Source organism: Gambusia affinis, linkage group LG18 (assembly GCF_019740435.1).
Source record: "Gambusia affinis linkage group LG18, SWU_Gaff_1.0, whole genome shotgun sequence".
NCBI classification, from domain to species: Eukaryota; Metazoa; Chordata; class Actinopteri; order Cyprinodontiformes; family Poeciliidae; genus Gambusia; species Gambusia affinis.
This window is the reverse complement of record NC_057885.1, coordinates 6,096,417-6,151,332: the sequence shown is the minus strand read 5'-3', so window position 1 is coordinate 6,151,332 and position 54,916 is coordinate 6,096,417. Positions and strand designations below refer to the sequence as shown.

Here is a 54,916-nt window from a genome sequence, read left to right as displayed (position 1 = left end):
ATTTAGATTCCCGTCAATACTTTGTAGATGTATTATTTTTAATGCATTTATAATCAAATTATGAAGGACTGTATTAGTGGATTTTATTATATATATTAGGCCTGTCGTGATAAACGATAAATCAATTAATCTTATGATAAATTAAAACTATAGACGTCATTTTAATTATCGCCTTTATCGTCTCTTCCGGCCTTTTTCTCTTTCTGTTGATGACACTGAATGAAAAAGGCTCAACTCCGCTGCTCTCCACTTCACTTCCTCATTTCCTTAGTGTAATGCCCAGCGCACACTACACCATCTTAGTGCTGTCGGTCATTGTTGGTCCATTTTCAAGAACTGAGAGATCATAAGCTTCATCACTCAAACTTCAAGATCCGCAATTTTAGAACAACAAGAAAAAGCTTCTGTATTTCAATTAAAGGTGTAAAGTTATGGAATAAGTTACATGAAGATTTAAAACAAAGCAATAGTTTAACTCAATTCAAAAGAAAGTATAAAGAGGTAATTTTCAATAGATACACACATGGGGACAGAAAGCAATAAGGTGTGTATTGAAGATAACAACTTGGTGTAAGGGTTTAGAAAGATAAACCAGCATAAAATGGGAAAATGTATAGGTAAATATTAGTAACTGTTACTTCTGACTGCCATTTTGACTTTGATTTAGATTTTTTTAATGACAGTAGGACTCTAAAGTCTCAAGTGTTTAGGGGTAGGAGTTTATAAGTTCTCACTTCTTCCTACCCCATTTTGAGCATGATATGTTAACTGAAACTAAAAATCTGTATTTTCTTTTCTTTTTTATGCACTTCTTGTTACTGTGCACTATTTTATTTTTATATTTGTATCATGTTCGAATAAATTTCAAATAATTAAATTTCAAATTATTATCATACATTAGCCGACAGAAATCCTAGTTATAATGGATCAATCGGGTTCGATGGTGTCCAACAATGTGCACAAAATAATGGCTACAAGTTCAGCTAACTAATTTTAAAACCAGGCATTAATCAATGCTTTACTACAATCTACCTGCAACGCATGTGGCTCTAGTGTCAGCGTAACGTCCTGACTGAATGAAAATCATTAGAACCTATTTATGTCACGTTAATGAAGAACAGCTGAAAAGTTACCGGGTTCATCAACGTAGCAATTTCTCTCCAACTCCTCCCCTCATCATTTCTATATTCTTTGTAGGAAATGTTTTATAAACATTAATGTTGTTTCCACATATCATCTTCAATGTCCGCTGGACTTCGGGTTGCACCGTGTCAGCTGTTTGGGATTTCCCTCTGTAATTTCCCCTCAGAAAACGCGGAGGAGAATCCGGCTTTCTGATTGGCTACCTGTCACATTCAACAGGCTGCGGTAACGATCCCAGTGGGGAAAACCCCTGATATAGATCGGAGCGACCACGACGATCTACCGTAACACACCACACACTACAGGATGATCGGTGATGAAATCACAAGCGACAATCTTAGAATGATTAACTTCTAAGATTGTCAGGGGTGGGCAATCCTGGTCCTCGAGGGCCGGTGTCCTGCAACTCTTAGAGTCTCCCTGGTCCAACACACTTGAATCCACCAGCTGAATCACCTCCCAAGTGCAGTCAGATTCTCCAGAGTCCTGCTAATGACCTCATTATTTAGGTGTGTTGAAGTAGAGATACAGCTAAGAGTTGCAGGACTCCGGCCCTCGAGGACCAGGAGTGCCCACCCCTGTGGGGAAAATGTAGGTGTGAACTAACATGTAGTGTGAACTATTGCATCAGGTAGTCGATGTGCCCATCTTCTCTATTTAAATCTAATGATTACTGAAGGGCAATATGGTAAACAGACTTCATAGTCTGCACTCTTTTGGTTAAATGCAGTATTTATTTACACTTTGATGTTTTTATTTAAGTAAATTTTTGCTAATGGAGACTGAGAATCCATTTTATTTTTGTTTTTGGTTGTTTTATTTATTTTATAAGCTCTAGTGTTGAGTGTTCTTTTGAAAATAAAGTGTATCTATCTTTGGCAGGAAATTTCATGCATTATTATGTCATTTCCATTAAATCAGTGTACAAAGGTCTTCAAACAATATTATCGTCTATCTATCGCAATAATTTTTGAGACAATTAATCACTCAGCAAAATTTGCTATCGTGACAGGCCTTTTATATATATATATATATATACATACACAATATAATGATAAACATGGAGGCTAACGGTGGACCATAGCTTACACATTTGAAGTTGAATATCAGAATATTAACACCATAATCCTGGTTATAATCCATCATAGTTGGTGAATAGTGAGATTTGTCGAGTGTCAGTGACGTTCAGGTCGGATGAACTTGACCTGGACGTTAGGTCACATTGAAATCTGATACCCAAGTGGCCTGGTTCGCATTCGAAAAGAATCCAACCTTTTGTTGTTCAGACTGCAATGAAAAGATCGGATGCAGGTCGTGTTACGTCAAAAAAAATAGGAATTGGGTCACTTCAGGCCGCAGTGTGAATGCAGCGTAAGTCAGAGTGCAAGGAGAAGTTTTGAGTACAAGCATAACGAGTTTTGAGACAAAAAGACATGAAATTCTTTTTGCAGACTGAAAATGTGTGCTCTTGGATTATGGCAGAAATTTTTTTCCCGTAAACCACATTTTGTTCTTAAATGTAAAAATGTGTAATTTTAGGGTGTTAGTGTTATTTTACCAACTTATCAACTGCTTTTTTGTGTTATTTTAGAAACGATGAACGCTGTTCTTGTGATTATTGTCCTTGGCCTGGTTGTTGGTGAGAATCCAGCCCTCGGCCTTGATCCCTGTGAGAGGACGGCTCCCAACAACGCATTCAACAAATTTGTTCACAAACACGTCCTACGGGAAGAATTTGACACTAATTCAATGATTAGATGGGAAAGGTGAGTTCTATAGAAAAAAAAAAAAAAAAATATATATATATATATATATATATATATATATATATATATATATATATATATATATATATATATTTCCATTCAGCATCCCATTTAGATGAGAAAAAATTACTGTCATACAGCTTAAATTATACTTGCTTTGATGTTTTTACTACAAACAGGGCTGTCAACCAAGAAGGAAATGATAAGTTATGATATTAGAGCCATTAAGGGAGCAAATTTCTACCCAAAAACCCTGAAAATCTTCAGATTAGTAAGAGAAAAATTCTAGAAAATAGTCAGAAATTTCTGAGCTCCAATAGTTAAACATTTACCAAAAAAAAATTTGGTGAATCTCTAATTTTCAACCTTTGAAACTCAGAAATTTCCAAGATTGAACATTTCTGAGATTCATCTCAAAATGTCTGAATTTATTCTTGTAAATGTTCAATTTTTGTAGATCTTTTTCAAAAGTGAAAAAAATGTTGTCTTTTGAAACTCAGAAAATTTCCACAAGATCTTCAACTTTTCAAACAGAAGAAGTTTCAGTATTTTTTTTTAATGTCTAATATTAATCTCAAAATTGAGGTTTTGGTTAAAATCTATTCTTCCCTTTTCTTCTTTCTACCCCCATAATAAGCCGTTGTGGTTATTTTTTTAGTTTTAAGAGTTTATTGGAAATCAGGTCTTTGAACATAAACTGCATCAGTCAAAGCTGCTTTTATCGGCATACTGTCAGTATTGGCTGCACACTTGTTACCAGTATGTCAGTACGTCTCTGAGTTGTGAATTAGTCAACAGTTTGATTAATTAGCCGCAGTAAAAAGGGGAGTAATTAAAACATCTCTCCATTTAAATAAATGGAGGCGTTAAAAGTGTAAATTTTGTTCAATGTTTAACATTTATTTTGTTATGTTTTTTTTTTCCTCTTCAGGTACACTGTTAGACTTTTTATTGTAATTCTACAGTACCTTACTGGCAACACTGTTGCCAGTAAGTTACTGTAGAATGGTAATTACAGTAACTTACTGGCAACAGTGTTGCCAGTAAGTTGCCAGCAAGGTACTGTAATTACCATTCTACAGTACCTTACTGGCAACAGTGTTGCCAGTAAGGTACTGTAATCACCATTCTACAGTAACTTACTGGCGACTTACTGGCAACAATGTTGCCAGTAAGTTACTGTAATCACCATTCTACAGTAACTTACTGGCAACTTACTGGCAACAGTGTTGCCAGTAAGTTACTGTAATCACCATTCTACAGTAACTTACTGGCAACTTACTGGCAACAGTGTTGCCAGTAAGTTACTGTAATCACCATTCTACAGTAACTTACTGGCAACAGTGTTGCCAGTAAGTTACTGTAATTACCATTCTACAGTACCTTTACTGTTATGATATTTCACAGTTAATTTTTACTGTGAGTGTGCTTTGCAGTTATAACTGCTTTACTGTAAATGTAGTTTATAGCATAAAACTGTAAATGTATTTTATAGTTAAGCTGGTCTACTGTAAACTTGTTTCACAACATGTCAGTTTTACTGTAAATTAAAGTTTACATTTTTTAATACAAGAATATTTTACCATAAACCGAAAAGTTTCACAAAAGAAATTTTAGTCCAAGTACTGTGAATAAAAACAGGTATTTATTTTCAGCAGATTTGTTGAAATAAAATCCATTTATATATTCGCAATGTCATAAAGAACAATGTCACAATATAATAGAATGTGCTATAAAACAACAAAACCATAGAACACACTACAGGTCATGTCAATATTTTTATGGCACATGTATGTAGCAACATGAACATGTGTGCATCAAGTACCAGCCATAAACTATTAAAGACTGACTTTTAAAAAATATATAGAATATACTTCATTTAAAAAACCAGCAGAGGCTGCATTGTCAGAAAGCAGTTAACAGTAGCTTAAATGTGCACTGTTACACAATACATCACAATAACAGTGCAAGTGTGATAATGTACTATATGGTAGACATTCATATCAATAAATATTGTTATATCAGATGCATTTCCTACATTAGAAGAACTTTTATTCCATTTGTCAAACAAAATCAGTGGGATCCATCTTGTGGAAGCTGAACTGTAAAGAATAAGACAGACGATGTGGGAGGTCATGAGATGGTCAGGAAGTTATCTACATTTTCAAATCAACAGGAAGGCTGACAAATTAAACTGAAGTGACAATGTCCAAATGCATAAAATCATTGGCATAAAGCAGCATTAAGTTGATAATTTCTTAAAAAAAAAAAAAATCAATTACACTGAAGTGATAATAGAAGCTGCATAAAGAATGAGCAGGACTGGCTTCACTTCAGGTTTTTGGATTGTTTATGGCAAAAGCAGTCAGTCAGTCTTCACTAATTCAAACGATTGCGTACTGTATTGAGACCCTGCAAATGTCCCCAAGGAGACGATGAAATACAACATGTCATAACAATCTTTTTAGTCATTTTGTTGGTGCTGATGGATTACTGCAAAGGTGTGCCTAATAAACTGAAAACTGCATAGTATAAAAAAAACACCTCAATTAAACGACTACACACTTAAACATTTCTGTGATTTAGTAAGAGATGCAGCGACATCCACTTTTTACCACGGACACAGAAAAGATGCAGGCTACTCTAAAGGGCTATTGTGTAGGAATCACATGCCATTTATAAATAATCATTAAAATCATATTAAAAAGCCTAAAGTAAAGTCAGAACATGCAAGATAGGAGGAAAAGACAATAAAATAATTTGGTACATTTGGTAAAATGCTTACCTAGTTGGAAGTCCTCTATTCAAATTCAGCGAGTCGTTTGAGGAAGGTGTTGATCCGGGAGTTGACACTGACTACTTTCCTCTTGACAAGACTTCCCATCTTGCAGCTTGTACTGACTTTGGCTGTGCATTTGGTATCAACATCTGGATTGATCCTCACAAAGAATCTTTTAACAGAAATAAAATATATTAATTGTATTTTTTAAAATGAAGACATACAATACAGCAATCAGCTATGGTTCTTCATCATCAGTCAAACTGTCATTAAATTTTATTCATAAATGGCTTGGTGTAGAGTACTTACCGTTGTATCATCTCCAGCGTGGTGGATGCTGACTCCTGATACTCCAGATTGAAGACATAATATGACCCAAAAAAGACAGCAAGGACACTGGCAAAGTCATGTAGTTGCTCAGGTTCGAAAAATACCTTCTTCTCCATACTGACCATCCACCGGGTTGAAGACATCAAGCTATTTCCTAAAATAGACAAACCCTTGTCAAGCTAACGCTAGTGAGTAAAAGTACAGACTACCATAACTATTACATACATTGCTACAAAAAAATTATAGTGATAGAAAATATTCCTCTTACCAAGCATGATTACCCTTGGTGTTGTAGGTAAGGTCATTTCCATCTCAACAGACATCTTGGTGGAAGATACCTTTGAAACATAAAAGGAAAACTCTTAATTATGAATTACTGGTAGTAATTTATATTTAAAGGGCCAGTTCACCCAGATTATAACAGGTTTTTGAGAACCTCACCCCAGAGACTAGACTAGACTTTACCCCTACATCCTGCTACCACTCAGAAACAGCGGATGTGAATGACAGTTTGTGAGGCTAAATGAATTTTTTAAAGCATTACATTCCACAAATACAGTATCTGAATGGCTAAGTACAATATGGGTTAACAAAATGTTTGTAATTTGGGTGAATTGATCCCTTTAACAAATTAATTGAACAATTCTGATTTAAGATGTGTGTTTTAAGTTAAGAGTCGATATAAAATTACATCAACCAAGATGAAGATTGAGTCCTCTTTTTCTTCTAAATGTTTTATTTTTCTCTGACGGAAGTAGGACATTGCTCTATTCCACAACGAAACCGATAATTAGCTGTGTGTTGATGTTTCTTCACATGACTACAAAATTCTCTAAATTCTGAAGTACAAATGCTGCAGAATTTACACATGTACATAGTTGCACCTGTTAGTACTGACTTAACTTTAAATTTGCAAGAGCATGGTTTAAACAGGTGAACAGTCCTTATATGTAACCAGGGTTGGAAATTAACTTTTTTGTCCACCTGCCACTGTGGCTGAACCAACTCAAAAAATAACAGAAACCACTTGAATGTTTTCCACCTTTGTCCTCATTTACAGACTCTTGTACACTATGTTGGAGATGTAATGATACTTTAGCAGGCTAACTAGCTGTAGCAAGCTCAAAGTTATAGATTAGGTTAGCTGCTCCTCTACATTTCCAGATTATTTTGTGGCTTCAAATATGTTTGAAGAGCTGTCTTTTTACCTGTTGTCTTGTCTTTTCAAGAGTTGAAACTATGTTAGCACTCAGCAGGACAGAACTGCACAGCCACTTGGAGGGAAAAAGCTTGGGAGTTCAAAAAAGTCATCTGACAAAGAAAAAAAAGAACAACGTTAGAATTCATCCTTGTTGACCGAGCTAATCTGCACTCTTAACATTTGCAAGGTCATGGTTTAAACAAATGAACAGTTAGATGTATTTTTAAAAAAAAGGGGGGGGATCAATTATCAGTTAACGTTATATTGTTCGACAAAGGATGTAACAACAATGCTAACAGACACTCATCACTGAGCTTATCTCAACCCAAAGCTAGTCGCTCGAGGAAGATTTAGCGGCAAAAGCTGCTTAAAACCTTCGGTAAAATTAGCACCTTAGCTAACGTTAATTCCGAACCAGCTCAAAAAATAACACCATCATATTTTTCTATCTTTCACCTCATGCTAAGTTATAGCATTATAGCATGATGCTATAAGTTACGTTAGCTCCATCTAAAATATACATTGGCTTCAAACAGTTTTCTAAGTGTTTTTTTTACCTGTCTTGCGAAGAGCTGAAGCAGTGTGAGCCCACAGCGACAGAGCTGCACTTGCACTTGGACGGAAAAAGCTTCGGAGTTTAAAACAAACGTCATCAGAAAAACGTTGGAAGCGAAGCCACCCTTGATGACGTAGCTAGATAAACTGCATATTAATGTTAGCTAGGATGTGAAAAAAAAAATAAAAATACATGCTCTCTTTCTGCCTTAAAATATGTTAACCACTAAAGGAGTAAAAATACAGAAACAGAGAACCACGATGAAACATCTATGATGACCGTTGGAAATCAAATAGAATTCTTACATGGCCAGCGCAAAGACATTATTAGTACAGTACCACTACTGTAATGTGTAAACAGTAAATTACAACTTCAAAACATACAGTAAGTTACTGTAATGCTATGTACTACACCCATAATGCAATGCAAATTACAGTAACTAATTGTAAAGATGTTTTATGTTAGTTTACTGGGCATTTTGCGGTATTTAGCTGTAAAAAATACAGTAAAGGCTAACAGTGCAAGATATTATAAATACAGTACCACTACTGCAATGTGTAAACAGTAAATTACTGCAACTTCAAAACATACAGTAAGTTACTGTAATACTATGTCCTTTACCCATAATGCAATGCAAATTACAGTAACTAATTGTAAAGATGTTTTATGTTAGTTTTACTGGGCATTTTGTGGTATTTAGCTGTAGAAAATACAGCAAAGGCTAACAGTGTACTTGAGAAAGTTAAATCTCTGCGACAGACCCATGCAGTCCTTTGTGAGCGGCAGATACCAAAAGCGTTTGGTGAAGATTTGCAACGGCAAGGGGAAGCGTCAGAATGGCAACCTGTGCACCAGCACCCACTCGGTTCGGCTGTACGATCTCAGAGTCCGTCAGACTCCTCAAGGTTGCACCGTCACCAGTTTAAGTCGCGCACGTCGATACGTGACTGTCGCTTGTGACAAAGTCGCCAACCACTGCCGTCCTGTTCACTTTCACAGCAGCCAAACCAACAGACCGAGCCGCATAGGTCAGCGCTGCTGAAATCTGGATGCAACGCCAGAACTTAATGCGATCTTCTTACGATACTTTGTCCTTGATTGGTCTTTAGTCTTTGATTCACATTAGTCTTTGATTCATCCATTTGCAGTCTTTGGTTTGGTTTGCCTTTTTAGCTGTGAAAGAAAGTGCATTATTTCCTATATTTCTATACTAGTTGTGCTCATTTTGGCCTTCATGGAGTTTCATGTCAAAAAAGAAAAACAAAAGGCACTTTTAGAGCTGTGCTACTATTGTTTCCTCAGCTTTTTAATCAGAACTAATAAAATCCATGATGTATTTCTGTTGTCAGTCATGTTTTCTCAGAACCATTGTGGTTTTTCTCAGCCTTTGTTCTTTTATTAGCTTATGGTTTTAGTTTTGGGGACAATGTGCGCTCAGCAGAACCCTCAGCCATTTCCTCTTAGATAAAACAATGTATCATTACCTTTTCTAATTCCATCAAAGTCCATGAAACAATATTCTATTTGACCAGGACAGACAAGCTCGATTCTGAACCTTCCTGGGCCAAAGTGAGGCTGCAGAACGCCACCAGCAGCAAAACGCTGACCTTCATTTTCATGATGGTGCAGCTTTTGTCTCCAAATCTGCTCCTTATATGTTCCTCACTCTCAATACAGGAGATCAGCTGTTAATTTTTAGCAATGACTAAATAAAACAGAGGTCAGTCGTCTGTTTACTATCTGCCGTTCTGATGCAAAGATTAAGAACTCTTCTGGTTTTGTAACCAGTTCATTTTATTTGATTTTCTGATTTGTAACGTTGCCATTGCAATAGCTTAGCCATCACTCAGAAAGTAATCTGGGTCTTGAGTGTATGAGCTGTTTAGATGACACTCTGTATGCACATCAAACCACTCTGGTGCTCTGGTTATGCATCAACATGACCAGAGCCAATAAAAAAACAAACATCTGTCCACAGGACAACTACTAGTCATGCACTGCACAAATGGTCTTTATGGAGGAGTGGCAAGAAGAAAGCCGTTGTTAAAAGAAAACCATGAGGAATTTTAAAGAAGCCATGCGGAGGAACCAGCAAACACGTGGAAGAAGTTTCTTTGGTCAAACAAAACCAAAATGGAACGTTTTGGCCAAGATGCAAAAAGCTAAGTGTGGCCAAAAAAAAATGAATGTTGAATTAAATGTAATACCTATAACACCTGCCAAGATTCACACTTTCTTACTTGACCCCGGTCATTAAACAATGCACTTCAATTAGCTGGTCGCAGGTCAGCCAGTCATGAAAAATATTGTTACTTTTAACAAAAATCATAACAACTGGACAGGTTACATGTTTAAACCTCCAAAATACCAGCTCACCATTATCCATAGAGAACAACAATAAAGCCAATAAAAGCAGCGACACATTTTTATTTCACATCTTTTATTACCAGTGCAGGACATTCAGTCAAACTCGTTGCTTTGTCATGTTTTTATTTCAACAGTCGATCTAAAATATCTCATTTCTGCTTTTTAAATAAGTGTTGAGAAATTCTACATCCCTAAAACAGAAGGATTGAGATGCTTCTGTATATTTTGGCGTTTCTTTGCTTACATTTGATAGACCAAGTTCCCACTAAACGTGGTGTGGAAATTGGATCCCCAAGCAGTTGCATTAGATCCCAGTTTGACCTGGACCTGGTCCCCCGGCTGCAGCTGCAGGAACACGGCGTTCCCTCCGTTGTCAGCGAAGCCTTCACTGGGTCTTGGGTAATCGTGGGTCATGGCGACTACGTCTTCATTCTTGCAGAGGCTCAGCATGGTTCTATGTTCCTGTCCGTCGTGATAGAAGAAGCTGAAGAAGTAAACACCTGCAACGGGCGCAGTGAAAATCCCTGCACAAAAAACACTTGCGTTCAGTAACCCTGACAATAAGCACGTCCATGGAGTTACGCTGTAATGGCAGAGTGGATGATAAAAATGCGAGTGCGGCTCTACTCACCCGTAATCTTGTTGTAGCAATTGCCCACATTTATTAGAACATTTTTGTAGATTAAGATCATGGCGGTGTCAAAAGATCCAACGGTTTCTGGTTCTCCAGCTGAGCTAGTGAACGCCACTTTGGTCAAGTCTAGGTGGATAAATATTAAAAACAGGTAAAATAAAACATTGCTTTATTTGCTCTACCTACTTTGCCAGTTTCCTCAGCAAACAATTACCTTTCCTCCTCAGCTCGAGGACTTGCTGTTCGAGCGCCACCAGCTTCTGTCTCATGGTTGACAGGTCTGAACCATACTGGGCCAAAGTGAGGCCGCAGAACGCCACCAGCAGCAAAACGACAACCTTCATTTTCATGGTGGTGCAGCTTGTGTCTCCAAATCTGCTCCTTATATGTTCCTCACTCTCAGTGCAGGAGATCAGCTGTTAATTTTAGCAATGACTAAATAAAACAGAGGTCAGTCGTCTGTTTACCGTCTGCCGTTCTGATGGATCCATCAAACAATGTTCTGGTTGCGTAAACAGGTCATATTCCTTGATTTCCTGAGTTGAGACTTTGCCATTACTACCAGCTAAAATATCACCCAGGGTTATTTCATAATCATAAACTGTATGTAGAACGGCATAGCTGAACTGCTGTATGCACATCAGACGCTCCATATGTCAAAGCGGCAGACTTTGCATATAAACCAGACAACCTGGTCTAAATGCTCTAATTCACTGGCTCCCTCGGAGAATAGACTTTAAGATACTTCTGTTAGTTTATAAATAGTTGAACGGTTTAGCACCACAACACATTAAAGATCTGCTGCTGTTGTTGCTGTTGTTCTGGTTCTGGGGATGCAGAGCAGAACCAGAGCTGGAACCGTGGAGAAACAGCATTCAGCTTCTATGCACCGCAAATCTGGAACAAGCTTCCAGAAAACTGGAGAGCTCCTTTAAAGCTGTGTGATGTGATTTTAATAAAGAATATGTTTTTGTGTTTTTTTTTACATATTAATCGAAACTATCAAAGACAGAAAAAAATCGAGCTCCTCCCTGAGCTGTTATGACCATCTGAAGAAATGCAGCGCTGCCCATTTGTCCCTACAAAAAACACCCAATCACAACAAGGAGGCGGGTCTTTTCGCTGTTAATCAATCTCATGTACTTGTTGCTCAGTGTGCTAATGGTGGAGAAACAACTTACCGTTACAGGAAAACGTTTATCTGCCATCATCGTTGGCCATGCGAGCTAGTTTTAGCATTCACAATGCTGATGCTAGCTGCAGCGTAGCAGTGAACAAGGGGGAAGGTGAAAGGGTGATTGACAGCCTTAAGACCCGCCTCCAGATTTTGATTGGTTATTTCTAGTTAGCACTGAAAAAAGGCAGAGGAGCTCGACTTTTTTCACAGATTATCTCTCTTAAAATGAACAAATAATTATTTTTTTTCAAAGTTTCATACTGCAGCTCAAAACTATTTGATTAATAATAAATGGAACATGGATTCATTTTAGTCTTTTTTCTTTTCCAGCTTGCTGTGATGGGAATCTTTTGGGGGATTTTGATGATGACGTGAGAAAATATAATATTTGTCACCTCTTTGTTTTTTATCATTTATAGAACTTCAAATTGTTTTGTTGCTCAACTGTGCTACATAAATAAAACTGCCTTGCCTTGGACACTATGTATGCACACACAACTATTGTGCTGGTATTAATGTATATACAGAACTACACTGTAAAAAAAAAAATCAGTAACATTTATGGTGAAAATTTGTGAAATACCAACAGTTAAAGTGTAGCATCCAATTCATTATATTGCCATAGAAAATAAATGGAATTACCATAACTCAAGAAACATAAACTTTATGTAATATTTACAGAAGAAATGTAGAAAACTGTCATAATTGGAGTTATGCGCTTGACCCACATGCAGAAACACAAGGAATCAGATAAATCAAGTTTATTTTCTTTTCAAAAAAAGAAAAAAAAAACTGAAGAATGTTTTGGTTGGGTAAATGCTTTCTGGGGGGAAACTGGATCGGTCTCGTCTCAGTGCTGGAGGCAAGGAAGAGGAGAGGTAAGCGTAACGTAAGCTGGAACTAAACAGATTCTGGAACGGGCTTACTAGGTGAGGTGAGGTTCATCTGCCAGGGGGGGAAAAACTCAGGTTGGGTCTGGAGCCTAGGAAGCTGATGGGAGGTTGGAGGAGTCCGGTCCGGACCCGAAGGTCGGAGGATCTTCAGGGATAACGGACTGGGGAGTTCAAGCATCGCGAAGAGGGAAATCCACAGGCCAGGGACGGGGTTCTCAACAGTCGCGTACTCAGCGTCACAAAAGTGCACCTGGAAGCAGGAAAAAACACGGAGGGATTACAAAGTGGGATTCTCAGAAAAAACTCAGAGAAGTCACTCTGGGGCTCTGGGTACCATTACTGGTCAACACTCTGGCGCCGGAGAAGCCGCCGCCCGCTCCTCTTATGCTGGCGATGATTGTGCCAATTACGCACCGGTGCGCGGGAACCGCCCTTCAACCAACTGTCACCTCCTGGCTCCTCCTGCTGGAAAAAACATCTCCCCACAAGACTAGACCTCCAAACCCAACAAAAACACAGAAATTTATTGTGGAAATCTTGTAAAATTCATTTAAAAAAGTTATAGCACCAGCAGATAATTACCCTCAGATTAATGGTAAAACTGGCCAAAGTTATAAATTTTGCTGATATTTATGTCAATGATGTAACTCCGTAAACCAGGCTGAAAAGCAGTTTTTACAAAGAACAGGATGCTGGTGTGATGTTTCGGTTTCTTAATAATCAATTTGATTTATATATATGTCAAACTGAAATCTCATATGAAAGACGGGAATCAAACTGGTGATCCACCGACTGCAGGGCGAACGCCTGCAGTCGACGCCGCCGTCATTTTGAGAGGAGTTTATTAAATGACGCATTTGGTTTTTTTTTAATGTAATGTTATCCTAACCATACAATTGTCATAGCTGCCCCGCTGTATTGTAGCAGCCAAAGCAGGCTTATGACAGCGAGACAGCTTTTCACGATGCCATTGTGTTACCAGCGGGGTTTTACAGTTAATGCAGTAACTGTTGTTTTGTCATGTAAACACAGAGTTCTCCAGTTTGCGCTTCTGCAGCATCACCAGCAACAGCTGTTGCTTATTATTTTGAACTCTGCAATCCTGCAGTTGAGCAGAGGCTCTGGGCTTCCTGAACGCCACAGTATTGTCAGTCCAAGTACACAAATACACAAAAGCAGACTTTTTTTTCAATTCTTTTTTTTTCAGTGTTTTTTTTGCAGTCTCATTTAAAGCTACACAAATGTTTCGCCTGATTTTACTCCCAGCAGGGGAGAGCCTGCGCTGCTCTGCAGTAGGCGCGTTCAGCCAACGGCATAAAAATCTGTTAGTGTGAGAGGAGTGAAGACTGCAGGGCCTGAAACCTCAGCTGCAACCATAAACAAACATGTTTGATCTTTTTTTTTCATCTGGATAGTTTGAAACGGGTCACTGACCAACCCACCTTCCTCTCCACCCTTTCCCGCACTTGTTGTTGAGAGTCAATGAAAAAAAGAGAAGTTGAGAGCAAACATTAACTGACTTTTTTTTCTTCTTTTTTTATGTTTGAAGAAGGAGGATCTCACTGAAAGAGCACAGCTACAATGGAAGAATTTAAATCCAATATGTACGGATGAGAATTCTCAGGTCAAGAGTCTGTGATCATCCTTGAAAAATGATGTCGACTTAAATCAGTAAAGCTTCGAGGTAATTTGCCTTTCAAGGCTTCATCTCAGGTGAAATGGAAATGCTGTTGTAGGGAAAAAAAAAGGTTCTACAAAGTATTTACTACAGGGTACCAGCATTTTATTAGATTTTTATTTTAGGAACATTTAGGAAACCAACACTTCCTTTTCCTTCTACGTCAAATGTATCCTCAGCTATCATTTGGTCAATCAGCTAAAAAATACATTGAAGTTCGTCTCTGTAATGTCACTAAATGTGAAACAGCTCAAGTCTGTGAATGCCTTTTCAAGCTACCACATAGATGATGTATATAAAACTGTATTGTGCATTCACAAGGAATAGCAGGTATATATTTGATTAAACGTTACGTTTATTGGGCGTACTGTGGTGGCGTAGGGGATAACGTGACCCACATTTGGAGGCCTTGAGTCCTCGATGCGGCCGTCGCGGGTTCAATTCCCGGACCCAGCGACATTTGCCGCATGTCTTCCCCCCTGTCCTTCCCCCTTTTCCTGTCAGCCTACTGTCATATAAGGGACACTAGAGCCCACAAAATACCCCCTGGTGGGGGGGGAAAAAAAAAAAAATGTTATGTTTACAACAGGCTAGCCACTATAAGTTATCTCAAGAGTATTTTGGAAAGGTCACATTGCATCAAGGGGTGTTGTATTCCCGTAAGCCCTCTGGTAGAGCCAAGGTCGAGGAAACAGAACAGTAAACAGAAACTTGGTCTTTGTCACATTCCATGTATTTATCAATCGGCTGTTAATTTTTAACAATCTGTTATTGATCATTTTATCTGATCACACAGTATCTACGGATTTTTCTGAAATCCGAGGATAAGACAACAAGCCTGCTTGTTCACCTGTTTACATTAGCCGAGCCGCTGCTAAGTGTGGCAGAGTGCTATCTAGCAAGGATGTTAACATGTTGTAAGAGCAACCCACTAGGCATGACGTTATACCAACAAATATAACATGTTGGCACAAATATAATCAGTGAGACTGATAGGAGTGCACGTATATTTGTGAACAAAGAATAACGAGTGTCATGTACATTTACTTCACACACAGAAGTGGCGGACACTTCTAAAGAAAATTGTAGGATTTCGGAAAGAAGAAGAAGAAACTCAAATTCATCATTTTCTAAACAAACAGCTTGTGGTTTAGTGGTTCCCCCACACACATCCCAAAACTCACAGTCCCCAGTCCTCACACAGCAGTCAGTCAGAACCACCATGTCCAGAATGTCCAGAATGCTAACAAAGAGAAAACCTGACAGGCTAATCTCCTCACAGTCAGGTAAAAGATTGAGAATTTGCTTCCCAATGTTGAGGAAAAGGCAACAGTGAATCTGCTTTCGTTTGTGACTGGTGAAAATATGGAGGTGAATATTTTGTAAATAAATGCTTGGGTAACATGATGATAGACAGTAGTAAATATTCTCATTCACACATTGTCGAAACTATTTTATGTTTTTGTTGCAGGTGCAACTTGTCAACACAAGAGAGAGAAGAAACGCTGCTTGTCACTTTCTCCAGACCCATTTATCTCTGGTTCAATGGTGCTCCAGTGTGATGAGATAATAATCAAAACTGCGTTTTGATTATTATTATTATTATTATTATTATTATTATTATTATTATCAGTGTTGGGTAAGTTACTTTAAAAATGTAATCCGTTACAGTTACAAGTTACCTTGTTTAAAATGTAATTGTAGTGTAAATTTTTTGATTACTTTTAAAAAGTAATGTAACTAATTACTTTTGATTACTTTTTGATTACTTCAAGGTTTTAATGAGTATTGACCCATGTTCAACATTTTATTTTTCTTAGTGCACCGCGGGTTAGTGCACCGCCACAGGCAGTGCAATAATATGATTCTGCATTATCTGTTTCTCTCAGGTTAGGGAGAGAGATTAGCCTTTTAGCTTAAATAAGCTATTACCTATTTTTCTGACTTAATAGCCATGGTTAGTATACTGAATGGAGTAAGTAAATTATAGAGAACATTCTAATGATACCCCACATGCTACTGAAAGTATTTAGGCTTACATTAGCATTTTGGCTAATTTCAGCTTATAGACTCATTTTAACAGACTGAATGGTGCACGTCCAGCTTACTTAACATACTTGTGACTTTCCACAAGCTAATGACTACTATTTAGCTAAGCTTAGCACTGATGCTAATTTTTAGCATCAGAGCCCTGGGTCCAAACCGACGGCCACACTTTGGCAGGCCCCAGTTAAATTTCTTCAGGAATTTTATAGTTTACTTTATGTTCATGAAAACCATAACACTAGCACATTGCATACAATGTCTCATGGGAAAGAATAGATTCCAACGTTTGTCATGCATCAACACCAAACAGTCAAATATTCGTAAAACAATACGCTTCGTCTATCAGTGAGCTGCAATTACCTCTAAATGTTTCCTCAGGTTTGACATACATTGCTTCGACGTGGACAAGTTCTTGATAGCTGGCAAACACTTATTGCACTGCACGGTTAAATTTGAGCCATTTTCACAGATGTAAATGTAAAGCAGTGCATAAATGTTACAGAAGAGGGTACTATTGTTTTCTGTAATTGCTGGTATTACCACAATTCCGAGATGTTTGTCCTGCCGGGGACACCGTAGTGCAGGGGATTTTTGCGCGCGAGCTGCTGTATTCCTTATAGTGTGTTTACTGCCTGTAAAGTAAGCGGCAGCTCCGCTAGCCCGGTGTAAAATATACATTGCGTTGGTATGCCGATCTTTTTTTCTGTTTGTTCAGTGTGCCAGTTGGCTGCAGATTGCATCTTGTTTTGCACCGAACACACCCCACTTTCACGAAAAGAAACACAACGCAGAGCCCATAGGGTGTCTTCCACCAGCTGCAGGTCTGAAGAAAGAGAGCCTGGGTTACATAAATAAAATGCTCCTTTAATTTCTAGTGCTGGAAGGCTGTCATTTTTGATGCGCTGCTTGAGCTGAAATGGAACTGGTCGCCGCTTCCTCCAGGAGGCTCCACCAGCACAGGATCGAACATCAGAGTGGCATTGCGGCTGTGATAGAGACAAGGAGCCGTAGCGGGAAACGGCGATAAAGAGCGTAAAGCAATAAAAATATCATTACATATTTCGCAGAGGTTTTTGTTTATATTTTTTAAAAAATGTAACTAAATTTGTAATTCTTAATATTTTCGGAAGTAACTGTAACTGGATTACATATTTTCTCAATGTAACTGTAACGAATTACATGTAACCAGGTGAAAAATGGGTACATGTAAAAAATGTATTTTTGTAAACCATGTTTTGATTTATTTCACCAAATGGTTGTAATTCTTGTTTTTGCCAGCATGTGGTGCTGTTATTGCAAAGAGGTCTAGGATTACCGGAAGTGGAAAAAACCTCTTGTTTATGTATTGTGGCACTCTGACTGGTGGAACGGAAGAGAAGGACATTTTTTGAGCCAAGACCTGTTGAAAAGGATGACTACGGCCACCTAAGCGGAGAATCCAAGTGTTTGGTAATTAATGTCAAAGCTAAATTATCTTCCGTGAACAAAGCTAAGGAGAGGAAGTTAATGTTATGTTTTTCTTTGTTTGTCCTCCTTTAGAAGTGCCACTGCCGTTTATTATACCCTTTGTTAAAGTTAAGTTTCTATGTGAAACTACGTTGCTGCATCGTGAGCCCGCCATTTTACCTGAAGCTGAGGCTTTACGTTGATAGAATACAGGTCATTTCTTTCGGCCTATGTTGATCCTCATTCTTTCATTTGTTTCTTTGCAACTCAGAGAGAAAAGTGTTCCTTTTCATCTAAAAAATAAAAAATAAAGGACCCATTTTATTTGAAGCTCCGTGTGCTGCATTATTCCCGGCTTCAAATATTGGTACCAGGAGTGGGGTCTCGTTTTTAAAAAAAAATTTTCTCTCTGTGAGGGCATGTGAATGGCGGTGCAGCGTTAGCTTTGTTATACGGCAGTGGTGAAGAAGTGGCCTAAACCTGAGTGGACTTGGATATCGTGTCTTTGTGGCGGCATCTGTTTCGAGATCGGAGGAGTTGCTCGCGTGGTTGTGAGGGATTTCAGCCGAGGTGATCATCAGACCAGAACGCATCCCAGGCGGGAGAGACCATCGCCCTGCAGCGGTCTCGGAGGAGCCCAGGAACATCCGGTGGACTCGGGACTTCGACCAACTTATCCTTTGCTATTTAAATTTATTTTGACTGTTCTGTGAACTGACTGATTAAAAATAAAAAATAAAAATGAACATGTCTGACCAAGATGAAAACTTTGTAATGGATGAACAGTTAGTGCATAATGGTGAGGATAATGAACAAGATGGTGGACAGAACAATGAACAAAATGACACTGAACAAGCTGGGGTATTGCAACAATTAAGTGAGTTAGCCAGAAGACAAGAAGAAGTCATGACAGTCATATCATCACTAAATACTGAGCCTACCAGATCTTATGTCTATGTACCCAGAGAAAGGCACATTTTACCATTTAGTGGAGACATTGACAAAGATGGGAGGAGTGTAGATGAGTTTATTGAAGAAGTAGAAAGGGCAATTTCTGCTAGAAATCAATCTGCACCTGAACAGTCTGATGTTGTGCTGTCACTGTTAAGAGGAAGGAGGAAGTGCGTTTACGCAAAGCTGATGGTGATGTTGTAAAAGACCTGTTTGTTTACCTAACAGATGCGTTTGGAGATAAACGTAGTGCTTCCCAACTTTTACAAAATTTCTACAACTGTAAACAGAAGGAAGGTGAAGACATACGTGACTTTTCATATTCATTATCTCAGGCCTTTAGTTTTGTACGGAATCAGCATCCTAATTCCGTGGCTAATGAAAACACAGTGTTGAGAGACCAGTTCATTGAGGGCATCAGAGACCTCTCACTGAGACGAGAACTCCGAAAATATGTAAGAGGAAAACCTGCATCTACTTTTATAGAGGTGCGTGAGGAAGCTTACTTGTGGTCCTTAGACCAAGCCCCTACCACAAAAATGGCTAGGAGTAAAGTGAAGACCTGCAGTAATGTTACAGCAGAAGCACAGTGCTGTGCAGTTAAAGAGACAGGAAATCCAATGTACCCGGAGGATGTGATGAAAACTCTTAAAGAGCAAGACAAAGTCACTACTCCCACTAGACCTAATGAGAAGTCGGTCTCAATTGATGACGTTCTTAAAGTGAAAGTGATAACAGGGAAAGTGATAACAGAACTCACGAAAGCTGTGAAAGAGTTGACAATTCAGAGCAAAGACCCTAGTAGCCAGACACCATATAAGATCAAAACGGTTCCAAGATTTACCCCTGATGGTAAGCCAATATGCTTCAAGTGCCAAACTGCTGGTCATGTTGCCAAACAGTGTCCCCAGAAAAGATACAAAAACTCTGATGAATCCCCTGTTTCTGGTCAGTCGGGAAACGAGAGACCCTGGTTGCAGTGAGTCGGGTAATGCAGGGTCATGTCAAAGACTCACGTACACTAGGGATCACACGAGAACAAATCATTGAGCGTGCCATAGGAAAATGTCCAGTGGTTGATCTAAAACTTAATGACAGGTTAGCTCATTGTTTACTGGACACTGGCAGCCAAGTCAGTACTATGACAGATGAGTTTTTCAGAAAATATATTGGTAATGATGAGAGCATGCTAGCTACAAATAGTTGGCTTAAAATAACTGCTGCAAATGGACTTGACATCCCTTACCAGGGATATATTGAACTGGACGTTGAAACGATGAATTTAAAGATCCCAAATTGTGGTTTCTTGGTCTTGAAGCCTTCAGCGAATCCTATTGTTTCTGAAGAATGCATAATTGGTATGAATGTCATTCACAGATGCAGACAGCTGGTGACATCAGAGTTTGACAACACTTTGGGTGGATCCTTAGACTCTGGGTGGAGGACAGCTTTCCAACAGGTACAGACCTGTTGCATAGAGAGAAAGGTGATAGTTCGGGTTGCAGGCAGAAACAAAGTACGTATTCCTGCATCCTCTGTGTCCACTGTGTTCGTAAAAGGTCACACTAGTAGTCAGCTTCTTCGTTGTTGAAAATCAGCTTTGGACAGCCAACGGAAGTCAAATAAACTTGACTTCAGGATTCTTGCGTGACTGTGAGTGTGGAACTATTGATTTTTGGTGCAGTAGGGACATTTATGTGTCTTGTGGCCTGGCTGAATCTTGGGCAAAGGCAGACATGCAGGAAGAAAGAGTCGAGTCTATGAAAAAAAGCAAAGGACGGTTCTAAACCTGATTAAGTAATTTCAGGTGCCGGAGATGAACACAGCAAATTCTTGTAAGCAATTTAAATAAAATGTGCGTCCTCACGACAGGATGCAGAACTACTGAAAATGTTGTAGTAGAGATACCAGGTCACTTTGTGACCTAACAAAACCAAAGAATGACATAAAAAACACCAATCAACATCAAACGGCACCGTGTTTATTTGTGAGAGTGAGGCACATCGGGAATAGTGAGAGAGATGGAGTTACTATGGAATTGTTTCAAAAAAAGAGATGGCTCACATACACAGAGAAAGATGAAATCATTATTTAAAAAAAAAGAAAACCATCTCAGCGTGCTGTGGTGGCGTAGGGGAAAGCGTGACCCATGTTAGGAGGCCTTGAGTCTTCGACATGGCCGTTGTGGGTTCGATTCCCGGACCCGGCGATATTTGCTGCATGTCTTTCCCCATTTCCTGTCAGCCTACTTTCATATATTGGACAATAGAGCCCACAAAAGACCCCCTGGAGGGGAAAAAAAATAAAAAATGTCTCTCAAAACATCAGATCCGCACGGCCTGAACAACAAAAGACTTTTTTTAGATCCACTTTCAAATGTCTCTGTGTGGAATCTAAGTAAGACATTCCATTTTGCGAAGGTAACACAATCAGGAATTTCTCCGTCAAGAAGACTTTAAATTTACAGCCGGAACCGAATCCGATCCAAATTCCAGGCCGGGCTGATCTAGAGATATTTGCTTGCTGTTCAGGTCAGGCTCGGGTTCTGTGGTGCGTTCAATAAGACTCTAATAAATACAGCACAGAGAAAGCCAAACAAGAATGCACAATGTAAAGTTGTGTTAATCTACTTGTTATAGTGTAAATAGAGGAGAAGATAGTTTTACCTATTGAGGAAATAAAGGCTCAGAAGTTAATCAGACTGTAAAAACACAGCACATTGCATGTGCATGTGGCTCCTCTCTGATCTGCTCGAGCAGTGGCAGAAAGAGGATCCTATCAATTACACTTCCTTGATGATTTGCACTTTACTCACCCTGCAGTCTCAACAAGTGTCAAGACGGAAGATGTTAAATAAAAGCAAAAGGAAAAAGTTGCTTATTTACTTTGGGTTTGGACCTATAATTGAAGTTAATTGGGTCAGATCAGGCTTGGACAAAATGCCTATGGGATTGGTCAGGTTGAATTATTTAAACTCTACAATAGAGGTGAGAGGTAAGCTCAGGTAAGTTTTGCTACAAGATATGGAAGCACAAGTTTGGTTTTTGATACATGACGTGGAATTTAGTTGGGACCCTTGAACGATAGACACGTATGTTATCTGCGATTAACGCAAAAACAGAGCTTTCTTTTTAATTGGTAAATTTTTACGTCTTCATTTTCCTCTTTGCCATGTTCCATAAGGTGGCCGTGGCTGGCACCATGTTCAATATCCCTCAGCCTCAAACATTCAGTGATGCTGCCAATAACATGCTTTCTATGACCCTCTATGACCCTCTGTTCTCATTGTAGGATCTCTGCTAACCTAGCGTCTTGTATTCCTTTTTGCAAAAGACAAAGGTAGTTGTTCAGATTTTATTTTTTCAGACTTGATGAAGAACATCACTAAAAGTTGTTCTATTTATATTCATTTGCATCAATCTGCACGTACACCTGGTTGTCCTGCAGCTGAACAATGCGTCACAATAGAACTTTGAACTACATCTAAAGCATTGCAGGTCTGACTTTATTAAGTTGACATGTGAAATGGTCTTCATGGAAGACCTTCAAGGAGAAAACCTCTGCTGACCAAAACGTCTGTCCAAAGTTTTCAAAACCAATATCTACATCACAGGTGTCAAACTCGAGGCCCGTGGGCCAAATCCGGCCCGCCGTAGCTTTTTATGTGGCCCTCTACATCCTAGACCAGTGGTTTCCAATTCCGGTCCTCAGGGCCCCCCTGACTGCATGTTTTAGATGTGCCTCTACACCAGAACAGCTGATGCAAATGATTGCATGACATCTTCTGCAGGCATCAAGTACTGCAGGAGCCTGTTAATCACCCAAAGATTCAATCCAGGTGTGTGGCAGAAGGAAAACACCTAAAACATGCAGTCAGGGGGGCCCCGAGGACTGGAATTGGGAACCACTGTCCTAGACTAAACACAATGTCTGTTTAAATATAATGTAATCAATCAAATCAGTAATCAGTTTTTATCTGTTTACTACCAAAATTACATCAATCAGTCGATCCAGTTTCTTGCAAACTATTGTGGAAATTCACGCAAAATCAACAAATCCACACTTTTTTGCGCTAACACAGTTTACTGCAGATTTTTCTTAAAAATTGTCAAAAACTTTCTTACTTGGGATCTTTGAAGAGTTTTATAAAAACCTCTACACATCCTCTAACAAACCTGACACAGAAGAAATGAATGATTTTTTCTCATCATTGAAGTTGTCTACTATCTCCAATGAGAAAAGAGTAAAATTGGACTCTCCTATTACTTTAGAAGAAATCAAAATTACGATCTTGTCTATGAAATCTGGGAAATCGCCAGGCCTGGATGGCTTTCCAGTTGAATATTATAAGAAATATATTGACACCATTGCCCCATTACTGCATGATGTATATAGAGAAGCCTTTGAGTCAGGCTCGTTACCTGGTACTTTCAACGAGGCTCTCATATCACTTATTCCTAAAAAGGACAAAGATGTTTCAGATCCATCTAATTTCAGACCCATTAGCCTCATAGGAGTAGATTGTAAAATATTAACCAAAATACTAGCATCGCGGTTAGAAAAAGTACTCCCAGATATTATAAATGAAGATCAGGTAGGCTTTATTAAGAACAGATCTGCAGTCGACAATATGAGAAGACTTGCTCATCTAATACATTTGAACCATTCCAACATAATCTCTGTTGCTGCATTCTCTTTAGATGCTGAAAAAGCCTTCGACCGCGTGGAGTGGGGCTTTCTTAAAACAACACTTTTGAAATTTGGATTTGGTTCTACGTTCTGCAAATGGGTGGAAATATTATACTCTAAACCCAAGGCTGCAGTTATGACAAATGGTCAATTGTCCAAATTTTTTCATCTCTCCAGAGGGACAAGACAAGGCTGTGCCCTGTCCCCATTGCTCTTCACGCTGGTTATTGAACCATTGGCAGTTGCGATAAGAGCCAATCCAAGAATCAAAGGAATTCATGCAGGAGGTAAAGAGCACAAGTTGCTTATGTATGCGGACGACATTTTAGCCGTTATAGCAGATCCAACTGTCTCTGTTCCAGCTCTATTACAGTGTGTTGAATTATATTCAAAATTTTCAGGATATAAGATCAACTGGAACAAATCCGAGTGTATGCCCATATCACAAGCATGTCACTCAAATGATATTACACAATTTAACTTTAAATGGGTTCCCTCGGGTATGAAATATCTGGGTATACGACTTCACTCAAATTTAGAGGAAATAATGCTATTTAATATGGAACCGCTTCTTCAGAAAATTAAAACTAATCTTAATAAATGGGCAAAATTGAAACTCTCTTTATGGGGAAAGGTGAATGTAATAAAAATGGTGATAGCCCCATTGTTCAATTATGTGTCCATGATGGTGCCTGTTGATATCCCATCACAGGTATACAAACAATACGAGACTTGTGTTAAGGACTTCCTTTGGGACAAAAAGAAACCCAGAATTAGTATTAAGAAAATGTGGTGCGCAAGGGCATGGCCCTCCCTAATGTAAGGCTATATAATCTCGCTTTTGAAATGTCTAAGTTGTTCAAATATTTTGTAAAGGGAGAAACAAAGCTGAGTTGGATGAGTATTGAAGAAGAATTAGTGAACCCTTTCAGACCAGTAGATGTCCTTTCTCATGGTAAAATGGATAATAGACAACCCTTTTCCACAAATCCAGTACTAGCACATTCTAAATTAATATGGAAGGAGATGCATAAAATATGTAGGATGTCACATTTTAAACAGTTGTACTCTTCATTGTGGTTTAATCCATCCATTTGTATTGGAAAGAAAACTGTCTACTGGGAACAATGGCTGGTGAAGGGGATACGCACTGTGGACGATCTGTATACAGACGAGGTTTTTATGTCTTTTTCAGATCTCATGCAGAAATATAACTTAAAAAAAGATAGTTTCTGGAGATATCTACAAATCAGAGACTGTATTATTAAAGACAATTTCATACATAAGGATAATCTAATACAGGAATTTATAGGTTCAAGTAATATTAAATATAAGGCATCAACATTTTATAAATTACTTAACAGTATGCAAAAGGATGTATGTAAAAGTCTGGGGATTGTCTGGCAGAGGGACCTTGGCTGCACTTTTAGTGATGAAGAATGGCTGAAAATACTTTCAAATAATGGAAAATATATTAAAGAATCGAGAGGGAAATTTACACACTATAAGATAGTACATAGATTTTATTTCACCCCATCCAGGCTCCATAGAATGGGCCTGATCACCAATAATTTATGCTGGAAATGTAAAACGGAACCAGGAACTTTTTTACATGCGATATGGGAGTGTAAATGTATCTACCCATTTTGGAAAGACGTAGTAAAACACATTGGAAAGTGGATAGGTGTGGGGATACCCATGTCACCAAGACTTTGCTTATTGGGAGATCAAACAGTGATGCCTATGTCAAAACACCAAAGCACTGTGGTGCAGGTGGGGACGGTCACGGCTGCCAGAATAATCCTCAGACTATGGAAATCCTCAACTGTTCCGAATATTAAAAACTGGTTGGAATTGATGTTGGAAATAGTGTCATATGAACAAATGCTGGCTAAGTCAAATAATGACATGGAAAACTTCACAAAATCCTGGAACGGTTTTCTTCTCTGCAATACTGGGACAAGTAAATTTGTGTGATGAACACAAATTTTGTATTGACAAGTATTGACGAGTGATTATTTGCTTACTGTGGCTGTTTCATCGAAGATATTTGTATATGCCATTTTTTATTTTTATTTATATTTTTTTGTGAATCTTCTATTGATTACATATGAACTGACCTGGTGGTTTTGTTTTGTTTTGCTCTGTTTTATTTGTGCTTTTGTTTTTTTTTTTGTTTTTTGTTTTTTTTTTGGGGTTGGGAGAGGTTGTATACATGTATGCCTTTAAAATAATAAAAACTTTAATAATCAAAAACTTTCTTACTTGTACTAAACAGCTGCCTCGTTAATTGTTGTCAGATTATATCCCGTGATCTATACAGCCAGTAATAAAAAGTCAAATTTACCGTCATAAATAAGAGCAAATATTTCCAAATTAGTTTTTTTATTGCAAAACAATCACAAAAACAATCGCAAAATTCTGGAAGGACTGGAAAGATGTTCAATATTATTTAATTTTAAGAATCTATTAATATTTCTAATGGGTTTTATCAGTACATTCCGGCACAACCGGCCCTTTAAGAGCATTAATGATTTTGATTTGGCCCAAAACGAAAATGAGTTTGACACCCCGGATCTACATGATCCATAGGACCTTTAAGAAAATGTCTTCTGTGGAATTACAAGAGTACAAAAGACAATTAAATATTTGTTTTCAGCGCTATAATTTAGTTTCCTTTTAACAAGATGTTTTATATGTAGTTTTCATTTTTCACCACTGGGTGGCTGTTTGAGCCCATTGATGGATAGTTTTGAGCATCGTGTAGTTCAGAGACACGGACATCGTTTACTAGAGCTTCTCAGCTGAGTTCTTTCATTGGAAGTGAGTAATCAGGCGGGGGGCAGAGGGAGCTTGAGCCCCTGTCCGTTTTATCCTTGATGCCCCTAGTGCCCTTTTTGAGTTTTTTTTTTCCCAATTTTTTATTTTTTTATATCTGTATGTCAGAAGGCCTGCTTGTACCCCTCAGCAATAATATTTAGCTGAATATAATAATTTAGCAAAATAAACTAGTCTGGCCCCCCCAACTCCTGAAACCCGTCCTAAGAACTCAGCATCACTAACATGTTTAAATATCGATCAGGTGAATCTGTGAGAGGGAAACCAGGTTTATTGGCCGAGTTTAAAATCAATCACTGATTATTGGTTGTTTGCTGTGATGTATTTGTGATCAAACCCAACTCAAACACAAAGATTACAGCATATTGTAGCCGTGGTAACATGACAAACTATCAATGATTCTTTTAACTTTTACAAAGTAAACGTCATAATTAAATCCTAAATGTACTTTTTTTCTCAGCAGAATACATAAAATAAAATTTCATAACATTTTTATTCTCTATAAATGATGCTGCAGGTTTAGATCTGTGGTCTGTGTTACAATTAAACCATTTCTAAGGGTCCCTGAATGTCTGGAGGCCCCTGAATGGCCCCTACCAGCAGCTACTGAGTTTTCTGTGCCTTGATATCTCAGTCTAATAATTCTAGACCTCAGAGATACTAACATCAGAACATTATATAAATTTAACCCCTTTGAGTTTTTTTTTAATCTATAAATCAGTACTCAGCCAAGTTGTTCTAGAGGTTAAATAAATATTATTAGGACTTAATTAGTAAAATAGCAGCAAATATGCTTATTTCATAACTTCATAACCTTTGACCTTCTCTCCTCTGGTCTGTTTAACAGCTACAGTCTCAGATCAACTCAGCCCTCCAGGACTGTCAGCAGAAGAAACAGAAACTTTTTATCTGTTGGGGAAAATATTAACTAGATTTGCTTTGCATTTCCCCCCATGATGACAATGAAATAATAGGAACCAATTAAATTCTTGATTAATATGGGTTGTTAAAATGTTGTTGTACAGAGTTTTAAGATCTTGTTCAATGTGCCCTTTTATAACTTTGAGCCCCTGCCCCTCCAAAGGTCTCTGGACGGCCCTGTGAGTAATACTGTTGGTGCTTGACCTCAGTTTTTTTAAATGCCTAGGACTAGTGATGGGTCTTATTGGGTGTGTGGCACATTTCCCAAGCTGTCTCCACTTTGTGTTGAAACTGCAGTGACATCTTCTGGATTTAAAAAGTCATTGCAGGTTTATTTATCTCTAGAAACCAAACACAAACTCGCATGTTTTCCCCCACTGGCACTGAGATATTTGTACGGAGAAACATCAGTGCCTAATTATCAACAGTAACATAAATGTCATTGCCAGTTAAAGACAGAGATTATTGGTAACTAATGACACCAACGTGGGAAGAACCTGATATGGATCTAAAGGTTCATCTATTGATATTCTAGTTGGTTCAGGTTGGCTTGATAAAGTTTTTCCATCAATAAGTAAAAATCACATGAAAAGTAAATTTTTTTTATTGACTATGTTTGTGATTTCTGTTCAGATCAATTCAAGCTTTATTGACAGGCTTAAATTCATTTACACACAGATTAAAACACATCATGGAAATCATAATGTCCCCTCAGAGATTTATATTTATAAATGTAAAATTCTGAAAAATCTGAAAATGCATCAATTCAAACATTTTTATGTTTTTCTGAATGACTTGTTGCATGAACATGCATTTTCTTTTCTACTTTTTATACCACTGATGCTTTTTGTGAGCAAAACTCTTTTTTGCAAAGTCACTGATGTCTCAGAGTGACGTTCATGTAATGTGGAAGCGAGTTTTGCTGGATGGATCATTTCAATTCAGTTTAATTATAATCTGCAACGGATTAGCAAATCAAATTGAAAAACACTAACCGCGGTCAGTGTCTGGTCAGTAGTTTTAAGTCATTCAAATGATCACATCAATGCTTTTTCAGACTTGATGCAGAAGATGGCCACTAAAAGTAGTTGTGTAGCTGCCTCCCCAAACATGTGTGTTTGCAACCAGCTGGACGTAGACCTGGTCTCCCTGCTGCAGCTCCACGAAGCCAGCATTGCCTCCATTATCAGCCCCATCATTCAGTGTCATGTGATCATAGCACTCCAGAATATTGACATTGTTCTTCATAAGGAACAGATGCACTGGATGGTGTCCACCAGCATGATAAGACAAAGAGAAGTAGTACATGCCTCTAACAGGTGCAACAAAGATGCCTGTGGAAACATTGAGTTAAATAAATTCTGTTGCCTTGTCAAAAACTCTGACTTAATATTGAACCATGTTCTAAAAACATAAATGAAACTCCTAATTTCATATTGCATACTGAAATAGTGCTGGGTGACGTGGAAAAACATCATGTATCACGATATGGACTGTTTCATATCACGACAAGAATATATATCACGATATGCCACATTTTAGTACATTTTGAGCTATTCGCAAAAAAAAGAAATCTGACAAAATAACATAATTTTGCTTGCTTAAGTTACTGTTTAAATAACAGTAACTTAACTGTGACTTACACAGTTAAGTTACATTTAAGTGACATGTAACTTAACTGTCATGAATTAGAAAAATACATTTTAGTGGAGCAATACATTTTGTATCATACATCTTGTATTTAGACATATCTTATATTTAATACTATTGATCTGTATCATTCTACAGATCAATAGTCAATAGTTTTATTGTAAAGAATAGCAGAGAACAAAAAGACAAAGCTGATTCTAAGTCAAATTTATGGTTGACATTCAAAGTGTTATAGAGCCGCTTTTATTAACTTCAGTCCTCATGGCGTTAAAATGGATATAAAAAAATAACACTATTAAATAAATGCTCCTTAAAAACACAGAAGTGATTAATCCCTATTAGACTTAATACTTACAACAGCAAAATAAATGTAGTTTTTGCTGAAAAGAACAAATCGACATACCTGTGTGCTGGTTGTAGGCATTGCCCAAATTTGTTATGACTCTTGTGTAGATTAAGGTTGTTGGTGTGTCAAATGGTCCAATTGCTGAATTCCCAGGTAGTCCAGCACTGAAAACCACCTTGAGTGCTTCTAGATAAAATGTAAATGAAAAATGGTTTGATCAGTTTTATAACTCTTAGTGTAACTGCCAAAACAGAATAAAAAAAAATTACTTTACCTTTTTGCTTAAGCACCAGAACCTGGCTCTCAGTCTCTTTCAGCTTTGCTTCCAATGTTCTACCTTTCTCTTTAAGCACCAGAACCTGGCTTTCGGACTCATTCAGCCTTGTTTCCAAGGCTACACCTTTCTGTTTAAGCACCACAACGTGGCTCTCAGTCTCTTTCAGATTTGTTTCCACAGCTTCTAGTTTAGCTTTCACGGCTCCAAACTCTTTGAGGAACTTACACATATCAGGAAAGCATGACCCGGTTTCAGTAGTGACTTCTGTTTTAGGTAAATCTTCCTGGCCCAAAGTTAAACCACAGAAGCACACTAACAAGCACAATGTGAAATTCATCCTGGTTCTGTAATGCTGTCTCTAATACTCCGTCAAACTTGATGCTGTTTTTATAAAATCTCAGGATTAATGGTTAACATGTTGTGTGTGTGTGTGTGCTCTGTTTGCCTTTCCAGCGCTTTTGGGGTGTTGAAATATTGCTCTGTAAATCAGTGCTAGTACACAGCTTTCATAGTTAGTAGACACAATGTAACCGGGTGGTTCATTAGGTTGAACATTGCTTACATCCAATTGTTGTAAATTCCCACCCATGTCGTGTTTCTGAATGCACCATGCCCTGTTTCCCCACCTTCACTTTTGCGGCACAGTATTGTTGGGCTTGTTAGCGTATATAGGCACCAGGTGTGCCCGCCAAAGTCATGAGTCCATTGTGGCAACTTGGATCTGTTAGATGAGCGCTGGCGCCGTGCTCGTTGAGCTGCACCAGGATTTGCACATTTGTGCTAAATAGGACTCATTTCAGTGGCTGTTTTTATACTACAAGGCTTGTAGTACAAGCATATGAAAGTACGCCGTTGGGTGGCTGATTGAGGTTGCTTATGTGCATATTATGCTCTCACCAAGGTGCAATTTTGTTGATGCTCTCAGTTAATTGACTCAAGGGTTGTCTTCTACAGCTGGAGGTGTAGCAAAGCACCACAGAACCAGAACCAGGGTTTATATTTCTTTTCTTTAAATGAAGTAGCTGATTTGGCGCAGCTCTTAAAGGACTGGACTGATGCGATGGGAGATTTATTTTTTTCTTTTGTTTAATATTATTTTGGTGTGATTAATTTGTGTTTCTACTAGTTTGGTTTGTAGTTGATTTTGTTTTTGTCTTGGATTGCTCCCAGTGTTGTCCTAGATGTCTGTGCTAAATTAGGTCTTAAACTAGAATAATAAAGTATACTTTTAACATTGTCAAAGAAAGTATAAATAAAATATATTTTTTAATTGGGAGACCCTAGGCTACTCTGAAAATATTTGAGTAGTCTACCAGTTGGCTTTAGGGCCACATCCTCCGTCATCATCCGGGTTCTTCCCCCCGTGTTACAGAAATGCACAAAAAGTAACAATCATAATGAAGAAAATTGTATGCTTCAATTAATAGTAAAATCCTGAATGTAACTTAAAGTGCACAGCAAAGGGTTTATAAAGATAAAGCTGTTCTCGTCTGTTGTACAACACTGTTTGATTTAGCTATGGTTAAATATTTAAAAGTTTCAAAGGTAATCATTAACAAAGTCAGTCATTTTGATCAATATTACCAAGTCTGGACACCGCCTGATTATCAGGAAATTAATAGACCAGCAGGTTTTAATCTCTCTCAAGTATTGTTTTATGAATACCAGCATAGTGAGGTGGAATATTATAGAACAATAGATTATTAGCAACACATACAGAATAAAAACAAACAACCTCTCAACTAAAAGTTCCAGTAGAGCTTTGGAACGTGACGTCACTGCTGTAGACGTAGGGATATTATGGCAAGCCGTTTTAACATAAATTCGGTTTTGCCGCCCTTACATTCCAGATATCTCAAATTGTATAATGACTAGACGTTTTAGCGATTTAAGATATCTCTAATTATATTTTGACTAGTCAAAATACCTATTTGAGATATCTCTAATAACATTCTGACTAGTCGAAATGACGTCAGATTTACCATTCAGTTGTATGGAGACTTCAATTCGAGATATCTACAATGAATTACTGACTATCTGAAATACACATTTCAGATATCTACAATTAAATTACGACTAGTCATAAAGTAAATTCAAGATATCTCAATTTTAGTTTTGACTAGTCATAATTCTAATTAAAGATATCTCAAATTACACCATAATTCAAGATATCTTAAATGTATTTTTGGATAGGAGAAATGTAGTTTTGACTAGTGAAAACTAAATTATAGATATCTTAAATGCAAATAATGACTAGACAAAATTAAATTTAAGATATCTTGAATTGTAATTTTGACTAGTCAAAATTCCTTTTAAGATATCTCTAAATGAATTTGAGATATCTTGAATTATTCAGCTTTTCCATTTAAGATATCTTAAATTGACATTCTGACTAGTCAAAATGACATTACTGATATCTTGAATTAGCATTCTGTCTAGTCAAAACGTCACAGATTTACGTAACATTTTGGCGGATACTAGCCTTCGGCTACTTGATTATGCTATTCAGTGGTCCACAGTGTCAGATCAGTCCAGCTCAAATGTTCGTGTTTTTAACAATATTCAGCGCTGCAACTCGTGCTTGACATGAATTAAGAAATACATGTTGCAGAGAATAATTTATTCTTTGCAACAAGAAGACTTTTTCGACGTCAAGTGCAGAGAAGTCAAGGTAAGTGGATGTTCAGTTATCGGTTCATATAACTGTAGCTTTCCAAGCTACGTTAGCTTCGTGCTAGTGGAATAATTAAATATTTATTGGGAAAATTTAAGTAGCCTATTTAGTTAGCACTGGAGTTGCCATCCGCCCTATAAAATATGGAATTGTCTACAAGATACGGAATAGTCCGGTATTTTGGCAAATAAATTTTACGTCCCGAAGCGATATGGAAAGCGATTTGTAGTGTATATGATTTGTTCCTATCTCGCACCAGCAGCGGGCGAGAGGCGGGGTACACCTGGACAGGTAGCCAGTCCATCGCAGTCTGTTCATTAGGATAAATGAAATTATTGGCTTTCATATTTTTATTTCACAATTTTCATAATCTACATGAGAAGCCACAATGGGCGTTTCTTCTTGAAACTTATGAAAGGTGGCATCCCCAGTTACACACTCCATGTTATAGAATATCAGTTAGCATCTATAATGGATCAATAGTGTGATTCTGTTGTGTTCATTGCAGCTCGGCTGGGAGGCTGCCAAGCTCTGTATGGAAGACAAATATTTTCTTGCTTTCTGGCCCTAAAATTGACGTCCTCCCTTCTCCCTCAGATGTACAAAGACTGAAGGACCATGGATTAGGTGGGCATATATTTTCAAAAAATACATTATTTCATACACCTGCATAATGTGACAGAAGGAGGTACTTTTGCTTTTAACATGGGTTTAATTCACCACTTCATGATAATTTTACTCTTTCACCAGTCATCTGGCGGGCTGATGAGTTTAAACTTAAATGGCTTTGTGTTCTTTGTTATTGTGTTTAACATTGCTTTGTCACCATTGATTATTCAGGCCTGGGCATGAGGGGACAGAAACCAGGAGCTCCAAAATTAACCTGAATTGGAGCTTGTCTGAACTGAACAACTTTGTGTATCAAAGCTACCCACACATCAGCCTAAATCTGGTTGGCTTTGAACTGGCAAGAGCTGGAAAAGGACGAAAGGTAAAAAAAAAAATTACAAGTGAATTCTGTAAGGGAGCTGAAGGAAAAGGTTGGCAAAAGCAGATCCGTCACACGTATGATTGTTTTTTACACAAAAATAATTTTATGTAGTGTGGTACATCCAAAGTAATATCTTCCACTATAATTTGAAATGTCTTGGCCATGTCTAGGAAACCTGTCAACCTCAGCAATGTCCAGGAGTTTGTTTGCAGAACCCTCAACTGCACCAGAAGTACAGGACGTCTCTCCAGAGGTTGAGAGAGTACCAACAGACAACATTTGGAGGAAGAGCAGGTCATTAATTTCAAAAACAATATATGCATTTTTGTTTTATAACTTATTTCTGATGTTGACTTTAACAATCTCTGTGCTGTACACTTCTAGATTGGCGATCTCTGCGGTCCCAGCAAGATGAAGAGTATGAAGAGTTGTTTTTAGCAGACCAAGAAAATGTGAGTTAACATTTTAGTTATCATCATTTGTTGTCGTTGCTACTCACATTTTAGTTTAGCTTTAGTTCTCATGTTTTAGGCAATTGAAGAATGCCAGCAACGACTGGCAGTATATAAAGAACCGTCAAGTGACCGACTTATCACCACTGTCCAAGAAGAAGTAATCATAGTTTGAGTGTAAAGGCAGACTTTTTAAATGACTAGTGACACCAAAAACAGTAAAATTACTAGAAAAGTCTCTTTCCTGGAATGTTGTTTTGTTAAGCTGCCATAACAAATTGTCTGTCTTTTACCAGTGAATATACAGTATATTGGGTAATTTGTTGCATAAATGCATACTTTTACATACTATTTACAATGATCATGCTTAGTCATGGTTTGTCTTCAAAATGTTTATTGATTTATATTTACTTACAAGAAATGTAATGTCATCACCAATATAACAAGATTGAGGAGGAACAAGGACAGACATTTGACACATTTTCTTCCATGTCTTTAAGAGTACACACTGGATACTTTATTACAAAGGTCATAATTTCAACATTTTGTCTTTCAGAAGGAGAATGCAGTCCCATTACCCTTGGAATGATACTGGAATTTGCTTCTGGAGCATCCACGGTACCTCCACTGGGCTTTCCCCATCGTCCACAAATTGAATTCCTCCATGAGTCTAACAGAGTCTTCCCAGAAGCAAATACTTGCCTGATAGTACTCTGCCTTCCTGTACACCCAGACTATGAGTCTTTCACAAAGTACATGACAGACGGGGTGCTGCAGGGACCTACCTTTGGTGTTGCATAATCAGCTAATAACTGTAATAAGCATTTCTTTTAAAATAGAGTTGGAATGTTTTGAAAAGTTAAGTATTTTAAAGCAAGTTATAGTAAAGGTAATGTAATGGCCGAAATATTGGAATGTAAATACAATATTGGCTTCTCTTGTTTTTTTGCAAAGAATAGGAGTCTTTTTAACCACTTTTTGGTTTCACAATTTAAAGGTGTACGTTTAAGCCACACTGCAAATCAAAAGGTCTACTCTGGTAATGAACACTGCTCAATTGCTCTCCAGAATGTGTAATTAATTTGTCATATCTTTAAACACCTTAACATTTATAATTAAATCTGAAAGGTTACCTACTCATGTCAATTCCGAGTTTTATTTGTAGTAATTGTATCTTTAGAACAATGCATTTGATCAAATGTTCTGTGACATGTACTTAAATCAATAAAGCATTTGCAGTTTCTGCACAACAGACCTGGTATTTCTCCTTCAGATCTGAAATATGATTGACTGCAAGATTAAATGACTGAGGTCGGTGCCAACTGAGCCTGGTCCGAGGTGGTTCTACAACTACACTAGGAACCTCTTCAGCAACAGTGGTTGGTAGTGGCCAAAGGCCATGCTGTTGCAGAGTCTCTGGTGCGCTGGAATTTTCACCAAACACGTTGTTAGTTGCTGTGCTGTTTGCCAACATCCGTTCAGTGCAGATTTCTGTTGGTGTTTTATTGTTTTCTGTATGCAAGGAATGGTGGTTCCATGACTTTCTGAATTGTTCCAGTCGGCTTTGAATCTCAGGAAGAAAAACTATGTGAAGAGAAAGTTTGTGCACATCATTGCTGGGATCCAAGAGGGTTGAATCTTTAAGATTATAAAATGTGCTATAAAATGGTTCCAGAACATGTAAAACCACATCCCTCCAAAGACGCTCAACTCTGATTATGGATGGATTCCCCAGTTAGATGACTCCGACGTTCATCACCAATAGCCACTTGCACATTCTCTCCACTATGGTCTGACCTCACTCTAGAAGGTAAACCATAGAGGCCTGTTGCCTTGAGAAAATGAAATAGCACTGTTGAGGTGTGATTGTCTGTGCTGCAGTTCAAGCAGGTAACTAAGCGAGAACATCCATTGATGCCACCATGTACCACAAAGCCCCACCTTGGGCCAAAAGAAAGTCGATCTGCTCTTTTATAATATGAATAACTGGTCTACCTCAACCACCTAAAATAGAATCATATTTTAGGTGGTCTTAGCATAATGTTTACTTTATACATCTGTTTTTTTCTGTTTGTCTATATCTGTCTATCCTCTGCAGGTGTCCCTGTATCTCCTAAAGGTGACACTATGCATTTCACACTGTGTATAAATTTATTTTGATATACATAATTTCCTGTTACAAATGCATGAACACAAAGCTTTAAACTTTTATAGACGCTGGAAAGCAACTTAAAGTGTGAATCAGACATGAACCGGGGTGCGCTTTTATTTTCAGAGGAGCTAAAGGATGGGTGTAGTGCCGTGTAGTATGTCAAAATCAAGAGCTGGCTGGCTTTACTATAATTTCCGAAAAGGCAGATAGCTTTACCACAGTATAAAAACTACATCTGGTTATTACTTGAACTGGCCCGGGCTGCGGAATATTAATATCAATACAATAAAATCGCGCTCTCCGCATATCCCATACTGAAGAGCTCTTTCTATATTGTGGCATTTTCTTACAATTTTGTCCAAAACTGCCAGCGCCATTGAATTTGTTCAGGCAATTGTTTGGACAGCTCAGTACAGCCAAAGAGGGGCTTACACGCAATCTCTTAATTCAGATATCTAAAATTGTAATTCTGACTAGTCATAATTACGTTCGAGATATCTTAAATTATAATTACGGATGTGTGACCCTTCTAATGACGAATCCGATGACGTCATATGAGATATCTTGAAAGGAATTTTGACTAGTCAAAATGAAATTGAAGATATCTTGAATTATTATTCTTCCTAGTCAGAATGTAAATACAGATATCTTAAATTACCATTCCGGATAGTCAAAATGTAGTTTTGTCTAGTCAAAATGCAATTTTAGATATCTAGAATGTAATTACGGATAGTCAGACGAAACCGAATTTATGTTAAAACGGCTTGCCATAGGGATATGAGCGCCATCTTCAGGGGCCATGAGCATAACCGACAAAAACGACTGTCTCACAGACATTTTTAATCTAAGTTACCTAAAATAATTTAGCAATGGTGCAAACTTGCTGAAACGGTAAAAAGAAGGAAAACGGACTTTCGTTTCACTGTTTTTCTGCCTGTAAACAACGCGAGGGGGCGAAGCTAACGAAGCTAAGCTATCGGAGCTAGCAAAGAAGAATGTCCTGGGTATCAGCGTGAGACGTCCTGATATTACGTTCTCCAACATTCCAAGATATCTACAAGTTTGCTCCAGACATGTCATTCTGGTGAGTGTCTAAATTCACTTTGTTGGTGTTGTGTCATAATGTTTTGCTATGGTTTTGTCCGGGTCACTCATGTTCAGTTACATTGAGTTCATTTAACTGGGTCAATCTTGTTTAGGTCGGGCTTATATTTTTTAGTCCTAGTTTTGTCAGTGGACATCGAGGTTATTCCATTATTGTGAAGTAAACTATTTTACTAGTGTTGTCAAATTTACAGCATTAATACTGATGTGTGTTCTGATATGTCCTCTTCAAGGCAAACCGATGTATGAAATGGATTAGCTCAATCCAGACTGGGTTCCAGCGCTGAATATGGGTCACTGCGAGGTAAACGCCACAACATCGGACCGACATGCGTGTCAATTAAAGAGGCGATACAACAAAACCATGGTGGATCAACAAGTTACAGAGACTGTGTTTTCATTATTTACCCCAAAGAGGTAAATAATGACAACACAGTAGCGGAGGCTATAGAAGAGGAGCGAGTTGGAGAGGAGCTCAGCAAGGCTGCACACTTTGAAGAGGAACAGAAACCATTTGTGTTGAAATATGTTTTCAGTTGGAAGTGGCTGTTTTCTCTCATTTCATAATTGAGTGTGGTAAACATTCATGAAATGGTCGATTCAAGCACTTCAAGTTGCATGTAAACAGGTGATGAAATGAATCACATTTCAAGTGAAAATTTGATATTTAAAATATTTCAGGTAATAAACATATATATATATAACAAAAAATTATATTTGTAAATAAACATTTTATGTGATTAAAGTAAACAATTATATAATCAGACATTTTGCAGGAACCATTTAATGTAAACAATCAAACCAGATGACAGAGCTCATCTTAAAACATTTAATGTGTAATTAAAGAGTTCAGAGTAAACAATAAAGGTGACAAGTAAATGTTATGAAATAGATCACACTTGAAATATTTGTTGAATTTAACAAGAAGTGAACATGTAATGAAATAGATCCTGTCCTAGAATTTTATGTACTTGAACAATACAGGTAACAAATGTGGTGATCATCTCAGGTAATATATTTTATAAACATTTTTTTTTAAATATTTTTGAAATATAAAATTAGTTAAAAAATAAAAAAAGGGGTCAAAATGTAATAAAGATGATTGTGCTGCATCTGCACAGTCTGGTAGAATAATTTCACACTGATTTTGAGTTAATGGGGCTCAAGATTTAGAAGCTATTGAAGAAAACACATTATTTAATATTAAAATTACTTAAAATATTGAACATGACTTAAAATTTTAATAGTGTGCCACGTGTAATAGCATGAATTAACACTTTTTGTATCAGCTGGTCACAAGGCAAGGCATTTATTTACGGGAGTGTTTGGTTCCGAAATTGACGGCCCCCAAGTGAATCTCCCAGCGCTTGAGGAGGGAGCGCTAGAGAACAGCTGGCCGGAATTAGCGTTCATAATTTAGTTCAAGGATTAGCCTTGAACTAAACGCCTCAGTAATGTTAATAAATCAGTGAAATTATTCCATATATTGTGGCCAAATCGGACATTTCTTTGTTTACATTTGATGGACTAAGTGGCCACTGAAAGTGGTGTGGGTCTTCCCCACCCAAACATGTGAATTTGCTTCCAATTTGACATACACATGGTTCTCTGGCAGCAGATGCAGGAACACGGCGTTCCCTCCGTTATCAGCGCTGTCTTCTTTTGATTCGTGGCTACTGGTCATGGCGACTAACTTGTCGTTGTTATAGAGACAGAGTCGTGCTCGATATTTTCCTCCGGCGTGATAGAAGAAGCTGAAGTAATAAACACCCGCAACTGGTGGTGTGAAGATCCCTGAACAAAAATAAGCAAATATCCGTGTTACGCCCCTATCCCTAGTGGGGTCGGGAGGATGAGTAAATACATGAATGTTATTAGGGATATATGAGCGACTGAGAGAGAAAAAGAAAGAGAGAGAGAGAGAGAGACAGCAATAATGCAAGCGCAGCTCTACTTACCTGTAAAGTGGTTGTAGGCATCGCCCACATTTGTTAGAACAGTATTGTAGATCATGGTTTTGTCTGTGTTGAAGGGTCCAGTGTGTCCCTTTCCAGTGGCTATGGCACTGAACACCACTTTGGTTGTGTCTAGGTAGATAAATATTTTTAAAAATAGAAAAAAAACAACAACTTTCAATTCTATGTTTTAAGCAGTTTCCTTATCAAGCAATTACCTTTTTTCTTCAGGTGAAGAATCTGGTTTTCCATCTTTCTCTTTCACGACTTTAAGCTGTTCTCTGAGGTTCTGAAGATTTGCCATTTTCATTGTGAATTGGTGCTTCTCCAAATCTGCTACTGACTTTTTCCTCCCTCCTTCTATGCTGTTTGAAGACTGTTAATTTTTAACAACTGCTACGTAAAGGTGCAAACCATTTACTGTAGCGGTGCAGTTCCAATGATGTTATTGTGTTTGATTCTGTAAAACACATATTTGATATTGTGGAGAAATAAAAAAAAAATTTAATCAAGTAAATTTATGCTTTGAGTGAGTTTTGCATATTTTGAATATCAAATATAATTCTTTATATTGCTACACTGTGTTAAACCCTTTACAAACTTGTATCCTCGTTATAGTTTGAAATGTTCCAGCTGAGGATAAGATGACTAAATCTGTTTGCATACCACAGTTAGATAAGGAGCACAAATTGTGGCAGAACAGGATGCAGCCAGTCAGAGTCTTCTACAGCAGAAGTAAAAGGTGAAACATGTAAGAAAGCACAACTCCTTAAACGGTCAGCAGCCAAGAGTGGAGTGTTTTATGCAAGAGAGGTTTGACAGGTATAGTTTGTGTGTATGGGAATCGTTGGAGGAGTTCGCAATGTCTCGGCTATGGAGGACCAAAACTATATAAAATATATAATTAGTTTTTCTTTGTCCTTGCACATGAGTTTCCGTCAAGAAATGTATACATTTCAGGGATTCCCCCGGAAAACGCATGTCCTCACCCTGTCTGCCTACTGTCTCAAAAAAATACGAGCCACTAGCGTGGCTCATACCAATGGAAAGGTTTGCTAGGCAATAAAAGGGGTTGATCCAAAGTTATCATCTTTGGACCTAAACAGGATCTAGAGTCAGCACCCAGCTTCAGCTATTACAGCTAGAAACTAGTGATGGACTCTGAACTTCAGAGTCACATGAAGACAGTCACAAAGTCGGCCTTCTGTCACCTGAAGAACATTTCCAGGATTAAAGGACTAATGTCCCAGCAAGATCTAGAGAAACTCATTCATGAGTTTATTGATTACTGCGACACAGCTCTGCCTAAACGATCAATCCTCCAGCTGCAGCTGATCCAGGATGCTGGATAATGTATTTTCTATAACTAGAAAATACATTATAGACTTGTTGTCATTGTATCAACCTTGCACACCTCTCAGGTCTTCGGTATCTGGTTCTGCTCTGCATCCCCAGAACCAGAACCAAACGTGGAGAAGCAGCATTCAGCTTTTGTGCTTCCCTAATCTGGAACAAACTTCCAGAAAACTGAAAAACAGCTGAAACACTGAGTTCATTTAAATCAAGGCTAAAAATTCACCCGTTTAGAGTTGCCTTTGATTAGTAATAAATGGAACACTGATCAACATATTTGATGATTTCAATGAGGAAAGAGGATCCTGACCTCACTTTCCTGGTGATTTGCACTTGACTCACCCTGCAGTTACAACAAGAGGCAAGATGGAGCTGGAAGATGCTATACAACAGCTAATAATAGAAGCTACATTGCTTATTTAAATGGTGGTCAAAAATTGAACGCAGTAAAATTGTAATTAAAATAATGATAGGTTTACTTTGGGCTTGGGCCTAAAATTCAAGTTATTTAGTTGGGCTTGGACAAAATGCCTATAGGATTGGTCAGGTTGAATGTTTTAGGCCTAATCTAAACTCTACAGTAGGGGCCGAACTGCAGAGCAAGGGTACAAGCTAAGGTGATAAAAGTTAAGCTAGCATAACTAACCTACTCTCCACGTTCTATATTTTTTAATTAAAGCTTTTTACCGACCTGTGAAATGTGATTCCTTTGGACTTTGTCTTGCTATAGTAGTATTGACAATTAATATCAAAACTTTGCATCCTCTTCTCAGACTCTTTGCTTGATTGTGTCATTTCCCCGACCACAGATATTCCTGACTCAATGTAAAACAACGGTTCATGCAACGCACAATATGAAGTCCAATCCACTGGATCTCTGAGCGGACTTGACATTTACATTTTACAAAATTATTCAAAGCATCACCTGGCTGTTAATGCTTTGACTACAACGTGCAGCTGCTGCCGAGTTACATCAATGCAGGCACATACAGAACAGCAGTATAGCCAGATATTAGCAGCTCAAATATACTTTGTAACATGTTTCCCAAACTTTAACAGCCAGGAAAGGAACTTTTTTCTCACACAACTGATGCTTTTTGCCACATTGTTTCCCAACAACCATGTACACACACATGGCAGAGAACCAATTTACAGAAGTTGCACCAATAGGAAGCATTTTTAGCACTTTCAGCACTTTTAGCACTTTCCTGTGTCACACACAAGCACACTCATGTTTGCGCAGCTATCTTTGCGGGGACTTTACATTGACTTCCATTCATTTCTACAGCCTAAACCTTACCCTTATCCTAACCCTATCCATTACATACCTAACATTAACCCTAACCAAAACTCAATTCACACCTTAGTCCTAAATCTGACCCCTGAACCCAAAACAGTGTTTCCCCTTGTATGAACCTCTTTTGTGAGCCACAGACAACGCCACAAGCTCTGAGCAACAGATCCCATATATTTTAGTGTGCCTTGCCTGAAGAAGACTCAAACGAGTCGAAACGTCGCGCAGTCGGCACACAAATTCATTTGAAGTTAATACATTTTTTTTTAAAAATAATTTTTTTTCATCATTTTTCATTTTTTTCATTTTTTCTTTTTTGTTTCTAAAAAATAAAAAATAACAATAAAAATTAAAAAACACAAAAAAACAAAAAAAATAATAACTATTTAGAAAATAATAATAAAACATAGAGACATTATACATAAAAAAACATTAGTTGATATAATATTGTATAAGAAATAAAGCCTACTGAATAAAATAAAACAAAAAAATATGTGGCAACAAAACGATTGGCAGGTGGTGCGATATGGCAAGAGACGCAGGGAGCGTCCCCCTGCCCAAACATTTGTTGGGGGAATGAGAGGAAGGAAGGACCGAGCAGCTCCTGTTCCCTTTAGGGAGCAGAATAGAACATTTATCCCTAACCCTATCCATTACATACCTAACATTAACCCTAACCAAAACTCAATTCACACCTTAGTCCTAAATCTGACCCCTGAACCCAAAACAGTGTTTCCCCTTGTATGAACCAGGCTTCGGTCCCCACAAGGAGCAGTTGGTCCCCTCAACATATGTCAGGAAAATTGTCGCCACAAGGTATTAGAAACAAATGCACTCACACACACAGGAAAGAGGAAAGAGGGGATGCATGAATTATTCAACTGGCCGTTGGTTCCGCCCAAGCTGAAGTATAAAGGAGCAGCAATGTTTCCATGTTTCTTGTAGACGACTCCACTTTCAGACGACACAGATTCATTCACAGAGAAGGTGAGCAACACCTGGTCACACCGAACAAATGTTAAGAGTTTTAACACCAAGTAGAAGGTGTGTTTTAACTCAGTTAACTTGCTGACCCTCTTATTTTAGAGGGTCAGCAAACTTGTAACATAGTTTATTGAATTTTTAGTAACATAAAATAAAGTTTCACAATGTACACCAAAAACTAACTGAGTGTAAGGGACTGTTAAACTCTCCCAAGCTCCCAAATTCTCTACTTTTTAATTTGAATCTCTTTCTAATGCTTTTGGACCAATCAGCATTGAACACAACTACAGTAAGTTACACTACACACCGTGTAAAGTAAACCATAGTAACCCTTCTTTAATTAGGCAAAAATGACAGGTTCTTGGGTTTCAGGTAAAACAGAAAAGACAGGGCATTGTTCCAACTGTACAATGAATCTGCATATACAGTGTAAAACAACAGTTTTACAACCAACTATTGTAAAAACTAAACCTAATGCCGGCAGAAAATATACCCTATGTTGCAGGCCTGTTCAGATGCTCATGGATGTAGGAGTCCCACCGACTCAACTGTCTAGAGCCTCTTCACTCAAAGAGCAAACGATTAAAGTACAACTGAGTACCTTGTATAATCGTGTTTTCCACAGATGAATCCAGGAAAAGCGATCTGAAGAAACAGCAGTTCAGGATTGATGCAGTTCTGTGGTTTCCATGTGCTCTCCAACATCTACTGGTCCTCAGTTCCCACGTTGCCAGAGGTACTCTGAGCGACACGGGCACTCAGAGTCCGTCTCTATCTGGAGTCCGTCGTCTCTATCTGGAGTCCGTCGTCTCTATCTGGAGTCCGTCGTCTCTATCTGGAGTCCGTCGTCTCTATCTGGAGTCCGTCTCTATCTGGAGTCCGTCGTCTCTATCTGGAGTCCGTCGTCTCTATCTGGAGTCCGTCTCTCGTTATCCAGTCCCATAACGATCTTCCGTAGCCCTTTAAGTTCCACTCTACCAGAGAAACAGCAGCCTACAGTAGTCCATGTTAGCGAACAGCTAGGTTAGCTTCGCTCTAACTCTCGAGTAATACAGCGTCAAAGAAAACAAACACACAGTCCATACAGCTTCTCGTTGAAACTCTACTGTGTCCTGCTAACCTGCATACGGTATATTATAACTTCTCCTTGCGACAAGTCGGAGCTTACTCACTTTGAAACCAGCTAACTGCTCCTTCTCTGCTATCACTTCTCCCGCTCAACTCAACTCTCCTCTTTTTTTCTCTTCTTCACACCTGTGCTACCTTCACAGACCGTACTCCCGTAGGAAAATGAAATTTTTTGCTGGCAATTCCCCACAAAGTAAAGATAACTTATTTTAAACAATGCAAACATATTTTTAATAACTTTATATGAACTTTGAAAGGTTAATTGAAATAAAAGGATATAATAAATGAACTTATCCTTGTTATTTATTATCTTATACATCTCTTATGTTTTTACTATCCGGGTTACATAAATGTCATTGTCAGTTAAAGGCAGCATTTGTTGGCAACTGTTGCTGCCAAGGTGGGTAAAAGCTGGTCTGGGTCTAAGGTTCACTTAGTCTCTAGTAGGTCCAGGTTGGTTTGGTTCCCTGAGTAAAACTCACCTGAAAAGTAAATTATTATTTACTTTAGCAGTCTTTCATTTAAAGACTTATTCAATAAATTAGAATTTTATTGACATGTCTGTTTATTTCAGAACTTAAACACTTAATGAAATACATGATATAGACTAGTTACAGACAGATGGTTTGAAAGCCTTTATTTTTGTTGTGATTTTCTTCTTACAATTAATGAAAATATAACATTTAAAAGTGGAATATTACATCAGACCAACAACCACAGAAATCTATGCAGAAATGTAATCTTAAAGTATGTTTATTACGTCCTTAAAAGTTTTAAATTAATCTGACAATGAGCCTCATTGAAATGCATATTTTCATTTATTGACTCTGACTGTAAATTCTGTTCAGATCAATTCAAGCTTTATTGACAGACTTAAATTCATTTCTACACAGATTGAAACACCATAAAACCATAATGTCCATGTTCTTCACCAGATTTATATTTAAATTTTAAAAATTCTGGAAAAAAAATGCCTCCAGAATATAGATGTCTGCATATTTTCTTTTTCCATTCATATCTTTCATGTTCTTGTTAGAAATACTCTTTTCTGTAAAATAAGGCCTTTACTGCGCTCTCAGAGTGATTTTTGTGATTTGCTTATGAAACAAAAAAAACCCACTAACCATGACATTGACACACTGTCTGACCAGAAGGTTTAGGCTGTTTAAATGATCACATCAATGTTCAATCTTTTGTCAGACTTGATGCAGAAGAAAGCCACTAAATGTAGTTCTGTCAGTGTCTCCCCAAACATGACAGTTTGCAACCAGCTGGACGTAAACCTGGTCTCCCTGCCGCAGCTCCATGAAGGCAGCATTGCCTCCATTGTCAGCTCCATCAGAAGATGTCGCCTGATCAGTGCTCTCCACAACAATCTGATTGTTCTTCAAGAGGCGCAGAGCCACTGGATGTTTTCCACCAGCATGATAGAAGAAGGAGAAGTAGTACATGCCTCTAACAGGTGCAACAAAGATCCCTGTGGAAACGTAGAGTTAAATAAATTTTGTTGCCTTATCAAAAACTCTGAATTAATGTTTATCCCCTTAACTGATCCCTTTGATTTACATGTAGGTGTTTTGGAGGTGACAGTTAAGGGGCTTTTAATGCATGTTTAGCTTTTTTATATCACATAATGACTTTCATTTGCTTATATAATATTTTAGGTTTAAATTGGAAAGTGAACATTTTGGACTAATAATTTAGTCTTTCCAGAATATCTAGAATGGCAAATCAAAACATCTCAACTTACCTGTGTGCTGGTTGTAGGCGTTGCCCAAATTTGTCATGATTCTTGTGTAGATCAAGGTCTTTGATGTGCTGTAGGGTCCAATGGCTCCACTGTTGCTTATTCCAGCACTGAAAACTACCTTGAAAGCTTCTAGATAAAGACATATAAATGTAGAATAGTTGTAGTTGTTTCAAAAGCCTCAGTGAAACTGCTAAACCAGTAAAAAAAACAAACTGACTTTACCTTTCTCCTGAAGCACCAAAACCTGGTTTTCGGTCTCTTTCAGCTTTGTTTCCAAGGATTTACCTTTCTCATTGAGAACCAGAACCTGGTTTTCGGTCTCTTTCAGCTTTGTTTCCAAGGATTTACCTTTCTCATTCAGAATCAAAACCTGGTTTTCGGTCTCTTTCAGGTTTGTTTCCACAGCTTCTAGTTTTGCTTTCACAGCACCGAGCTCTTGGAGCAAGTCTGATATTTCAGGAAAACTTAACAATGTTTCACCAGAGATTTCTGTTTCATTGACATGTTTCTGGGCCAAAGTTAGACCACAGAACAACACCAACATCCAAGTAGAGAAATTCATGTTGATACTGTCCCCAAACTCAGACTACATGAGATGATTTCTGGTTCTTTTATATGGTTGCTTTATGGTTACCTGTTTAATGTTTAACAATAATTGTTGACAGAATGACTGTAGGGCCTATTCATGACCACCAAGCATTATATCCTGCTTAGATAAAGCTTTTATCAGAAGATGGACTTTGCCAGTGTACTGGGGTTTGTGTCATGTTTTCAATTGCTGGACTTGACCTCCAACACCTGAGAATTGATATCCATATTTAAACAGTTTAGGATTTTTATTAATGAAACTATATAGTGGTTTTGGAGCTGTGGTAGCATGAAAAAGAGTAGAGCTTGAGTAGGAGGTTGATATGTAGAAAGTGTTTAAAAGATTTTTTTCTAGTGAGCGCCGCAAAAAGAGCAGGTGGATCAATAGTATCCACATCAGCATTAAGACTGGAAGGAAACAAACTAGAGGAGGCTTCCAGTCCCCAGCATAACACCCTCATTCTATTGGCTGGGATGGTTGCTAGACATTTTTGTTTTGCAAGAGAGCAGAAAAGAAATTCACAAGCAAGCAGAGAGTTAATCCGTGCAGAGAGAAGTTTTGAGAGTAAGGAAAATTCAGTGTCTGAGTGTGAACGTAAAGATTTAAGAGAGCCCTGAGAATATCTGGAAGAGAGCAGAAGTTTTGAGTGCAAGCATTACAAGTTTTTTTTTTAAGTCCTGATTTCAAACCGAAAATGAAAACACAAGTATTAAAAGTTATGAGAACAAAGAGATTAAATCCTGCTTGCAAACTGAAAATGTGTCCTCTTGACCTATGGTAGTAAAACTCCCTCATACCAGTGGAAAGGTTTGCTAGGCAATGAAAGAGGTTGATCTGAAGTTATCATCTTTGGACCTAAACAGGAACGATCTAGAGTCAGCACCCAGCTTCAGCTATTACATCTAGAAACTAGTGATGGACTCTGAACATTCAGAGTCACATGAAGACAGTCACAAAGTCGGCCTTCTATCACCTGAAGAACATTTCCAGGATTAAAGGACTAATGTCCCAGCAAGATCTAGAGAAACTCATCCATGAGTTTATCATTATCCATCCATCTATTCATCCATCCATCTTCTTCCGCTTATACGGTCGCGGGGGTAGCAGCTTCAGAAGGGAGGCCCAGACTTCCCTCTCCTCAGCCACTTCTTCCAGATCTTCCGGGGGAATCCCAAGGCATTCCCAGGCCAGCCGAGAAACATAGTCCCTCCAGCGTGTCCTGGGTCTTCCCCAGGGCCTCCTCCCGGTGGGACGTGCCCGGAACACCTTACCAGGGAGGCGTCCAGGAGGCATCGTGACCAGATGCCCGAGCCACCTCAACTGGCCCCTCTCGACTTGAAGGAGCAGCGGCTCTACTCTTGAGTCCCTCCCAGATGACTGAGCTTCTCACCTTATCTCTAAGGGAGAGCCCAGCCACCCTACGGAGAAAGCCCATTTTGGCCGCGTGTATCCGCGATCTCGTTCTTTCGGTCATGACCCAAAGCTCATGACCATAGATGAGGGTAGGAACGTAGATCAACTGGTAAATCGAGAGGTTCGCTTTTTGGCTCAGCTCTCTCTTCACCACGACGGATCGGTACAGCGCCCGGTTGACGTCAGACGCTGCACCAATCCGCCTGTCGATCTCCCGCTCCCTTCTTCCCCCATTCGTGAACAAGATCCCGAGATACTTGAACTCCTCCACTTGGGGCAGGACACCCCCCCTGACCCGGAGAAGGCACTCTACCCTTTTCCGGCTCAAGAACATGGCCTCGGATTTGGAGGCACTGATCACCATCCCAGCCGCTTCACACTCTGCTGCGAACCGCTCCAGCGAAAGCTGCAGATCACGTCCCGATGAAGCCAAAAGGACCACATCATCCGCAAAAAGCAGAGATGCAATCCTAAGGCCACCAGAACGGATCCCCTCAACACCTTGGCTGGTCTAGAGATTCTGTCCATGAAAGTAATGAACAGAATCGGTGACAAAGGGCAGCCCTGGCGGAGTCCAATTCTCACCGGAAACGAGCCCGACTTACTGCCGGCAATGCGGACCAGACTCCGACACCGGTCATACAGGGACCTGACAGCCCGTATCAAAGGGCCCGGTAGAACATCCAAAAACTAACTGGGTGTAAGGGACTGTAAAAGTCTCCCAAGCTATTTAGATTCCCATCAATACTTTGTAGATGTTTTTTTTAGTATTTTTTTAATGAATTTAGAATCAATTTATGAAGGACTGTGTTATATTTAGCTAAATATTATTGCTGAGGGGCACAAACAGGCCTTCTGACATATAGATTAAAAATAAAAAATAATTAAAAAAATTTAGAAAAAAAAACAACCCTCAAAAAGGGCACTAGGGCCATCAAGGATAAAAAGGGCAGGGGCTCAAGCCCCCTTCACCCCCACCTCTACACGTGCCTGGAGCCCTTAATCCTTGGACCGTTGCAGGTTCGATTCCCGGCCTGGTGACCTTTGCCGCATGTCTTCCCCTTCTCTCATTACCCACTTTCCTGTCAACTAACTATCAAATAAAGGCCAGTAGAGTCAATAAAACCTTTTACAAAAGAAAATGTCTAATATTAATCTCAAAATTGAGGTTTTAGTTAAAATTTACTCTTCCCTTTTCTTCTCTCTACCCCCCTAGTAAGCCGTTGTGTTTTTTCAGCTTTAACATTTAATATGAAATCAGGTCTTTGAACATAAACTGCATCGGTCACAGCTGCTTTTATCGGCATACTGTCAGTATTGGCTGCACACTTGTTACCAGTATGTCAGAACGTCTCTGAGTTGTGAATTAGTCAACAGTTTGATTAATTAACCGCAGTAAAAAGGGGAGTAATTAAAACATCTCTCCATTTAAATACATGGAGGCGTTAAAAGTGTAAATTTTGTTCAATGTTTAACATTCATTTTGTTATGTTTTTTTTTTCCCTCTTCAGGTACTTGAGAAAGTTAAATCTCTGCGACAGACCCAAGCAGTCCTTTGTGAGCCACAGAAAGCCACAACATTTGGTGGAGATTTGCAACCGTAACAGGAAACGTCAGAATGGCAACCTGTGCATCAGCAACCACTCGGTTCAGCTGTACAAACTCAGAGTCCGTCAGACTCCTCAAGGTTGCACCGTCACTAGTTTAAGATACGTACGTCGATACGTGACTGTCGCTTGTGACAAAGTCGCCGACTTCTGCCTTCCTGTTCGCTTTGTCAGCAGCCAAACCAACATAACGAGGTCAGAGCTGCTGAAATCTGGATGCAACGCCAGAACTTAATGCGATCTTCTTACGATACTTTGTCCTTGATTGGTCTTTAGTCTTTGATTCACGTTAGTCTTTGATTCATCCATTTGCTGTCTTTGGTTTGGTTTGCCTTTTTAGCTGTGAAAGAAAGTGCATTATTTCTTATATTTCAATATCTGTTGTGCCCATTTTGGCCTTCATGGAGTTTATTTTTAGGAGTTTCATGCTAAAAAAGAAAAACAAAAGGCACTTTCAGAGCTGTGCTACTATTGTTTCCTCAGCTTTTTAATCAGAACTAATAAAATCCATGATGTATTTCTGTTGTCAGTCATGTTTTCTCAGAACCGTTGTAGTTTTTTCTCAGCCTTTGTTCTTTTATTAGCTTATGGTTAATAAGTTTTGGTGACATTGTGCGCTCAGCAGAACCCTCAGCCATTTCCTCTTAGATAAAACAATGTATCATTAACCTTTTCTAATCCCATCAAAGTCCATGAAACAATATTCTATTTGACCAGGACAGACAAGCTCGATTCTGAACCTTCCTGGGCCAAAGGGAGGCTGCAGAACGCCACCAGCAGCAAAACGCTGACCTTCATTTTCATCGTGGTGCAGCTTGTGTCTCCAAATCTGCTCCTTATATGTTCCTCACTCTCAGTGCAGGAGATCAGCTGTTAATTTTTAGCAATGACTAAATAAAACAGAGGTCAGTCGTCTGTTTACTATCTGCCGTTCTGATGCAAAGATTAAGAAATCTTCTGGTTTCATAACCAGTTCATTTTCTTTGATTTTCTGATTTGTAACTTTGCCATTGCAATAGCTTAGCCATCACTCAGAAAGTAATCTGGGTCTTGAGTGTATGAACTGTTTAGATGACACTCTGTATGCACATCAAACCACTCTGGTGCTCTGGTTATGCATCCCCATGACCAGAGCCAATAAAAAAACAAACATCTGTCCACAGGACAACTACTAGTCATGCACTGCACAAATGGTCTTTATGGAGGAGTGGCAAGAAGAAAGCCGTTGTTAAAAGAAAACCATGAGGAATTTTAAAGAAGCCATGCTGAGGAACCAGCAAACACGTGGAAGAAGTTTCTTTGGTCAAATGAAACCAAAATGGAACGTTTTGGCCAAGATACAAAAAGCTAAGTGTGGCCAAAAAAAATGAATGTTGAATTAAATGTAATACCTATAACACCTGCCAAGATTCACACTTTCTTACTTGACCCCGGTCATTAAACGACGCACTTCAATTAGGTGTTCACGCCGGTCAGCCGGTCATGAAGATTATTGTTGCTTTTAACAAAAATCCTAACAATTGGACAGGTTACATGTTTAAACCTCCAAAATACCAGCTCACCATTATCCATAGAGAACAACAATAAAGCCAATAAAAGCAGCGACACATTCTTATTTCACATCTTTTATTACCAGTGCAGGACACTCAGTCAATCTCATTGCTTTGTCATGTTTTTATTGCAACAGTCGATCTAAAATATCTCATTTCTGCTTTTTAAATAAGTGTTGAGAAATTCTACATCCCTAAAAAAGAAGGATTGAGATGCTTCTGTATATTTTGGCGTTTCTTTGCTTACATTTGATAGACCAGGTTCCCACTGAACGTGGTGTGGAAATTGGATCCCCAAGCAGTTGCATTAGATCCCAGTTTGACCTGGACCTGGTCCCCCGGCTGCAGCTGCAGGAACACGGCGTTCCCTCCGTTGTCAGCGAAGCCTTCACTGGGTCTTGGGTAATCGTGGGTCATGGCGACTACCTCGTCATTCTTGCAGAGGCTCAGCATGGTTCTATGTTCCTGTCCGTCGTGATAGAAGAAGCTGAAGAAGTAAACACCTGAAACGGGCGCAGTGAAAATCCCTGCACAAAAAACACTTGCGTTCAGTAACCCTGACAATAAGCACGTCCATGGAGTTACGCTGTAATGGCAGCGTGGATGATAAAAATGCGAGTGCGGCTCTATTCACCCGTAAGCTTGTTGTAGCAATTGCCCACATTTATTAGAACATTTTTGTAGATTAAGGTTGTTACGGTGTCAAAAGGTCCAACGCTGTATTCTTCTCCAGCTGAGCTAGTGAACGTCACTTTCATCGAGTCTAGGCGGATAAATATTAAAAACAGATAAAAATAAAACATTGCTTTATTTGCTCTACCTACTTTGCCAGTTTCCTCAGCAAACAATTACCTTTCCTCCTCAGCTCGAGGACTTGCTGTTCGAGCGCCACCAGCTTCTCTCTCATGGTTGACAGGTCTGAACCATACTGGGCCACAGTGAGGCCGCAGAACGCCGCCAGCAGCAAAACGACGACCTTCATTTTCATCATGGTGCATCGTGTGTCTCCAAATCTGCTCCTTATATGTTCCTCACTCTCAGTGCAGGAGATCAGCTGTTAATTTTTAACAAGTAAATAAAACAGAGGTCAGTCGTCTGTTTACCGTCTGCCGTTCTGATGGACGGATCAAACAATGTTCTGGTTGCGTAAACAGGTCATATTCCTTGATTTCCTGAGTTGTGACGTTGCCATTACTACCAGCTAAAATGTCACTCAGGGTTATTTCATAATCATAAACTGTATGTAGAACGGCATAGCTGAACTGCTGTATGCACATCAGACGCTCCATTTATCAAAGCGGCAAACTTTGCATATAAACCAGACAACCTGGTCTAAATGCTCTAATTCACTGGCTCCCTCGGAGAATAGACTTTAAGATACTTCTGTTAGTTTATAAATCGTTGAACGGTTTAACACCACAACACATTAAAGATCTGCTGCTGTTGTTGCTGTTGTTCTGGTTCTGGGGATGCAGAGCAGAACCAGAGCTGGAAACGTGGAGAAACAGCATTCAGCTTCTATGCACCGCAAATCTGGAACAAGCTTCCAGAAAACTGGAGAGCTCCTTTAAAGCTGTGTGATGTGATTTTAATAAAGAATATGTTTTTGTGTTTTTTTTTACATATTAATCGAAACTATCAGAGACAGAAAAAAATGGAGCTTCTCCCTGAGCTGTTATGACCATCTGCAGGAATGCAGCACTGCCCATTTGTCCCCACAAAAAACACCCAATCACAACAAGGAGGCGGGTCTTTTCGCTGTTAATCAACCTCATGTACTTGTTGCTCAGTGTGCTAATGGTGGAGAAACAACTTACCGTTACAGGAAAAACGTTTATCTGCCATCATCGTTGGCCATGCGAGCTAGTTTCAGCATTCACAATGCTGATGCTAGCTGCAGCATAGCAGTGACCAAGGGGGAAGGTGAAAGAGTGATTGACAGCCTTAAGACCCGCCTCCAGATTTTGATTGGTTATTTCTAGTTAGCACTGAAAAAAGGCAGAGGAGCTCGACTTTTTTCACAGATTATCTCTCTTAAAGTTATCAAATTATTATTTTTTTTAAAGTTGCAAACTGCAGCTAAAAACTATTTGATTAATAATAAATGGAACATGGATTCATTTTAGTCTTTTTTCTTTTGCAGCTTGCTGTGATGGTAATTTTTTGGGGAATTTTGATGATGATGTGAGAAAATATAATATTTGTCACCTCTTTGTTTTTTTTATCATTTATAGAAGTTCAAATTGTTTTGTTGCTCAACTGTGCTACATAAATAAACTTGCCTTGCCTTGGACACTATGTATGCACACACAACTATTGTGCTGGTATTAATGTATATGAGGAACTACACTGTAAAAAAAATCAGTAACATTTATGGTGAAAAATTGTTAAATACCAATGGTTACAGAGTGTAGCATCCAATTCATTATATTTCCATAGAAAATAAATGGAATTACCATGATTCAAGAAACATAAACTTTATGTAATATTTACAGAAGAAATGTAGAAAACACAGAAATATATTGTGAAAATCTTGTAAAATTCATCAAAAAATGATAGCACCGGCAGATAATTAGCCTCACATTAATGGTAACAACTGACCAAAGTTACACATTTTGCTGATATGATGTAAAACCGTAAACCAGGCTGAAAAAGCAGTTTTTACAAAGAACAGGATGCTGCTGTGATGCTTTGGTTTCTTAATAATCAATTTGATTTATATGTATGTCAAATTGAAATCTCAAATGAAAGACGGGAATCGAACTGATGATCCACCGACTGCAGGGCGAACGCCTGCAGCCGACACCGTCGTCATTTTGAGAGGATTTTATTAAATGACGCATTTGTTTTTTGTTTTTTTTTAATGTAATTTTATTCTAACCATACAATTATCATAGCTGCCCCGCTGTTTGACATGTATTGTAGCAGCCAAAGACGTAGCAGGCTTCTGACAGCGAGACGGTTTTTCACAATGTCATTGTGTTACCAGCGGGGTTAATGTCATGTCAACACAGAGTTCTCCAGTTTGCGTTTCTGCTCGACGCTGCAGCATCACCAGCACCAGCTGTTGCTTATTATCTTGAACTCTGCAATCCTGCAGTTGAGCAGAGGCTCTGGGCTTCCTGAACGCCACAGTATTGACAGTCCAGGTGCACAAATACACAAAAGCAGACTTTTTTTTATTTTTATTTTACAGTGTATTTTTTGCAGTCTCATTTAAAGCTACACAAATGTTTTGCCTGATTTTTCTGCGCTGCTCTGCAGTAGGCGCGTTCAGCCAACGGCATAAAACTCTGTTAGTGTGAGAGGAGTGAAGGCTGCAGGGGGCTGAAACCTCAGCTGCAACCACAAACAAACACGTTTGATCTTTTTTTTTCATCTGGATAGTTTGAACAGGTCACTGACCAACCCACCTTCCTCTCCACCCTTTCCCGCACTTGTTGTTGAGAGTCAATGAAAAAAGAGAAGTTGAGAGCAAACATTAACTGACTTTTTTTTCTTTTTTCATGTTTGAAGAAGGAGGATCTCACTGAAAGAGCACAGCTACAATGGAAGAATTTAAATCCAATATGTACGGATGAGAATTCTCAGGTCAAGAGTCTGTGATCATCCTTGAAAAATGATGTCGACTTAAATCAGTAAAGCTTCGAGGTAATTTGCCTTTCAAGGCTTCAACTCCGGTGAAATGGAGATGCTGTTGTAGGGAAAAAAAAGGTTCTACAAAGTATTTACTACAGGGTGTTTTCGGGTACCAGCATTTTATTAGATTTTTATTTTAGGAACATTTAGGAAACCAACACTTCCTTTTCCTTCTACGTCAAATGCATCTTCAGCTTTCATTTGGTACATCAGCTAAAAACTACATTGAAGTTCGTCTCTGTAATGTCACAAAATGTGAAACAGCTCAAGTCTGTGAATGCCTTTTCAAGCTACCACATAGATGATGTATATAAAACTGTATCGTGCATTCACAAGGAATAGCAGGTATATATTTGATTAAACGTTACGTTTATTGGGCGTACTGTGGAGGCGTAGGGGGCTACGACGACACCCGGACACGACGACATTTGCCACATGCCTTTCCTGTCAACCTACTGTCATATAAGGCAGTGGTCCCCAACCTTTTTAGTACAGCGGACCGATTGTGAGGACCGAGACCGATGCTGTTGTTTCTTACTCATTCTGCTGCATGTTGGCGTGCAAGACGTAACCGACAGCATCCGGTTTCAAAA

At 38.6% G+C, this 54,916-nt stretch overlaps 4 protein-coding genes and 1 long non-coding RNA gene across 5 annotated transcripts; 1 reads left to right on the top strand and 4 right to left on the bottom strand.

The window, feature by feature from the left end:
• Positions 1 to 10,210: 10,210 nt before the first annotated feature.
• On the bottom strand, positions 10,211 to 16,211 carry LOC122820768 (complement C1q-like protein 3). The gene is made up of 5 exons (XM_044098353.1): positions 13,181 to 16,211; positions 12,880 to 13,096; positions 10,991 to 12,809; positions 10,774 to 10,902; positions 10,211 to 10,666 (listed from the first exon to the last, which is right to left on the bottom strand). The coding sequence occupies exons 3-5, from the start codon at positions 11,124 to 11,126 to the stop codon at positions 10,383 to 10,385; spliced, it is 549 nt and encodes a 182-aa protein (XP_043954288.1). The 5' UTR covers positions 11,127 to 12,809; positions 12,880 to 13,096; positions 13,181 to 16,211; the 3' UTR covers positions 10,211 to 10,382.
• Positions 16,212 to 28,001: 11,790 nt separating this feature from the next.
• LOC122820766 (cerebellin-1-like) lies at positions 28,002 to 30,465 on the bottom strand. Its single transcript, XM_044098351.1, has 3 exons — positions 29,686 to 30,465; positions 29,469 to 29,597; positions 28,002 to 28,749 (listed from the first exon to the last, which is right to left on the bottom strand). The coding sequence occupies exons 1-3, from the start codon at positions 30,023 to 30,025 to the stop codon at positions 28,469 to 28,471; spliced, it is 750 nt and encodes a 249-aa protein (XP_043954286.1). The 5' UTR covers positions 30,026 to 30,465; the 3' UTR covers positions 28,002 to 28,468.
• Positions 30,466 to 32,011: 1,546 nt separating this feature from the next.
• LOC122820769 lies at positions 32,012 to 38,565 on the top strand. The gene is made up of 6 exons (XR_006368859.1): positions 32,012 to 32,359; positions 32,871 to 32,989; positions 33,203 to 33,353; positions 33,524 to 33,647; positions 33,738 to 33,805; positions 34,362 to 38,565. It is a non-coding gene; the product is annotated as an uncharacterized LOC122820769 (long non-coding RNA).
• A 5,800-nt stretch (positions 38,566 to 44,365) lies between these two features.
• Positions 44,366 to 46,405, bottom strand: LOC122820767 (complement C1q-like protein 2). Its single transcript, XM_044098352.1, has 3 exons — positions 45,748 to 46,405; positions 45,526 to 45,654; positions 44,366 to 45,252 (listed from the first exon to the last, which is right to left on the bottom strand). The coding sequence occupies exons 1-3, from the start codon at positions 46,085 to 46,087 to the stop codon at positions 44,972 to 44,974; spliced, it is 750 nt and encodes a 249-aa protein (XP_043954287.1). The 5' UTR covers positions 46,088 to 46,405; the 3' UTR covers positions 44,366 to 44,971.
• A 4,338-nt stretch (positions 46,406 to 50,743) lies between these two features.
• On the bottom strand, positions 50,744 to 51,719 carry LOC122820765 (complement C1q-like protein 3). The gene is made up of 3 exons (XM_044098350.1): positions 51,537 to 51,719; positions 51,319 to 51,447; positions 50,744 to 51,211 (listed from the first exon to the last, which is right to left on the bottom strand). The coding sequence occupies exons 1-3, from the start codon at positions 51,673 to 51,675 to the stop codon at positions 50,928 to 50,930; spliced, it is 552 nt and encodes a 183-aa protein (XP_043954285.1). The 5' UTR covers positions 51,676 to 51,719; the 3' UTR covers positions 50,744 to 50,927.
• Positions 51,720 to 54,916: the final 3,197 nt, after the last annotated feature.

Bases quoted from the DNA above. Each gene is read 5' to 3' on its own strand.
- LOC122820767 (XM_044098352.1), bottom strand. From the start codon at position 46,087: ATGAATTTCTCTACTTGGATGTTGGTGTTGTTCTGTGGTCTAACTTTG. The intron at 45,655-45,747 runs GTAAAGTCAGTT...GTCTTTATCTAG, and splicing joins TTTGGTGCTTCAGGAGAAAG to AAGCTTTCAAGGTAGTTTTC. The intron at 45,253-45,525 runs GTAAGTTGAGAT...ACGTTTCCACAG, and splicing joins CGCCTACAACCAGCACACAG to GGATCTTTGTTGCACCTGTT.
- LOC122820765 (XM_044098350.1), bottom strand. From the start codon at position 51,675: ATGATGAAAATGAAGGTCGTCGTTTTGCTGCTGGCGGCGTTCTGCGGC. The intron at 51,448-51,536 runs GTAATTGTTTGC...TTATCCGCCTAG, and splicing joins CCTCGAGCTGAGGAGGAAAG to ACTCGATGAAAGTGACGTTC. The intron at 51,212-51,318 runs GTGAATAGAGCC...TTTTTTGTGCAG, and splicing joins TTGCTACAACAAGCTTACGG to GGATTTTCACTGCGCCCGTT.
- LOC122820766 (XM_044098351.1), bottom strand. From the start codon at position 30,025: ATGAATTTCACATTGTGCTTGTTAGTGTGCTTCTGTGGTTTAACTTTG. The intron at 29,598-29,685 runs GTAAAGTAATTT...CATTTTATCTAG, and splicing joins TCTGGTGCTTAAGCAAAAAG to AAGCACTCAAGGTGGTTTTC. The intron at 28,750-29,468 runs GTATGTCGATTT...ATGTTTCCACAG, and splicing joins TGCCTACAACCAGCACACAG to GCATCTTTGTTGCACCTGTT.
- LOC122820768 (XM_044098353.1), bottom strand. From the start codon at position 11,126: ATGAAAATGAAGGTTGTCGTTTTGCTGCTGGTGGCGTTCTGCGGCCTC. The intron at 10,903-10,990 runs GTAATTGTTTGC...TTATCCACCTAG, and splicing joins CCTCGAGCTGAGGAGGAAAG to ACTTGACCAAAGTGGCGTTC. The intron at 10,667-10,773 runs GTGAGTAGAGCC...TTTTTTGTGCAG, and splicing joins TTGCTACAACAAGATTACGG to GGATTTTCACTGCGCCCGTT.